The sequence below is a fragment of the Heloderma suspectum genome, chromosome 2 (genome assembly GCF_057233095.1).
Source record: "Heloderma suspectum isolate Gila_16-S chromosome 2, 16-S_ref, whole genome shotgun sequence".
NCBI classification, from domain to species: Eukaryota; Metazoa; Chordata; class Lepidosauria; order Squamata; family Helodermatidae; genus Heloderma; species Heloderma suspectum.
The window spans coordinates 371920124-371991305 of NC_139459.1; the positions used below are offsets into that span (position 1 = coordinate 371920124).

Genomic DNA, 71182 nt, shown 5'->3' on the forward strand with positions numbered 1-71182 from the left:
CGCCGACTTGCTCATCTATGTTTTTACTACAACACTGAACATGAAATGCCATTCTTTCTACAGCAGAGCTGGACATGACCCAGACTCACTGGGAGCTCCCTTCCTTCTCCACTGTGGTGGCACCCAGACCTATGAGTTCCCACCATTTCCACTAATTACGCAGGTAGCGAAAAAAATACAGGACGATGCAGCTCACTGCATCTTGACAACCCCTTGGTGGCTGAGGCAAATGTGGTTTGCAAACCTCCTCCTGTCCAGCCACACCTTCCTCTGCCTCCCGGACCTCCTCACAATGAGCAACAGGGAGATCAGGCATCTGGACCTAGAGACGCTGCATCTCACTGTGTGCAAAATATGCAATTTCTCCACTTCTCCGATGGGGTCCTAGAAGTGCAGCTTAGCTCTAGAACGTTCAGAATGAGTTTTCTGCACAGGTGCATAACCCATATGTGTGAGTTCACAGATGGACACTCGAAGAACCACTGTTACAGGTGAGCAACCTGTCCTTCTCGACCTCCCCACCAGCTCATCCTGTCTTCCATGTCATAATGCATTAGGAGAATGTTTTATACTCTCTGTTGGAGTCTGTGTTCCAGTCATGGGGAGTCAAAGTCTGATGATGTCCTCATTATGTCAGGAGTCCATCATTTCAGATTTCTGCAGTGGAGGAAGCCCGAAACATCAGTGCTGAGGTATCTCGTAATTCTCCATCTCCCCTCCAGCTCCTTCTCTCTTCTACAAGGTACTAGGAGAAACAATGTATACTTTCAGTTGGAGTTTGTTGGAATTAAAGGTGAGCTGAAGTCAAGTGGATTCAAAGGTGTGTGGAAGGCATATCTATCTCACAGGAATGCTGACGTAGGTGGTAATTTTCCATTTCCCCTCCATTTCACTCTCTTCTGTGCCACAATGCACTAGGACAATTTTTTATATTCTGTGTTGGAGTCTGTGTTAAAGTCAGGGATAGTCAAATCCTGTTGGTGTCATAAGAACATAAGAAGAGCCATGCTGGATCAGACCTAGGTACACCTAGTCCATCATTCTGTTCACACAGTGCCAACCATCTTCCTGTGGGAAAATCACAAGCAGGACATGAGTGCAACACCATCTTCCTGCCATGTTCTTCAGCAAGCAGGTATGCATAGTGGAGGTAGCATATAACCATCAGGACTGGTAGCCATTGATAGCCCTCCTCTTCCAGACATTTGTCGAATCCCTTTTTAAAGTCATCCAAATTGGTGGCCAGCACTACACCTTGTGGTAGTGAATATCATAGTTTAACTATGTGCTGTATGAACAAGACCTTCGTTTTGTTTCTCCTTAGTCTTTCACCAGTCTGGGTCATCCCAGCTTCATGAGATGACCCGTTTCTAGTCTTATGAGAGAGGGCGAAAAATGCCCCCCTATCCACTTCCTCCACACCATGCATAGTTTCGTACACCTCTATCATGCCTCCCTTTACTCTCCTCTTTTCTAAACTAAACAATCCTAGACATTGTAAGCTTTACTTGTGGGGGAGTTGTTCCAGCCCCTTGATCATTCTAGCTGCCCTTTTGTGCACTTTTCCCAACTCTTCAATATCCTTTTTCAGATGCTGTGACCAGAACTGTACACAGTATTTCAAGTGTGGACACACCATAGATTTGTTTAAGGGCAGTATGATATTCATACTTGTATTCTCAGTTTCTTTCTGACTATGCCTAACATGGAATTTGCCTTTTTCACAGCAGCTGCACACTGGGTTGACATTTTCATCAAGCTGTCCACCACAACCCCAAGATCTCTTTCTTGATTGGTCACTGCTAGCTCAGATTCCATCAGCGTATATGTCAAGTTTGGATCTTTTGCCCCAACGTGCATCACTTTACACTTACTTACATTGAAACACATTTGCCATTTGGATGTCCATTCTCCCAGTTTGGAGACATCCTTTCACAATCCCTTTTTGTTTTAACCACCTTAAATAATTTGGTGTCATCTGCAAACTTGGGCACTTCACTGCTCATTCCTAATTCCAGATCCTTCTTCTGGGAGGTCCACTGGATGACTGGCATCATGTTTGTTGCTGCTTTTGTGAGGCCTCCATCTTGGAACTGATCCATCTTCCCAAGCCCTGAGTTGGCGAGAGTTCAAAGATCAGCCAACCACACATGAAAACTGGCCTGTCTTGTCTGTCCGTCTGTTCTTTCTTTCTTTCTTTCTTTCTTTCTTTCTTTCTTTCTTTCTTTTCTTTCTGTGAATCTGATTCTTTGTTTCTGCTTATCACCCACCCCATCCCAAATGGAGGTATTCAAAGCTAAAGCCCCTCAGAGAGACAGAGTAATAATCTGCCATCAATTTAACTGCCACTTCTCCCTCATCCTTCCTCAGCTCAGGCCTGAGGCACAACACTTGTTCAAACACAGATGACAAACAATACTTCCCAAAGGTGCTCAGTCTTGTATTTGGCCTGTTGCCATAAGAGGGCGGGGGGTGGGGGTGTTACCCACCAAAACACCTCTCTCTGCTTCCTTGCTGACTGAACCTGACAGAGAGACGGTCGCTTCCACCAGCTCTCTTCACCTGAATTTTCCGTGGTGACTGCTGTGAACATTTCTTTTTGTTTTGTTTTTTAAATGCAAATTCCATAACCCATGGGTCCTGGGAATCATCCATCCCCCTTTCATCATGGTCAGGAGGTGGGGGGGGGTGCAGTGAGATCAAGGCTGAAGCAGAGGCATTTTGACAGTGCAGATCAGCTGTGGAGAGCAGGGGGCTTTGCTGTTTTGTCTTTCTTTGAGATGAGAGGTGGGCTGAGGAGGGAGCATTGGCCAGAGGCCCCAAAAAGCCCTGGTTGGGGGCCTTGAAAAAAGAAAGATGACACACACTCATGGAGGAGGAGGAGTCTCTCTACCTCTATGTGCCAAGTTAGTTCAATGGAACCTCCATCCAAAATTGGGATAACAAGGCAAAAAGGAGCTTTTCTTTAGGGCTGTGTGCCTTGTTGTTGTTGTTCAGTCGTTAAGTCGTGTCCGACTCTTCATGACCCCATGGACCATAGCACGCCAGGCCTTCTTGCCCTCCGTTCTCTCCCAGAGTGTGCTCAAGTTCATATTCATTCCATCTGTGATGCTATCTAGCCATCTCTAATAAAAGCCTCTTCTCCCTTGAGAAAGGATTTTAAATACTAGGGGCATTTTTACACGAGGCATTTATCATGCGCTTGTTCAGTCACGGAAGTTCACAGATCCCTTTCATGACATCGTCAACCTCCAGTGCCTCTTTTTTTTTTAGGTTTATTCTGCCATTTTAAAAAATGCTGAAAATGCAGTAACAACCCCCCCTCCCCCACCAAAAACCACATCAAAAGGGTGGTGTAATTCAAGAATAATGTGATATTTTAGAAATCTTGCAGCGCCATTTCCTGGCTGAATAAATGAAAGATATGGAACATGCTCACAAAAGGACCGGGAAAAACAAGGGGAAAGGGGGAAGCACATGTACTGTGCCCACTGTAAACCCGCAAAGACTCCGGAAGACGAAGCCCCAGTATGTTTGTGAGATTTTTCCTTAATGTAGAGAAGCTCAAAGGGAGGAGGGGGTATGGAATATGCATTCTACCCACTGAAAAATAGCCTTGGAAAATATAACAGAAACCATCTTTGAGACATGGGGCAGTGCTGCGGGGAACAGAAGCAGTGGGCAGCTAGTCTCACAGGTTCTTAGAAACGGTTTTTTAAAGCAGCACATAGGAGTTTATGCTGCTTTATCTTTATTTATCTATTTATTAAATTTCTTAGTCGCCCATCTGGCTGGTCACCCAGCCAGTCTGAGCAATGTACAATATTACAACAGTTTAAAACAATAAAATTCCACATTAAAACATCATATCTCTAAAAATACTCTAACCCACCTCAAATGCCTGCCTGAACAACCATGTTTTTAATGCATGGTGGAAGCTCATTAAAGAGGGGGCATGGCGGAGTTCCCTAGGGAGGGAGTTCCACAGAGTGGGGGCCACCACAGAGAGGGCCCTCTCCCTCGTCCTCACCAGCCTAGCTGTCCTGGCTGATGGGACAGAGAGAAGGCCATCCGAGGCTGATCTTGTGAGTGGTCCATCTGGTGTTTCTGGAGGCGCTCCTTGAGATAGGCTGGGCCGGACGGAACCATATAGGGTTCTAAAGGTCAAAACCAACACCTTGAATTTGGCCTGGAAAACAACTGGTAACTAGTGCAACTCCTTCAGCACTGGAGTGATGTGATCACGCCGGCGGCTGCCTTTAATCAGGCGAGCCGCCACGTTCTGCACCAGCTGCAGCTTCTGAACTGTCTTCAAGGGTAACCCCACGTACAGCGCATTACAGTATTGTAGATGAGTGGAGACCAAGGCATGTACTAATGATGGGAGCAGATGGTCGGGAAGGTAGGGGCTCTGCCGCTGTATCAGATGGAGTTGATACAGTGCTGTCTGGCTCACAACTGATACCTGAGCCTCCATGGACAGCTGGGAGTCTAAAAATGACCCCCAGGCTGTGGACCTGGTCTTTTCAGGGTAGCCGTACCCCATACAACACCAGGTCAACATCCCCCAAACTCTTCTTGTCTCCTATCAAAATTTCCTCGGTCTTGTCAGGGTTCAGCTTCAGCTTATTCCTCCCCATCCAGCCACTCACCGTCTCCAGACATTTGGACAGGGATTCTATGGCCAACCTGGGTGAAGATTTGAATGAGAGGTAGAGCTGCGTGTCATCCGCATATTGATGACACCGCACCCCAAACCTCCTGATGATAGCCCCCAGCGGCTTCACATAGACGTTAAATAGCATCGGGGAGAGGATGGAACCCTGTGGCACCCCACAAGTGAATGGCCACGGGTCTGAAACCTCCTCTCCCAGTGCTACCCTCTGGTACCTGCCAGAGAGGAAGGACCAGAACCACTGTAATATGGTGTCTCCAATGCCCAACCCCTCCAGGCGGTCCAGAAGGATACCGTGGTCAATGGTATCAAAAGCCGCTGAGAGGTCACGGAGAATAAGGAAGGAGCATTCACCCCCATCCAAAGCCCTCCTCATATCATCCACCAAGGTGACCAAGGCCATTTCTGTCCCATGCCCAGGCCTGAAGCCCAATTGAAATGGATCTAGATAATCGGCTTCTTCCAAGTGTGCCTTCAACTGCATCGCCACCACCTGCTCAATCACCTTGCCCCAAAATGGCAGATTTGAAACTGGGTGAAAGTTGTTCAAGACTTGGGGATCCAAGGAGGGCTTTTTAAAGAGCGGTCTTATCACTGCCTTCTTCAGGACTGATGGCATCACTCCCTCCTCAAGGGAGGCATTCACCACCACCCTGATCCCCTCACCCAGCCTCTCTCTGCAGCTCATAATGAGCCACGATGGTCAGGGATCAAGTAAGCAGGTGGTTGGCTTTACAGATGAAAGCACCTTGTCCACTTCATCAAAAGGAAGAAGCTGGAACTCATCCCACAAAACCAATTTGCCACAGGCCGCCTCTCGCTTGCTAACTGTATCCACGGCGCGTGGAATAGCACTCCCGATCCGATCAATTTTATCCACAAAGTGCCTTGCCAAGGCCTCACAGGAGGCCTTAGAATGCTTCAGCGGTTCTGGAGCATCTATACTCACCCTCAGTCTTCCCAAAAACAAGAGTGCCTTCCTCTCCTCTCCCTGCCACAAAGAAAGAAAATAGCCCATGTAGTCCCCCGGGCCTTTAAGTAAGTTAACAGTAGTTCTAGAGATGCTTAGAGATCTATAATGCTCTCTGCTTTTGCTTATTAATTGCAGCTCCTTGCAGTTAGGCCTCTTGGCTCATAAGATGAGTCAAAGACCCCCTCAGCACATTCCATGCTAACGAGCTCTGGTACTGTTTATCTTATCAGAGCCTAGGATGTGCCTGAGAATAAAGCTGTGTTTATCTTAAGCTACAGGTGTCCATGCTGAGAAAATTGTGATAGTCTTGCTTCTGCCAAATATGTTACCAAGCACTGCTAGGTTATGCTGGGAAAGTTGTAGATAAACTCTAACAATGCTTGTACCTGTCATATTACCTCATTGCTATGCCTGAATTACATGTATGATATAAAAATCATCTTGATATAAAAATCATCTTGCAGCATAGCTCTGGGTTCAGAGCTTTTCCTGATCCAACCATTGGGTACGCCTGTGCGCTGTAAGTACTCAATAAAAATCTCCTTGTAAGCAAACCTGGACCTGACTTATCACTTTCTCGGCACCCCTAAATCTTGGAAGCCTACAGCCGGGGCATACAACCCTGCAGGCGGGACAGATGTCTGTGCCATCCGCTTTGATCTGGCCGCCATCCTTGTGAGCCAGATGTCCCTGACTGGAAAGGGACAGTGGAACAAGTGAGATGTCACACTCGGGAAACCATCCTGGCTCAGAGGGGAGGGAGCTTTGGAGGGGCTGACACTGGCCAGTAACCACCCCCCCCGCCCCCAAGTCCGGAGGCCTGTATTCAAGCAGTAAGTCCTGTGCTGAACGAGAACTTTCTGGGCCGCCGGGAATGAAGTGAATGCTCATTACTGGGCTCCCAAAGCCACCTGGGGAGGTAAGACTGGGGGGCTCTGAGATCAGTTATTCTGCCTGTGAGGCATGTCTGTGTGGGGGCAGCTTTGAGGTTTGGCCAGAAAAAGGGGTTGGGCTAGGAGGCGACTTGGGAGCTGCTGCTTGTGCTTTGGGCGAGAGACTGTGGTGCTTCTGCTTTAAAGACTCCTCTGGTCTGTCCGGGTGTCTGCCTGCTTCCCGCTGCTTGGCCCGGCTCTTGGAAAGAGAGGAACTCATTAAAGAGCACACTCTCAGGCTGCCATCCCACGCACCCTGAGGAGCAAGAGCCATGGTGCCCAGCGGTCTCTCCGCCTCACCCCGCGAGTGACCCTTGGGGCAGCCCTGGGAAGGCACGTGTCCTCAGGCAGTGCAAAGCCGTTGGGGCACTTTTCCGGGGTCCTGGCCCCGAATTCTGCCATGTACAAGGCGGGCCGCTTGTGTTCAAAGAGTGGACCCGTTCTCTTTGCCAGTGGCCCAGTCGCCTTGGTGTCTTGGCTGTGGCTGTACTCACAAAGGAGAAAGTCTGCTCCCTTAGCGACTGCTGCTTGCTTGATGGTAGGACGGCGCATGCGCTTAAAGTTCACGTCCCTTTGGTGCTGCTTGCTGTAGCACGTGGACTTGCAGAAAAGAAAAAGGAGAATGGGAATCAGGCGTCGTTGTGCAGAGAGGAGGACTCCCTATAGCAAGCCTTCCGCCCCAAACAACCAGGGGCACTTGCAGAAATCATGCTCTCCATTGTGCCCACAGGACGCCCACTGGCCTGAGCGTCTGCGGTCTTTGTGCCAGTGACACCTTCCAGCTTGGACACAACGCCGGTTAGTACCACCACCGCCTGACCTCTCTGTGGCAGCTGGGCCACGGGTTCGTTTAAATAAGGGTCTGCATGGGGAATTCAAGGATTCGGAAAAACAGAGGTATATTAACTAAGTTCCTTTTGATTTTGAAAGAGTAACCATACATAACAGCAATCCCCCCTCCCAGAATCGCCCCTGCCCTTCCTTGCGGTTCCTCCAGTCCCCTTGCTGTGGCCCACACAGGGCCTCTGCGCTTCCTTCTCCAGCTGTGACCTGCCTGGATGTACTCAGCATAGTAGGCCTCCAGCTCTTACCTGCTCCTCCTCACAGCTGTTCTGTCCCTGGATGATCCGCTCCGCTCCTCGTCTCAGCTTCCCGCTCACACGCGCCTTAAACACCTTCTCTCCCCCAAAGCACTGCCTGCCTTCTCCCCTTCCTCTTCTCCCTTCTCCAACTGCCTCCTGACTTAATGGATCTCCCCCCCTTCCATTTCCCCCCTCGGCAACTGTTGCCACGCCTCTCCCCTTGTCAATATCCCACTGACTGGGCTTACCGAGCCCACACCAGCCTCTTTCCCAGCCCCAGCATCCCACTGGAGCCTAGGCTGGCCTCTGAAGTGTAGATCAGGGGTCCCTCACGCAGCGCCCATGGGCACCTCCGGTGGTGCCCACAAAGCTTTCCACTCCCTGTCCCCTTCCAATTTAAACAACAACAAAACCCCTTGAAAACCTCAAGAGTGGTCTTCTTTCCTTTCTAGTCTCTAGCTTTGCTCTTTCCCTCCCCTCTTCCCCTTTGCCCTTCTTCCTCCCTCACAGCCTTGCTATCCCCCCACCCCCTAGAGCTCACTGTTTCTCCCCTTCCTAGCCTCTAGCCTGGCTCTTGAGATCCCCCTCAACTGACATGGCACAGATTGAAGCCCAATTTCCTAAATGCAGTAAAGTGTGATCTCAAGACTCTGATTCTCCTTTGGTTTATTGCATTAGGAAGAAACTAATTCCTTATAGAGATCCTGCGGGTTAAAATGGGGGCTGGTTTCCGTCTTTGTGTTCTCCCCCCACCTTTCCCAACACAAACATATGCGTGTCTACTCGGAAGTAACTCCCATTGTGCTCAGTGAGGCTTCCTCCTGAAATGCAGGTGTATGTGGACTTTCAGGGAAAGGAGAAAGGGGGAGGGGGGAAGCCTCTCTTATTGCCTGAGCAGCCCCTACCAGTCAGATGACGTTCACTCCAACCCCAACGCACCAAGCTGTATGTTCTGTGAAGCAATTTTTACTGCTGCAGAGAACCTGCTAATGGAGCCCTGTATGGACTGAAGTGCAGCAAAGCTGATTCCTTTAAAAAAATCCAGTACTCCTCCATTAGCTTCTCCTGTTGTCGTGGAAACACGGCCCACATTACAGATGAGGTTTAAAGGGAGGCTGCATCATCAGCGTACACACACACACACACACACTCACTCTCTCTCTCTCTCTCTCTAACTCTCCAGTCAAGACTGGTGGCTCTGATTTTGGTGGGCCGGTGAATCCATTCTGGGTTTCAGTCAGATCCAGGAAGCAGCTATCCGAGGTGCTGAACCCTATCCCCCAAATAGGTTCAGCACCTTGGATAGCTATGGAAGATGGAGGCATGCTGCAAGGAACCTACGGCTCTGGATCCATGGTCTGGGAGCGGTAGAGGATACCTCACGTTATGTACTGTACTGGCATGTACATCAAATCCCCTGGGAGAGACTCCTGGGACAGATCTCAGCATCTTTACAGGGTAAAAGTATCGATGTGCAGATTTGCTGGTTACTCTCAGAGTGGGATGCTGATGTTACATGCAAAACAGCCCATTTGCTAAGGCCACAAAACACATTTGTGGCTTCAGTCTGAATGCTACTGCTGTCAACAGTGCAGCTGATTCTTTAGCTTGACTTAAGTCCATGTTCTGTTATTTCACGATGTATTAAGTTACGTTGTTTGTAATGGCTATTAGTCAAATACAATACAACTGACTCTGGCCTTGGCTAGCTCCTTTAGAGTTCTGGCTGGTTCTGACTGAAACCCAGAATGCATTCACAGCCCCACCGAAATCAAAGCCACCAGCCTCCACTGTCTGACTCTCATCTCATGAATGATGCCCACCTAGCGTAAATGTAAATGGTACTGTTCTGGGTCTGCCCGTTGAAAAGTGTTTGCTTGACAGAGTTAATCCGGAGTCTGAGTTAATCCGGAGTAAATGCTCTGATGCTTCTGCTGCGTGCTCTCTGGCAGACTCCGTCTAAGGGGTTAAAATGAGGAACTCTGGATTCCTAGAGAAGCGTCTTCCTGCTCTGCCCCCTCCCATCCATGTGGGGCGGAGTGTCCTTAGGTTCCCCCCTTGCAGCGGGATCTGGTGAGCTGTCTTTGCAATGGGGCGGAGGCGACCCTCAGGGCTGCAGTGGGGAAAAGGCCAGTGGTGGAAAAGGCCAGGGTGTCTGTGTGATGGTGGTGGTGGTGTGTTGTGGAGGGAAGAAGGTGAAGCGGAGAGGCCCCGAGATGGAGAAGGAAGCCTCAAAGCCCCTGGCTCTTTGTGCTGTAGATCCACCTCCACGGCCACATAGAAAGATTTATTGGGTTAACAGAGTATAAACTGATGAAGATCAGAGATCAGACAAGCAACACAACTGTATGCAACAAAGATCAAGAAAAATATGTATGTAGGGAAGTTCTTACTGATCTCTCATGTTGTTAAACCAATCAGTGTAGTGGAGTGTCTGTGCTGCTCTGGGATAAACTAGAGGGTCCTGACAGCATCTGCCTCAACAGGAGATGCTGTCTGGGCATGGACTGAGACTGGTTTCAAGATAGTTTACATTTGCATAGTCGGTTACAAGAGGAGGGGTTGGGCTGAGGAGGGGGGATGTGGAGGAAAGGAGAGGCAGTGGAAGCGGTGATTGTGGGAAGGGGGGATGAAGGGATGGCAGGAAAAGAGTGTGAGCAGAGGGGGAAATGTTAGAGGGAGGCCAGTGGGCGGGGATGCTGTGCTCACACTTTGGTTCTAAACAAATGCAGGCTTTGGACTGTGCAGCTCTGGTGAAGGAACCGTCCATCTCACCACATTCTCTAGTTTCCGCTTGAGTCTTGGCAATCACCTGCCTTTCCTATAGGGAGACGACCTGGTCATTCTCAGAATCCTGTCTGCTTTTTCTTTGTCAAATATCTTCCTTCCTGCTTCATGCATATATTCGTTCACTCACAGAATGACGTGTTTGCGTTGTGGAAGTCAGCAGTGCAGCTGATTCAGGCAGTCCTAGAACTTGGCGGAGGGGCCAGAAGACAGGAACTATTGCTTGTCCCAGAGCCCAGATTAGAGATGGAAGAGCAGGACCCAGCTGACTCAGGAACAGGAAAAGGCTCTGATGCCATCAAGGCTGAGAGCAGTGGGGAGTTCTGGGAAAGCACCATGCAGAGCATGCTGGGGGAAGACACCCTCAGCTCAGACATACAGTGCCAGCCCTTCAGACAGTTCAACTACCAGGAGGCCGAGGGACCCCGAGAGCTTTGCAGCCAACTCCACCATCTTTGCTGCCAGTGGCTGAAGCCAGAGCAACACACCAAGGCTCAGATCCTGGACCTGGTGATCCTGGAGAAATTCCTGGCTATCCTACCCCCGGAGATGGAGAGCTGGGTCAGGGAATGTGGGCCAGACACCACTTCCCAGGCAGTGGCCCTGGCAGAAGGGTTCCTCCTAAGTCGGGCACAGGACAAGAAGCAGGCAGAACAGCAGGTGAGACTGTTTCATCCTGGGAGGTTCAAAGGGTTGGGAAACATGGCAAGGATGTCATAAGAGTCCCCATCGCTTGCTGACACTTTTTGGAAATCACCGAGGGTGGTCCACCTCTGACCGAAGACTTGTCCGGCATGTTCCTCTTCTAATCCCTCCCTCTCTCCCTCTCCAAACCTCTCTGTTCTCTCTGGCTCAGGATTCCCTTGAAGGAGAGGCCATGGACTTCCCTGAGACAGATACAGCTCCAGCAGGCACCAGACAGGAGCTGCTGACCATGCTGGGGGGCGACGGAAGTGCCACCTCGCTGGGTGAGGATTCAAGGGGCATTTTTCACCATGGGATCCAACCTGCGTTAAATGTGCAGTATATGGATAATAAAGAAGTAGACCAGTGCAACAAAACATTGCAGTGTCGAGTGTTCCCATTCGGGGTCCCATTCCCCACACTCCAGTTTTCTTATATTTCCCCCTCCAAGAGTCAGTCAGCAATCAGTGCCCACAGAGCGTCCCAGTTCTTCAGAGGCTGCTTTGGGATATTTCCCCCCACTCCATTTGGTTTTCTTTTTTCTCATCAACTCAAATTTTCCTCAGAGAGGGAGCTAGACACACACCTGTCCAAACCTCAGCTTTGTTAATATCTGGGATGTCACCACTGATATATAGAGGCCGCTGTCACTTCTGTCCTTGCGAGCAATTTGAAATAACTTCTCAATGTGAACCAGGAACTGACCTAGCCAGACAGTGAGGGGGTTGTCTGTACCCCTTTGTATGTCTGTGTCTCTCTTCCTCTGTCCTCCTCCACATCCTCCACCCCGTTCTCCCTCCCACATGGTTATCATCCCCCCACCCCACCCCTGCCCTCCAGTCAGTGAGATCACATTCCAAGGCCATTGAGTCCTGGTTCAGCCATTTTGATGGGTCTGGGCCCCCTTAGGGAGTGTGGAGATGGTGCAGTTGAGGCTACATGAAGTCCAGGCAGATTTGGATGGGAAATAGAGTTGCTAGTAAATCAATCCACCTTTATCTTCTGTGTCCCTCACAGGAGACGGATTGAGGATGGAGGCAAAATATAGTAGCTCTTCTCTTCGTCATGTTGGGCCGGAAACAGCTTCTGTGCGACTGGATCAGGTAAGGGGAATGTCCACACGGGAGGGGGCAGCCTGGGTGCCTCTTTTTCTTGCACATCTCCTGGCCCGAAAGGATCTGTCCCTTCTCCCATCCAAGTTGCCCAAAAAGGAGGCTGTGAATGCCACACGTGCAGATTTAGCCCTGGCTTCATAATTTCTGTTCTGATTTTGCTCACAGGTGATGTTTCCTCTTCCAGGTGGCCTTCGAGGAGGTGGCTGTCCATTTCACCAAGGAGGAGTGGGCCCTGTTGGATCAGGACCAAAGAGCCCTGCACAGGGAAATCATGGAGGAGAATTTGGGGATCACGGCCTCTGTGGGTAAGGTTCCCCCATTCTCTGGGTTGATACAATCAAATTATAAGGGATAAAGAATAACTACAGCCTCTTTCTGCACTCTTACTCCATTTTAGGAGCCAGTGTCCTCTTCCTGCTCAGGTGGTTTCTATTTGGGGAGGTCTATTCGACGGTCTTTACTGAAGTCACCCTTGCTTGGTGGACCTTTGTCAAAGACACAGTAGATGATGTCAGGCCTGGATTTCAGCGGCTGCATCTGGAGGAAGTGGATTGGATGCCTGAAGGCTCCAATCACACATACAGACTTAGGAATATAAGAAGTTGGAAAGGACAAAAGGTCCACCATGTTGCTTCCCCCAGGGGCCAGGGAAAGGTTTCCGAGAAGCCCAGAAAGAAGGTGTGCCTCCATTAGCTCCACCCAGCTGTTGCTTCCAAGTGGCTGTTATTCACAGACCCAGTGGCTGGGTTCAGACAGCTCAAGAATTCACAGTCAAAGGTTCATTATGGGTTGAGTGTGCATTGTTGTTGAACTGTGGATTGTTGTTGAAACGCAGGCTATTGACTTGTCTGAACCCAGTTGCACTAACAAAACAACGTTTGTTAACCATGAACAACCTATGAAGAGAACCCATGGTTTGTTGTTGGGTTGTGAACTGTAGGTTGTTCATAATTAACAAACCATGGTTTGTTAGCACGTCTGGGTTCAGACAGCACAATAACCCATGGTTCAGCACCAACCCACGATTCAACAGCAACCTACACTCAACCCATACTCAGCCAGTGAATGTGGATAATGATGGTGCCTGACCACAATCACTGCCTCTGAAGATGGAGGATTGTGATTTGGGAACAAACCCCATTTAATTTATTGGGACATGATTCTGAGCAAATGCATGCAGAATTGCATCCAGTCCCACTTCCAAGAAGTTCATAGCGGCGTGGCTGGGGCTATTCTGATTAGATGTAATAAGAAGCTGCCTTGAGCCTTTTATGTAGAAAAGCAGTGTATAGTTTTAACAAATAAATCGTTTAAGTCCTTGAAGATAGCCTTGGCTTAGAGATATTGGGGATATTCATATGACACGCTAACCCACAGTCACAGTTGTTATTGAATGTGGGTTGTTTGTTGAACCCACAGTTCAACAAACAACCCACAGTCCAACCATCAGCCCACACCCAACCACTCAGTGTGGGTTAGCAGGTTGTGTGGACCCAGGTGCCGACTGGTCAAACTCCTTGATCAACTACATAGGTGGCAGTTGGGCCTCAGTCTCTATGGACTCAGTCCAGCACTTTGCACAATACTGGTTCTCAATCACTGCCACCCAGTATGATTCGTTAAATATCTTTTGTTTCCATTCAGTCATCACAACTGCCATTATTGATTTTTATTTCATTTATTATTTAAGCTTTTCCCCCCTGCTCTTCAGTCAAAAAGGCTCCCAGGTGGTTTGCATACAATTAAGAACATATAATACAGTCCCATCTCCCCCTCTGCTATGACCCTGGGCATTTCTACATGAGGCTTTTATCCTGCACCTTTACCAGGGCTTCTGCTTCTGGACTAAGATCAGCTCCTTTACACGTGCTTTTTTCCAGGATGTTTCTTTCTCTGCCTTTCTATATGTTTCATTATATAACCACTAATAGAATAGCTGCTGCTACAGGACAGTTAACTGCTAGTTCTTGGATTTCAGGCTCTGTTTTTCATTTCTGCTGCTACCAGTTGCCTCTCTTCCTTCCAGAATGTGATGGGCAGGAGAGTGAGAATGAAGGAAAACCATGCAAGGTGTTGTCGGAAGGAGCCAGATGTCAACCATCTCAGTGCTTGGAGTGTGGAAAGAGCTTCACTCAGAAGATACAAGTCACTTCTCATCAAGCAACTCACACAGAGGAGAAACCATGTTTTAAGAGCCTCACTGAAAACCCAGCCCTCATGCACCATCAAAATATCCGCACAGGAAGGAAACCATTCCAGTGCTTGGAGTGTGGAAAGTGCTTCAGGTGGAACTCAGGCCTTATATTACACCGAAGAAGTCACACAGGGGAGAAACCATTTCAGTGTGTTGAATGTGGAAAATCTTTCCGTCACAGCTCACACCTTATGGAACATCAAAGAATTCACACAGGACAGAAACCATTTCAATGCTTGGAGTGTGGAAAGAGCTTAAGTGAAAAAAAAAGCCTCTTGTATCATCAGAGAACCCACACGGGGGAGAAGCCATTTAAATGCTTGAAGTGTGGAAAAAAATTCACTCAGAGATCAAATCTTTTGTCACATGAAAGAATCCACACAGGAGAGAAACCATTTCAGTGCTTGGAGTGTGGAAAGACCTTCACGTGGAACTCATGCCTTATATTACACCAAAGAAGTCACACAGGGGAAAAACCATTTCAGTGCTCTGAGTGTGGAAAATATTTCAGTCAGAGCTCACACCTTATGGAACACAAAAGAATTCACACAGAAGAGAAACCATTTCAATGCTTGGAGTGTGGAAAGAGCTTCAGAAACAAAAGAGGACTTTTGTATCATCAAAGAACCCACACAGGGGAGAAACCATTTCATTGTTTGGAGTGTGGAAAGAGCTTCAGTAGAAACTCTAGCCTTGTGTATCATCGAAGAATCCACACAGGGGAGAAACCATTTCAATGCCTGGAGTGCGGAAAGAGCTTCACTCAGAAGATACAACTCATTTCTCATCAAGCAACTCACACAGGAGAGAAACCATTTACATGCTTAGAGTGTGGAAAGAGCTTCAGTAGAAACTCTGGCCTCGTGTACCATCAAAGAATCCACACAGGGGACAAACCTTTTAAATGTCTGGAGTGTGAGAAGAGCTTCAGGAGTAACTCCAGCCTTATATTACACCAAAGAACTCACACAGGGGAGAAACCATTTTCATGCTTAGAGTGTGGAAAAAGCTTCAGTTTAAAGAGACGCCTCATATCCCATCAAAGAATTCACACAGGGGAGAAACCATTTCCTTGCTTAGAGTGTGGAAAGAGCTTCAGTTTAAAGAGACGCCTCATGTCCCATCAAAGAATTCACACACGGGAGAAACCATTTTCATGCTCACAGTGTGGAAAGAGCTTCACTCAGAAGAAACACCTCACTTGTCATCAAGTAACTCACACGAGGGAGAAACGATTTCAGTGCTTGGAGTGTGGAAAGAGCTTCAGGTCAAACTCAGGCCTTATATTACACCGAAGAAGTCACACAGGGGAGAAACCATTTCAGTGCTTGGAGTGTGGAAAAAAATTCGCTCAGAGCTCAAACCTGACATCACACCAAAAAACCCACACAGCAGAGAAACGATTTACATGCTTAGAATGTGGAAAGGGTTTCAGTTTGAAGAGACACTTCAAGTATCATCAAATAATGCATGCAGAGGAGAAGGAATTTGAAAGTTTGGGTATGGAAAGAGTTATAGTAGGAGATACAACCTTAGTCCACATCAAAGAAGAGTGGGAATAATTTTAACATTTAGAATTTGTAAAGAGTCCCATTTGGGCAACTCCTTTACTAGAATTCACACAAGCAAGAAACCATATCAGTGGAAAGAAGTTCAAGAAGAATGGGGATCTTCGCAGATATCAGAGAATTCATTTATTCATTCATTCATTTTGCATTTCTTAGCTGCCTTAAACAGCTCCTTGTCTGACCTGCAGTATTCAGTTTGCATTACACTGTCGGGCTGCCATTAGCCACGCCCTCCCAGCTTCAGCCTCTTCCATCCCATAATATAGAAAAAGACCTGCTTTTGCTTTGGTTTTAGCAGAGTTATTTTTAAAATGTTTCACTTTGAATAAGAACTGATTTAGGAAGAGCAGGAATCCTTTTCTTTGCTGTTATTGATCAGGTTTCTGATAGATCATTCCATATTTCTTACCACAACAAATATGGAATAATCCTGTACAAAGTATGGGAATGTCATGGTTAGTATGGATGCAAATCAGTAAATTTATAAGAATTAGAAGGATAAGAAGGCAAAGTACAAGAGTTTAACAGAATGGGAAAAATGTGTAGACAAATATCATTTAGGAGAAAAAGGTATAATAACCCAAATATATATAATTCTGATAAAATAGGCAATAAGGGGGAATGTAACAATAAAGCAGATATGGGAAAGAGATATTTATTTTTTCAGATTTTTTTCCCCTCTGACTCACTCAGCAGTCCATGTCGTTATTATTGGGCTGTTTGGGGGTTCGTTCCCTGCTAAGGGTTTTCTTTTTTCTGGAGATTTTATTGCACTTCTGTGTATCTTTGGGTTCCTCCAGGTCTTCTCCTTGCTGTTGGTGATGGAGTTTTGGTTATATACGGATGAACATGGGAATTCTCAAATCAGTATTCACATTAACAACAGGTGATGTATCCAGGTAAACATAGATGGAAACAGATGCAGCTAGGACACCATTTGGTCCTATTGTTATGGAGACTTTTCAGCTTCTGCAACTGAGGATCTGGACAAACGTCTTGGAGGACTGAGCCCTCCAGCCCATGTCCTAGAACCTTGCCCATCATGGCGTTTAAAGTCTGCCAGGACAGGGCTGAGTGCCTGGATCTCGGATGTAATCCATCTTTCTTTGAGGGAGGGAATAGAGCTGACTGCCCCTAAAGAGGTGGTGGTTGGGCCCAACCTGGGAAAAAGCCAATCTAGACCCCTCAACCTGTGCTCACTCTACGTCTGGCCTTCAATTTCTGAACATGGTTCTGGATCATGTGGGGGGAGCCTCTTTGGGGGGGGGCACAAGGGCTAGGCCACCCCCTAACCCCTTCGCCAGTTTTGCTGTTTAGCATGTTTGGCAGGGGACTGGTTGCCTCTTAGGTCATGATTATGTACCTGACATAAAGGACATGGGCCAAGGGGGGGATGGGGGGGTATCAGTGCAGTGACAGGTAGGGGGAGATCTGGTTTTATCAATGGGACCTTCTCAAACTGGGGAGAGGTAACGAGTGGGGTACCGCAGAGCTCAGTCCTGGGCTCAGTGCTCTTCAACATTTTTATTAATGACTTGGAGGAGGAGGTGCAGGGAATGCTGATCATATTTGCAGATGACATCAAATTGGGCAGGATAGCTAATACTTTAGAAGACAGAAACAAAATTCAAAGTGATCTGGATAGACTGGAGCGCTGGGCAGAAAACAACAGAATGACATTTAATAGGGAGAAATGCCAAGTTCTGCACCTAGGAAAAAGAAACCAAATGCACAGTTACAAGATGGGGGATACGTGGCTCAACCACACTACAAGTGAGAAGGATCTTGGAATTGTTGTCGATCACAAGCTGAATATGAGCCAACAATGTGATGTGGCTGCAAAAAAGGCAAATGCTCTTTTGGGCTGCATTAATAGAAGCATACCTTCCAAATCCCGGGAAGTACTAGTTCCCCTCAACTCAGCACTGGTTAGGCCTCATCTGGAATACTGTGTCCAGTTCTGGGTGCCACACTTTAAGAAGGATGCAGACAAACTGGAGAGGGTTCAGAGGAGGGCAACAGAGATGATCAGGGGACTGGAAACAAAGCCCTATGAAGAGAGACTGAAAGAACTGGGCATGTTTAGCCTTGAGAAGAGAAGACAGGGGAGAGATGATAGCGCTCTTCAAGTACTTGAAAGGTTGTCACAGAGAGGAAGGCCAGGATCTCTTCTTGATCGTCCCAGAGTGCAGGACACAGAATAATGGGCTCAAGTTACAGGAAGCCAGATTCCAGCTGAACATCAGGAAAAACTTCCTGACTGTTAGAGCAATACGACAATAGAACCAATTACCTGGGGAGGTGGTGGGCTCTCCCACACTGGAGAAGTTCAAGACGAGGCTGGACAGCCATCTGTCAGGGATGCTCTGACTTGGATTCCTGCATTGAGCAGGGGGTTGGACTCGATGGCCTTGTAGGCCCCTTCCAACCCGGCTATTCTATGATTCTATGGTGTTGGGAGGTGGGCTAGGCAGGTAAGGGGACCACGGCGCAGGCAGTGCCATGTTCCGGTCCTCCTCACACCCACAGGTTTGATGGCTGCCCTGTCTGCCTTGTCTGCCTGTCCTGGGGTCTCTGAATGCTGCTTTTACATGCTAGATCAGTGCATAATAAGATCTCCCTTGTGGTCCATAATCTCACTGTGGATGAGGCAGCTGATCTGTCACGTATAACGAGACTTGGGTGGGTGAACTGGGAGGAGTTGGGATTCTGCTGGCGTACCGTCCACCCGCTACCCAGCAGTCTCCCTGGCTGAGCTGGCAGAGGTGGTCTCAGATGTGGTGCTGAGGCCCCCAGGCTGCTGGTTTTGGGGGACATCAACGTTCATGCTGAGGGCGGCTCAGGATTCACAACTTGGGATTGTCCCAATGTGTCCTCAGCGCAGTTCATGCAGCAGGGCACACACTAGACTTGGCTTTTTTGGCCAGTCATAAGAATGGGGATCTGAAGGTGGGGGACTTTGAACTGGTCCTTTGTCATGGTCTGATCACCTCCTGCTGAGGTTTAGACTCATGGCCTCTTTTACGCTCTGCAAGGGTGGGGGTCTATTAAGATGGCCTGGCCCTGGAGGCTATTGGATCCAGACGCCTGTCGGGAGGGTTCTGACTGATGTGGCTGGGGATCCTGTCGAAATCCTGGTCGATAATGATTGGGGTAGTTGGCACAATTGCCCCTCAGCACCCTCCCCATGGTAGAGCTTGTACGGCTGTGCAGTATACTCCGGTGCTGAGAGCAATGAAACAAAATAGGAGATGGCTTGAGTTCAGATGGAGGAAAAACCCGAGCAGATATCATCAAACAGTGGTAAGCATCTATGCTCAAGGATACTCCGGGGCAATTAGGGCACCAAAAGACACAATATTTCTCAGCTTCTGTTAAGTCCTCTCTGTGGTGCCCAGCGGAGCTTTTTAGGGTTGTCCAGGGCTTGTTTCATGCTGGCCCTAAGGACACCATGGACCCATCAAAGGCCTGCTGTGATGTGTTTTCAAGGCGCTTTCCAGGTACAATATCTTGCATCCGCCAGGATTTAGACTCCAGGGTTGTAGCAGGTGAACCAGGTGAGGTAAGCAGAACATAGTCGTGTCCACTTTTGTTGGATGAGTGTCAGTTGGTACAGTTCGAGGATGTCAACAAGGTGCTTGGACAGGTTCGAGGAAGCACTTCCAGATTGGATCCCTGCCCCTCTTGGCTTATAAAAACCAGCAGAGAGGGAAGAGCCGGCTGGGCCGGGGGGGATTAATGCCTCCTTGCCAGAGGGAGTGCTCCTGTGCTGTCCGAAACAGGTGGGGGTGAGGCCGCTCATGAAGAAACTCTCCCTGGACCCAGAAGATCTTAACAACTGTAGGCTGATGGCCCAAAGGACCTTTCCTGGGCAAGATCCTCGAGCAGGTGGTGGCCAACCAGCTCCAGACACTCTTTGATGAGACTGATTACCTAGATCCATTTCAGCTGGGGGCCAGCCCTGGTTTTGGCACAGAAACAACCTTGGTCGCTCTGTGTAGTGATCTGTGTCTTGCGAGAGACGGGGATGTGCCCCTGTTGGTTCTCCTTGATCTTTCGGCAGCTTTTGATACTGTGGACCATGGTATCCTTCTGGGGCAACTGTCTGGGTTGGAAGTGGGGAGTACTGCATTGCAGTGGTTCAGCTCCTACTTGGATGGTCAGCTCCAGAAGGTGGTGCTTGGGGGATATTACTCAGCCCCGTGGACTCTCCAACATGGGGCTTCACAGGGGTAGGTTTTGTCCCCCAGGCTATTTGACATTTACATAAATCGGTTGAGCGCGGTCATCCAGAGTGTGGAGTGTGCTGCCATCAGGATGCTGATGACATGCAACTCTACTTCTCCATTTCATCTTCTTCAGGTGAGGCTGTGGATGTGCTAAATTGTGCCTGGCTGACAATGGATGGATGAGGGCTAATGACCTGAAGCCCCATCCAGAAAAAAATGCGATGGTGTTAGTAGGTGGTACTTCTGACTGGATGGAGGGTGCTCAGCCTGCTCTGAATGGGATTGCATTCCCCCTGAAGGAGCAGGTTCATAGCTTGGGGGTTCTCCTGGGGCCATCTCTCTCAGTTGGGGCTCAGGTGGCATGGAGTGCCTTCTACCAGCTTCAGCTGGTGTCCCAGCTCCATGCCCTATCTCCACAGGTACACTCGACATAGGGCTGCCCTTGGAGGCTGATCAGAAGCTGGAGTTTGTGCAAAATGTGGCGGCCAGAGTAATAACAAATACCAGAAGTTCTGAGCATCTAACACCAATTCTGGCCCTCTTACATTGGCTGTCTGCATGTTTCCAAGCCCAATTCAATGGCAGGTTTTAACCTATAAAGCCTTACATGGCTTGGGACCGCAGTACCTGCTGGAGCACCTCTCCTGACACGAACCTACCTGGACACTATGATCAACATCAGAGGCCTTCCTCCTCTGAGGGAGGATCGGAAAATGGCAACAAGGGAGAGGACCTTCTTGGTGGTGGCCCTCCAATTTTGGAATGCTCTCACTAGAGACTGTCAAACCGGCAGCAGTGCTGTCATGTTTTCAGTCCCGGGTTAAGACTGTTCTCTGCTCCCAGGATTGTATGGCATATGATTGGACATTTATGTGAGTTTTATCTATCAGGTCCAGTATTGTAACTGTTTTAGCTGTTTAAATTGTTTTATGTTTTGTATGTTAGAGATTTTATGTCATATTTTTATTATCTTGTATTGTGTGTGTAGTTTTTGTGAACTACCCAGAGAGCTTTGGCTATAGGGCAGTATAGAAATAAAATAAATAGCAACGATACTAATAAAAACTTCTCAAATCCAGGTAGACTTGGAAGATAGCGATTATTCAGATCCATTCCAATCCTAGATCCAGGTTCAGGCCTGGTTTGGGGACAAAAAATCCTTAACAGGCCTGGTAGATGGCTTACGCTGGGGAATGGGTGTGGGGAGTGCAGCCCTGTTAGCTTTCCTGGACCGTTCTTTGGCTTTTGATACCGTCAACCGTGGTCTCCTTCTGGACTGTCCAGTTGGGGTGAATTTGGTGGGCGTAAGAACCAGACATGGAACAACCGACTGGTTCAAAATTGGGAAAGGGGTACGACAAGGCTGTATATTGTCGCCCTGCTTATTTAACTTATATGCAGGGTACATAATGAGAAACGCCGGGTTGGATGAATCACAGGTCGGAATTAAGAGTGCTGGGAGAATGATCAACAACCTCCGATATGCAGACAATACCACCCTAATGGCAGAAAGCTAAGAGGATCTAAAGAGCCTCTTGTTGAGGGTGAAAGAGGAGAGTGCAAAAGCTGGTTTGAAACTCAACATTAAAAAAATGAAGATCATGGCATCTGGCCCCATCACTTGCTGGCATATAGAAGGGGAAGAAATGGAAGCAGTGACAGATTGTATTTTCTTGGGCTCCAAGATCACCACAGACGGTGACTGTAGCCATGAAATTAAAAGACGCTTGCTCCTGGGGAGGAAAGCTATGGCAAACCTAGACAGCATAGTAAGAAGCAGAGACATCACCTTGCCGACAAAGGTCTGTATAATCAAAGCTATGGTTTTCCCAGTAGTAATGTATGGCTGTGAGAGCTGGACTATAAGGAGCTCAGGAGAATTGATGCTTTCGAACTGTGGTGCTGGAGAAGACTCTTACGAGTCCCCTGGACTGCAAGGAGGTCAAATCAGTCAGTCCCAAAGGAAATCAACCCTGAGTGCTCATTGGAAGGACAGATACTGAAGCTGAAGCTCAAATATTTTGGCCACCTAATGCGAAGAGAAAATTCCCTGGAAAAGACTCTGATGCTGGGAAAGATTGAAGGCAAAAGGAGAATGGGATGGCAGAGGATGAGATGGCTAGATAGCATCACCGAGGCAATGAATATGAATATGAACTGAGTCTGTTTCCCGCCTCCCAGCTGAGCAGAGCAGAGCAGAGCAAGCTGCTCCAGCTGGTCCAGGGACTACAGAAGCAGGCAAGCTCCCAGAGAGCGAGCGAACAGAGCGAGCGAACAGGGGGAGCGAACAGGGGGAGCAAACAGGAGTTGGCCAGGGGAGTTGCAGTGGTTGAAGAGACAAAGGAGACAAAGGAGACGGAGGCTAAGAGGTAAGTGGGCTGCAGGAAGCCCAGGGCGCTGCCCTTTATCCTTCTGACTGGCTGTGAGCTCACCAGGTGCTTCTGAGAGCTCCAACTGAATTGGAGGGGTGTGGCCTGAGTACTCCCAGCAGCTGACTGGGCGGGAAGCTTCAGTCTGTTTCCCGCCTCCCAGCTGAGCAGAGCAGAGCAGAGCAGAGCAAGCTGCTCCAGCTGGTCCAGGGACTACAGAAGCTAGCAAGCTCCCAGACAGCGAGCGACCAGAGTGAGCGAACAGGAGTTGGCCAGGGGAGTTCGGCAGGGGAGGTCAAGGGGGAGGCCCCTAACATTTTTTATTATTATTATTTTATTTTTTTAACTAACTTTTCCCCATTTATTTGTCTTGTAACACACACTTCCACACCAGTGGGACTCTGCTTTTAACCTCTACTGAGTGGAGGAGCAGGCACAGGCTAGTCTAGAACAATCACAAAGCTAGACACAAAAAGGGAGAAGAGGCTATGGAAGGACAAGACTCTCCAGTGGTGGTGACCTGCAAGGTGTGTGCAATGTTTGTTTTCTTGCCTGAGAACAACATGGCCTACACCTGCAACAAGTGCAAGTTGATCACGCTGCTGGAAGAAAAAGTAAGTGGACTGGAGCGGCGACTGTCGACCTTCCGGGGAATAAGAGAACACGAAGAGTTCTTGGACAGAATGGGGGAACTACAGCAGCAAAGGGCAGACCAGAAGCTTGAAGAGCAACAGCAAGATGAGGCAGTGGGAAATGCTGAGGTGAAGAAAAATGGAGTAGAGGATACTCCTTGGAAAACAGTGACAGTTGGGAGAAGAAGAACTAGACGCCACTCTGCACCAGTGGAAGCGGTGGAGCTGTGGAACCGATTCCAGGTACTTGCAGATGAGACTGGAGGACAGCCTGCAGAGGAAGAATCACAGGGGAACCTGCATGAGAGTGAGCAAGAGGCTAAAGGTCAGTCAAACAGAGGCGATGAAACCCAGGCCTACAAGAAGAAGAAGAGAAGAGTGGTAGTAGTGGGAGACTCCTTGCTGCGTGGGATCGAGACCCAAGTATGTCGCGAAGACCCGTGGACTCGCCAGGTATGTTGTCTCCCGGGAGGACAGATTAGAGACGTGACTGAAAGGTTGCCTGCACTCATAAAGCCCACTGACAGGTATCCCTTTCTTCTCATCCATGTGGGAACAAATGATACCGCCAAGCGGAGCTACGAAGAGATCACGTCAGACTTTGAAGCTTTGGGAAGGAAACTCAAGAACTTTGGGGCCCAGATAGTTTTCTCATCCATCCTTCCAGTAGTTAGAAGAGGGATAGAAAGGGAACGAAAAATACTCCGGGTGAATGACTGGCTACGAAGGTGGTGCCGACGAGAGAGATTTGGATTCTGGGACCACGGGCTATACTTCCTGGAAGATGGGCTGTTGGCTAGGGATGGGTTGCACCTCACAAAGGCTGGGAAGAATGTGTTTGGCCACAGCATGAAGAACTTCATCAGGAGGGCTTTAAACTGAATCCTACGGGGAAGGGAGATGTAATGTTGGGGGTAACAATGGACGTAGGCGCATGCACTGCAATGGAGAGAACAGCTCTGATAGCGCCCAATAATAGTCTTCAGACACAGGTAGGAAGAAAGCCAGACTATGAAGCACATGGTCTTCGATGTCTATATACTAATGCCCAGAGTATGGGAAACAAACAGAACGAACTTGAACTCTTAATACAGGAGGGAAATTATGACTTGATAGGTATAACTGAGACTTGGTGGGATGACTCTCATGACTGGAATACAGCAGTTGAAGGATATAACTTGTTCAAAAAGAACAGGAGGAACAGAAAGGGAGGCGGGGTTGCACTGTATGTGAAAAATACATATCTCTGCACAGAAATACAGGAGGAGGAGCTTGGTAGCCCCATCGAGAGCATCTGGATCAAAATAAATGGAGCAAAGAATAAAAGGAACCTGGTGGTCGGAGTCTACTACCGGCCACCCAATCAAGGAGAAGACAAGGATGAAACTTTTGAAAAGCAAATAGCCAATGTTTTAAGGAAGCATGATGTAGTAGTAATGGGGGACTTCAATTTCCCCGATATTTGTTGGGAGACAAATTCTGCAAAACATGGCCCCTCCAGGAAATTCCTGACTTGTGTGGCGGATAACTTCCTCCTACAGAAAGTAGAGGAAGGAACTAGAGGATCGGCTATCCTTGACTTGATCCTAACCAACAGAGATGACTTAGTGGATAAAGTAGCAGTTACAGGAACTCTGGGGGAAAGCGACCATGTTGTACTTGAGTTCTTGGTTCTAAGGGAAGCAAAAGCCGAGTGTACTCAAACGCATACCCTGGATTTTAGGAAAGCTGATTTTAATAAACTCAGAACAATGATCAGTAAGGTCCCATGGCAAGCAATGCTAGCGAGAAAAGGAGTCCAAGATGGGTGGGAACTTTTAAAAAAGGAAATTCTCAAGGCACAATCACAAACAATTCCAACAAGAAGAAAAGGTGGAAGACAACAGAAGAAGCCAATGTGGCTTCACAAAAAGCTTAGGGATGACCTGAAAACAAAAAAGGACACATATAGGAAGTGGAAAGAAGGCCAAGTAACAAAGGAAGAGTACAGGCAGGTAGCACAGAATTGCAGGGATGGCATCAGGAAGGCTAAAGCGGAGAACGAGGTGAGGTTAGCGAGGGATGCTAAAAACAACAAAAAGGCTTTCTTCAGCTACGTGCATAGTAAAAGGCAGAGGAAAGAAATGGTTGTTCAGCTATTAAATAAGGATGGCAAAATGATAACAGAGGACAAAGAAAAGGCAGAGGTGCTCAATTCCTACTTTGGCTCAGTCTTCTCCCAAAAGAGGGTCTATGACCCCCCTGGCAAAGGCGAAGTACAGGCTGAAGGGGCAGGATTGCAGCTTGAGATCGACAGGCATATGGTCAAGGAACACCTCATTACTTTGAGTGAGTTCAAATCTCCAGGGCCAGATGAACTGCATCCTAGAGTCATAAAGGAACTGGCAGAAGAACTCTCAGAACCGCTGTCTATTCTCTTTGAGAAATCATGGAGGACCGGGGAAGTGCCAGATGACTGGAGGAGGGCTAACGTTGTCCCTATCTTCAAAAAGGGTAAAAAGGAGGAACCTTGGAACTACAGACCAGTCAGTCTGACATCAATCCCTGGGAAAATTCTGGAGCAGATCATAAAGCAATCCATCTGGAAGCACCTTGACAACAATGCCGTGATTACTCGAAGCCAACATGGATTTGTCAAAAACAAGTCCTGCCAGACAAATCTGATCTCATTTTTTGATCAAGTCACCTCCCTTGTAGACCGTGGGAATGCTGTAGACATCATATACCTCGACTTCAGCAAAGCTTTCGACAAAGTGCCCCATGATATCCTGATGAGCAAACTAGCTCGAAGTGGGCTAGATGAAACAACGATCCGGTGGATCCGCAGTTGGCTACAGAATCGGACTCAAAGAGTGCTTCTCAATGGGACCTTCTCAAACTGGGGAGAGGTAACGAGTGGGGTACCGCAGGGCTCAGTCCTGGGCCCAGTGCTCTTCAACATTTTTATTAATGACTTGGAGGAGGAGGTGCAGGGAATGCTGATCAAATTTGCAGATGACACAAAATTGGGAGGGATAGCTAATACTTTGGAAGACAGAAACAAAATTCAAAGTGATCTGGATAGACTGGAGTGCTGGGCAGAAAACAACAGAATGGCATTTAATAGGGACAAATGCCAAGTTCTGCACCTAGGAAAAAGAAACCAAATGCACAGTTACAAGATGGGGGATACGTGGCTCAACCACACTACGAGCGAGAAGGATCTTGGAATTGTCGTAGATCACAAGCTGAATATGAGCCAACAATGTGATGTGGCTGCAAAAAAGGCAAATGCTATTTTGGGCTGCATTCATAGAAGCATCGCTTCCAAATCCCGGGAAGTACTAGTTCCCCTCTACTCAGCACTGGTTAGGCCTCATCTGGAGTACTGTGTCCAGTTCTGGGCACCACACTTTAAGAAGGATGCAGACAAGCTGGAGAGGGTTCAAAGGAGGGCAACAAAGATGATCAGGGGACTGGAAACAAAGCCCTATGAAGAGAGACTGAAAGAACTGGGCATGTTTAGCCTTGAGAAGAGAAGACTGAGGGGAGATATGATAGCACTCTTCAAGTACTTGAAAGGTTGTCACAGAGAAGAAGGCCAGGATCTCTTCTTGATCATCCCAGAGTGCAGGACACAGAGTAATGGGCTCAAGTGACAGGAAGCCAGATTCTGGCTGAACATCAGGAAAAACTTCCTGAGTGTCAGAGCAATACGGCAATGGAACCAATTACCTGGGTAGGTGGTGGGCTCTCCCACACTGGAGGCCTTCAAGACGAGGCTGGACAGCCATTTGTCAGGGATGGTCTGACTTGGATTCCTGCATTGAGCAGGGGGTTGGACTCGATGGCCTTGTAGGCCCCTTCCAACCCTACTATTCTATGATTCTATGATTCTATGATTCTAACTTGAGCATGCTCCGGGAGAGAGAGGAAGACAGGAAGGCCTGGTGTGCTTGGTCCACGGGTCACGAAGAGTCAGACACGACTTAACGACTGAACAAAGTGTTCCGGTGGCTGTGGTCCTACCTGGCTGATCAATCTCAGAAAGTGGCGCCCAAGGGCTTCTGCTCTGCCATGTGACCATTGGCTTGTGGAGGAGTACAAGGCTCTGTATCCCCCCCACCATCAATTAATATCTACATGAGGGGTGGGCAAGCTGCAGCCTCCTGGTGCATCCCCACCACCCCAGCCCCCAACTACATGGCATTGTAGCACTGCAGAGCACCCAAACGCCCATGTTTGCCTTGTTTGCAAGGTAAATTAGAAACATGTTTTAACTCTTTTAACTTGGTGTTTTCTTCTTTTACCTTGTTGTTCACCTCTCCGAAATCTTCTGATGTGGAGCGATATATTAATATTGGAAACAAACGAACAAACACATTTGACCTTTTGAGGGCTCCCTAGCTGCCACAGAGCCCTGAAATGTAGCTCTGAGGGGTCCATCTGCAGAGCGAGGCCTTCTCCATGTGGTGGCCATGGAGATCACCGGTGCTGCCATGGCACAGGCAGTCTCCCTGCCCGTGCCTCGCTCTGAAGAAAGACCCCCAAGAGCAAGGCCACGAAGGGGAAGCAGCTGGGAGCAGGGAGAGGAGGATGAGGATGGTCCTTCCTCCCACCTCAGGCAGCAGGAGGCCTTGCATCGGCCCTGGCCATGGGTCCCTCCCAGACATTGGGAGGCCCTTCTATGCCCCACCACGTTTGAACATTCAGGGCAGGCCCATAATACCCATGAAAATGGCCGTATATGAGAATAAGTTGGTCATGTAGGGCACCAAGTTAAGTGGGGCGCCAACTTGGAGGGGAAAATCCATTTAAAAAATCACAGATAAAATGATGATGTCATTATGCAGTTCCCATGCACGTACAGAGGCAATATGACTGAGGCAGTGGAGGAGGGGGGAGGTTGCCTCTTCATTAAATGGAAAAGCAGGGCAGAATGTTTTGCAGCTTATCAGCATCCTCAGCCTCGATCTGCCCTTGGGGCCGCCGATCGCACGGGTCGCCAAGGGCGCCAGTTGCTGGCAGCTAGTCTAGGGCCCCCCTGGAAACGGCGGTTCTTAGACCCACTCCAGCAGCCAGTACAGCAGGCCAGCAAAAAGCCAGGCTTCTGTCTGGGAGTCACATCGCCGGTGAATTCCTCCCAGTCCTGAGCAGACAGGTGTTTTTCTTGCTCGGCAAGGCCGCTCTCGACCCGCCTAGCTGAACGCAGCACGCCGCCCAGGCCAGGTGGGGCGCCGGGAGCTCAGTAAGCCCCGTGCTGCTGCTGCTGCCTGGCTGGGTGAGCAAGACAACCGCGTATCAGATGCCAACCAAGCACAGTGGCCTGTATTTTCTTTCTGATTGACACATACATGCAAAATAACACACACCCACACACACTGCTTTTATATGTCCTGTGATTTGTATTTTACTCTTTCATTAGCTATTTTTTTATAGACTGAGAATTATAATGAGTGAATTCCTTTGTTTCTTTAATTATCTTGATTTATTATTATGTGTGTTCTTTTTCATTTTGTTGCCATTATTTTGTTAATTTCGAAAAGAAAATTTCATGAAAAATGAAAGAAAGAAAGAAAGAAAGAAAGAAAGAGAAAAGAAAACGTGTGCATGTATCTGAGCAGGTGGCTGAGGGCAGGATGGTGGTGGTGAATTATCTGAGTTCATGGATGGCGCCCAGTTTGGTAGGTCACAAGTTGCACAGGTTTGTTTCTGGACATTTTCCCTCACCCTTTCCTTTATTTTTTTCCATATTATACTATAGCGGTTTAATAGGAGGCTGAATGACCAACAGACACACACAAACACACGTACACACAGTCTAAATCTCATTTGGTGAATTGTGCACACAGAGTGTAAAGTGATGCACACTGGGGCAAAAAATCTCAACTTCAAGTATAACCTTATGGGATCTGAGCTAGCGGTGACAGACCAAGAAATAGATCTGGGGGTTGTGGTGGAGAGTTCCATGAAAATGTCCCAGTGTGCAGCTGCTATAAAAAAAGGCAGACTCCATGTTAGGCATAATTAGGAAGGGAATTGAGAATAGAACTGCCAATATCATACTGCCTTTAGGCAAATCCCTGGCGCAGCCACACTTGGCCACATCATGAGAAGACAGGATACCCTGGAGAAGATGCTGATGCTAGGGAAAGTGGAAGGCAAAAGGAAGAGGGGCCGACCAAGGGCAAGGTGGATGGATGATATTCTGGAGGTGACGGACTCGACCTTGGGGGAGCTGGGGGTGGTGACAGCCGACAGGAAGCTCTGGCGTGGGCTGGTCCGTGAAGCCACGAAGAGTCGGAAGTGACTGACCGAATAAACAACAACAACAAATAGTTGTGGTCACAGCATCTAAAAAAGATATTGTAGAGCTGGAAAACGTGCGGAAAGGGCAACTAAAATGATCATGATCAAGGGGCTGGAGCATCTCCCCTACGAGGGAAGGTTACTACAGCTGGGGTCATTTCGCTTGGAAAAAAGGAGGCTACAGGGAGAAGTGATAGAGGTCTACAAAATTATGCATGGTGTGGAGAAAGTGGATAGGGAAACATTTTTTTCCCTTTCTCATAATACTAGGACCCGATGGGGTCATCCCACGAAGCTGATTGTTGGGAGATTCAGGATAGATCAAAGGAAGGACGTCTTCACACAGCGCAGAGTCAAGCTATGGAACTCGCTAGACAAGACGCAGTGATTATCACCAATCTGGATGGCTTTCAAAGGAGGTTAGACAAATTCCTGGAGATTAAAACTATCAACGGGCTACTGGTCTTGATGGCTATATGCTACCTCCAGTATCAGAGGCGTGTACTGATATGCACCAGTTGCTGGGGAAAATGGGCAGGAGGGTGCCATTGCCCTCCTGCCCTCCTTGAGGGTTCCCAGTCAACAGCTGGTCGGCCACTGTGTGAACAGAATGCTGGACTAGATGGACCTTGGTCTGGTCCAGTGGGGCTCTTCTTATGTGCTTAAATTCTTATGATTTAAAGATGTGGTCCGCAGTGAGAGTTTGAGTGTTAACACCGTAAAGTTAGTGCTTCTCTCTCAGTGGCAGACTCCGCCTAAGGGGTTAAAATGAGGAAGCCTGGTTCCTAGAGAAGCAACTTCCTGCTTTGCCCCCTCCCAATCCATGTGGGGCGGAGTGGCCTTAGAGTTCCCCCTTGCAGCGGGATCTGGTGAGCTCGCTTTGCTTTGGGACGTAGGGGATCCCCAGGAGTGCAGTGCGGGACTTGCTGGAAAATGCCAGCTGGGCAGGCAAGCGAGGGGTGGGTGGGAGACCCCCAGATGGAGACCCCCCAAAAGGGGAGAGATGCCTCTATGTCCTTAATCCACCCAGGCAGCTGCAGATTGGGAGGCTGAGAGCACAAAAGCTTCTGCAAACTGGTTTCATTTGCATTTGCATAGTGTGCTGAGGGTGAAGTGGGGCGGTGATGGTGGGATTTGTGGAGGTGAAGCCGAAGCAGCTGTTGTGGGAAGGAGGATAAAAGGACTGCAGGAAAAGAGCGTGGATGGAAGGGGGACATGTGAGGGAGAGATCAATGGGCAGGGATGCTGTGGTTGCGCTGTGCTTCTAAACCAGATGCAGGCTTTGGACTGTGAAGACAGGTGAAGGAACCTGTCTTCTTTGTTCAGTTGTTCAGTCGTGTCCGACTCTTCGTGACCCCAAACCTGTCTTCTAGCTCACCCCAGTCTCTAGTTTCCGCTGGAGTCTTGGCAATCACCCGCCTTTCCTATTGGGAGACAACCTGGTCACTCTCAGAATCCTGTCTGCTTTTTCTTCGTCAACTATCTTCCTTCCTGCTTTAGAAATGTAATTGTTCATTCACAGAATGCCATGTTTGCATTGCAGAAGTCAGCAACATAGCCGATTCAGACAGCCCTAAGAAAGAACTTGGCAGAAGGGCCAGAAGACAGGAACTGTTGCTTGGCTTGGAGCCGGAAAAGGCTCTGATGACGTCAGGACTGGGAGCAGTGGGGAATTCTGGGGAAAACTATGAAGATGATCCTTGATGACGAGATATTCGGGTCAGAAGTACAGTGCCAGCGCTTCAGGGAGTTCCACTACCAGGAGGCCGAGGGGCCCCGAGAGGTTTGCAGCCAACTCCACCGTCTCTGCCGTCAGTGGCTGAAGCCAGAGCGACACACCAAGGCTCAGATCCTGGACCTGGTGATCCTGGAGAAATTCCTGGCTGTCCTACCCCCGGAGATGGAGAGCTGGGTCCGGGAATGTGGGGCGGAGACCAGTTCCCAGGCGGTGGCCCTGGCAGAAGGTTTCTTCCTGAGCCAGGCAGAGGACAAGAAGCAGGCAGAGCAGCAGGTGAGACCGTTTCATCCTGGTAGTTACAAGGGTAATGGAAAACTGCCCACCACTGGTCCACTTTTTTCTGGAAATCATCCAAGGAGGGGGTGGGCCTCCCCTCCTGGTCTTATCCTGTACATTACTTTCTATATTCCCCACCCCCACCTCACTCTTTGTGACCCTTGCTGCTCTTTTTGTGCAGGGCCTGTTTGCGCAAGGCCCTGCAGATTTCCCTGAGACACAAAGGGCTCCATCCAACACCAGTGAAAGTCCACAGTGCAGACGGATCATGCAGGAGGGTGATGGAGGGGCCACGTCGTTGGGTAAGGATTAAGGGGAGCTATTTCAGCTTGGTCTCCCCTTCTCCAGTTTTCCTATCATGATGTGGGTTACGTTTCTATTTCCCTGTGCCCTGCTTGGGGAGATGCTGGTCTCCCGCAAATGTTTCATTTCAACTATTTATCCAGATAAAGCCAATCTGGGAAGAGAAGATTTGTGTGTCCCCCGCACACATAAAAATGAATTATTAACTGTGTACAAAAAACTGAAATACATAGGATAAAACATCAGTAAAAGTTCTTCTTGCTTGGGTTGGTATCTTAGCCAACAGCCAGCCTCAGATTTTACCTGTAGCTCCTTCTGCCTCCTCCCTCCAGGGGAAAAGCCTGGAAACTGGAACATCACCAACTGTCAGGGTTAGAAGAGACTCTGGGGCCGTTCACACAACACGCTAACCCACACTCAGTGGTTGAGTGTGGGTTGTTCTGAATCATGGGTTGTTTGTTGAACTGTGGGGTTAGCATCTTGTCTGAATACTGCTAGGATGGCTTGTTAACCATGCAGTGTGGATTGTTAACCACTCTGAACAACCCAACAACAAACCATGGGTTCTCATGGTGGCTTGTTAGAAAAAAATAAGCCACACTGCATGGTTAACAAGCCAGCCTGGCTGGACTAACTCACGGTTCAAAACATCCCACACTCAACCACTGAGTGTGGGTTAGCATGCTGTGTGAACAGCCCCAGAATCTCACACACACGTCACCAAGCGGACCAACGAATCTCTAATAATCCCTAATATTGTTCCCATGTGTGGGTTTTTTAATTGTAAGGCATTTTTGGAACCAATCTGGATTAAATTTGGGGTATCATTCTAATAAACAAGTTAGGGCCTACAACAAAATGTTGCAGTATAGATTGTTTCTGCTTGGGCTTCCAGGCACTCTGGTTTCTTCCCCACACTCAAGTGTTCTTTGATCTCAGCTAGCACTCAGCACCCCTCCTCTTGGGCTGTTTATGGAGTGTGTGGGTGCTTCTCCATTTGCTTACCCTCTCACCATATTTGGGGTTTTTTAAGGGTGGGGTAGTCACATACCTGCCAACTCTTCACTACATTAATATCTAGATTTTCACCTTTGATTTTTATATTTCACCATTGTTTTAAATTGCTGTTCACCGCCTTGATAGTTTTTTTTAACAAATAAGGCAGTATATAAATGTTAAAAATAAATAAATGAATAAATATGGGCAGCTCTCAGTTCCATCACTGCGGACATTTAAAAATATCTTTTCAATGTGAACTAGGGAATGACCTAGCCAGAGAATGAGATGGTTATCTCTGTTCTCTTTTTGTATCTAGGTGTGCCGTCCTGGGCTCTCGTCCTCCTCCTCCAGCCACTGCATTGCATTCCTGCTCCCACCTGCTTGTCAGGTTTTGGCTACAGATGCATGAGCACAGGCAGTCTTGGATGGGAAAGGGAATGGTCAATAAATCTCCCCTTCCCCTTTTGTGTCACTCACAGGAGATGGACCAAGGATGCAGGCAATATGTACTAGATTATCTCTTTGTCGTGGTGGGCTGGGAACATCTTCTGTGCGACCAGATCAGGTACACGAGGGTGACTATTTTTCTACTATAACAATAAATGAGAATGGCTGTCTGTCCATCCATCCATTGCACCAGGACCTTGAAACCTAGGCACCTGAATCTTGGCATGCATACTAAAGGCATCCAAGTGAGCACCTCAAAGTTATTTTGTTCATCTGTGAGAAGATAAACCGAATAAATTTTAATTAACTGTAGTGTGCCCCAGTGGTTCAAACCTGCAGTAACATCTTCAGTCACTAGGGGGAGACATCTGTAACCAGCGCGTAGCTTTGCAGTTGATTCAGTCTGAAGCTGAGGGAGCGTAGTAGGTCAAGAGACAAAGTTATTTGGCTTCTCTTTCCTCCCAGCTAAGGGGCAGGGCCCCCTCAGGGGAATGGAGTGGACAGAACCCACCTTCAGAGGTTTGTAGGGATGCGCCGTGGCAGGGACTGTGCCCAGTGGTCGTAGCTTCACTCAGACAGGCCAGGCACAATGTGTCCTACTCTGACAGCTGCGTAAGGTTGCTTGAAGCCGGGTCCATTCGCTAATAGAAAATAAAAATGGTGAGTGGCTGCAGTAGAGTTTGTTTTGAAGGATGCCCAGCCACCCAGGAAAAAATTTACACACGTTGTTGGTGAGTGCAGCGACCCTCGTAGGGGGCTAAAGTGGCGCTGGGGGGCAAGAGGGCTGCTTTTCCTTTTGCTGTGTGTGTGTTGGGGGGAGGTTTTTCTGAGCAACACCACTTTGCCATCTATGGAATGGGCATTCTGATGTGCTTTGTGGCGGGCAAAGATGTGATTTGGCCTTTGGGATCCCACCTCTTCCTGATACTCAGTTTCTTGGTCCTGTTATTTGTCTCTGCGGCTCAATTTGCCTTCTGTGAAATGGCTGTTGGAGCACAAGAGGGAGGGTTCAAAATAGTTCTGTGGCAAAGTCCAGTAGTTCTGTGTTTTGGAGCTCGGAAACTGCCTCTCTGCCTTGTATTTAAGTCCTGGGGCAACTTCGTGTGCAGTCCTATGCATGTTCAGACAGAAAATAAGCCCTAAAACTCCCAGCATTCCCCAGCCACCATGGGCCTTCAGTTTTCTTTTGGCGTCACCAGTTTGCCTTCTGGATAACGTGTGCGTTGTGACTGGCCACGCCCATCATGGTAGCCATTTTGTGAATGGACCTCCACCCCCATGCAGCCATTTGAGAAAGGACCCAAGAGCACACTCGCAAACTTATAAATGCTCCCGGCAACCCCAAAAGGTTTGGGAACCCCCGCCCCAGGGCAGTCCCCGGCTACATAACTTTCTTTTCTGATTGTGCTTAGAAGGGGAGAATTGTTAACATTTTCTGCTTGCATTTGATGTTTCTTCTTTCAGGTGACCTTCAAGGATGTTGCAGTCCATTTCAGCAAGCAGGAGTGGGCCTTGCTGGATCCGAACCAAAGAGCCCTGCACAGGGAAGTCATGGAGGAGAATTTGGGGATGGTGGCCTCTTTGGGTAAATCACTTTTCTCTTGGTTGATAACATTGGTTTGAAAGAACTAAACAACAGTTCTGCACCCTTGGTAGATGTTGGGATCCAGGGCCGTTATATTCCTGCCTGGGTCACTTCAGGGGTCTCTTTTAAAGTTACTTGGCAGACCCTTGTCAAAGTCACAGCAGATGATGTCAGGCTTGGAAGTTGGCGTTTACATCTGGAGGAAGTGAGATCCCCAAGGCTCCAATCTCAAATGCAGATTTTGGAACCTAAGAAGTGTCCTGCTGGATCAGGTCAAAGGTCCAACTAGTCCAGCATTTGTTTCCCGCAGTAGACAGCCTGATGCCTCCAGGAAGCCCAAAAACAAGGTGTGAAGGCATTAGCCCCCTCCCATGGTTGCTTCTGAGCAGCCAATATTCACAGGCATAAAGCCTCTAGAGATGGGTGTTGGTGAGTTACGTATAAGCCACATTTAACTGAACAGGACTTCCTTCTGAGAAAACACGTATAGGACTGTGCTCTAGAAGAGTTCCTCCTTCCTAGTTGGATCATGGATCATGGGTGAGAAGTGGGCTGTGGGGATCTTCTCCGTGACTGCTGTCCTATTTCTGTTTTAAGCTTAGCTGAACAAGCAATAACCTCCTTCCTTCATCATGCAGAAGTCACCTGCTATGGGAGACTTTTAAAGTTCATTTAAGCTCTGTGGAAGAGTTTTGGGACTGCCTCACCTCCAAGGAGATCACAGCATCATGCATGGGGTCATTATCAGATGTATTATTTAAAGTATTTCCCCCCACTCTTTAGCCAAAAAGGCTGCCATAGCAGCTTATATGAAATAAATAACAAACAATACAGTCCCTTCCCACAGGCTTATGCTATAAAAGATATGACACAAAAGGAAAAAGGGATGATGAGGGAAGAGGAGAAAAAGCAAACTTACTTACTTACTTACTTACTTTATTTATTTATTTATTTATTATATTTCTATACCACCCAGAGCTCTCTGGGCAGTTTACAAAATTAAAACCACAAAGTACAGCATAAAAACAGGATAAAATAGAAAAGCTTAAAACTACAGTATAAAAATATGACCAGAGCAAAACCTGGCAGCAGTGAAGCAATTTAAAATACAGTAAAAGATTTAAAATAGCAAAGTTAAAAGACTATAATGCTAAAAAGCTAAAATGGCTGGGAAAATTAAAAGGTCTAATACAACCCAGGTGTCAGGCGAACCTATTTAGGGAGCTCATTCCACAGCTGGGGTGCCACAGCAGAAAAGGCCCTCTTCCTGGGAGCCACCTGCCTCCCTTCCTTTGGCAGGGGCTCCTGGAGAAGGACATCGCTTCTTTAAAGTTCCAGTTTTCTTATAATGATCAGCTTGAATGGAAACAGTTCAGGGCTTGGGTGGAGCTGGTCTCTCATCAGAGCAGCTGTAGGCGCCTTGCAATCCCACCTCTCCCTCTGCTACATTCTGATTCGGGGGTCCTCAACACAACACCCGTGGGCACCAGAGCCCCTGTGGGCACCTCCAGTGGCACCTGCAAATGGGTCCCCACCGTGGTGCCTGCAGGCACCCAAAACCTTTTTTTTTTTAATTTAATGTACATACATGGATTTGTATGAAATGTATTCAGCGTCCTAGCAATTATACATGGGCTGCAATAAAAGTGGACCAAATATCCAAATAAGTATCCATGTGAAGGTGGTGTCCGTATCCCACCCGTTCAAATATTGAAAGTGTTGTAAGATTCTTAATCCATTGCGTTATAGGAGGTGAGCTTTCTCCCTCCAATTTGGTAATACCTGTCTTTTAGCTGTCAAAAAGGTTACAGAGAATCCATTTACACAGACCAGTTGTTAATTTCCATGACACAGGGAAATAATTTCAAGGGTTATATTTTAATCTTTAATCAGTGAAGATTAAAGACTGTTCAAGTTCAACATTTCTTAGTGTAATGACTTCCTCCCCAAAGGAAGCAACTACTGGACTCTGCCAAAACATAGTTTAAAAGAAGTGTTAGCTGTATTACATTGCCAGCAGTTAGGTGAATTAGCCAATCCCCTATTAAAGGGATGTTGCGGAGTCCAGCAGACATGAAACAAACGTTTTTGCTGAGTAAGATGCAGGCCAAGATCCACAGATGCGACAGGCAGATGCCAAAGCAGTGATCCACTGATTAGGCGTTTTGTGGTGGTGCCCATAGCAATTTATCAAATTCCTAAATGTGCCCACAGGTCCAAAAAGGTTGGGGTCTCCTGTCCTAATGGAATGGATGCTGCTTAGGGATGTTCGAGAAATCTGCCACGGATTCAAATGAGGCCGGATTCTTTGGAATCCAGCCTCAGGAATCCGTGACGGATCGGCAGCACTTACCTCCACTCCAGGAGGATTGGAGGCGGAACGGCACTTGGCTGCTTCTTCCACCGGAGCTGTTCGCCTCCTCCACGCCGATCGCCATTTCTTATTTAAAAAAGAAAAAAAGCGATTGGCGGGATGTGCCCATAGACGTATACGCAAGATTCACGGCTCTATTTGCATATAAGTCTATGGGCACATCCTGCTGATCGCCATTTTTTTTTTTTTAAGGAAAGGCGATTGGTGCGGAGGAGGCGAACTGCTCTGGCCGGCAAGGCAAGCAGCCCTATAGCCGGTGCGGCTCCGCGGAATCCTCACAGAGCGGAGCCGCTCCAGAGGATTCCAGGGCGGGGGGAGGAACGGATTGCCTCCCCCCGCCCACAGATTCCCCACTGGAACGGATGGTGGGGAATCCTTATACCCCTACTGCTGCTACAGGACAATTAACTGATCGTCTCTGATTTCCGGTTACGTTTCTCACTTCGGCTGCTACCAGTTGTCTCTCTTTCTTCTAGAATGTGATGGGCAGGAGAGTGACAATGAAGGAAAACCATGCAAGGTGTTGTTGGAAGGAGCCAGGTGTAAACCGTTTCAGTGCTTGGAGTGTGGAAAGAGCTTTACTCGGAAGATACATCTTACTTCTCATCAAAGAATGCACACAGGGGAAAAACCATTTAAATGTTTGGCGTGTGGGAAAAAATTCACCCAGAGTGCAAACCTCATGTCACACCAAAGAATCCATACAGAGGACAAACCATTTAAATGCCTAGATTGTGGAAAGAGCTTCACTCAGGAGTTATACCTCACTTCTCATCAAGTAACTCACACAGGGGAGAAACCATTTACATGCTTAGTGTGTGGAAAGAGCTTCGGTGAAAAAACAGGCCTTGTGTACCATCAAAGAATCCACACAGGGGAGAAACCATTTAAATGCCTGGAGTGTGGAAAGAGCTTCACTGAAAACAAAACCCTTGTGCATCATAAAAGAATCCACACAGGGGAGAAACCATTTAAATGTCTGGAGTGTGGAAAGAGTTTCAGTGTAAACAACACCCTTGTGTACCATCAAAAAGTCCACACAGGGGTGAAACCATTTAAATGCTTGGAGTGTGGGAAAGAATTCATTCAGAGCTCAAGCCTCATATCACACCAAAGAACACATACAGGGGAGAAACCCTTTAAATGCCTGGAATGTGGAAAAAAATTCATTCAGAGCTCAGGCCTTATATCACACAAAAGAACTCACACAGGGGAGAAACCATTTAAATGCCTGGAGTGTGGAAAGTATTTCAGTCGGAGCTCACATCTTATGGAACACCAAAGAACTCACTCAGGGGAGAAACCATTTCATTGCTTAGAGTGTGGAAAGAGCTTCAGTTTAAACAACACCTTTGTGTATCATCAAAAGGTCCATACAGGGGTGAAACCATTTAAATGCTTGGAGTGTGGGAAAAAATTCATTCAGAGCTCAGGCCTCATATCACACCAAAAAACCCACACAAGAGAGAAACCATTTCAATGCCTGGAGTGTGGAAAAAGTTTTACTGTGCGCAGATACCTCAATAGACATGAAAAAACTCACACTGGAGAGAAGCCATATAAATGCTTTGAGTGTGGAAAGAGCTTCAGTGAGAGTGCAAAACTTACATCACACAAAAGAATTCACACAGGGGAGAAACCATTTAAATGCCTGGAGTGTGGGGAGAGCTTCACTGAAAACAAAAGTCTTGTGTACCATCAAAAAGTCCACATGGGTGAAACCATTTCAATGCTTGGAGTGTGGAAAGAGCTTCAGTGAAAAAAGAAGCCTCTTCTATCATCAGAGAAACCACACGGGATAAACCATTTCAGTGCTTGGAGTGTGGAAAAAATGTGCTCAGGGCTCAAGCCTCATATCACACAGAAAAACCCACACCGGAGAGAAACGATTTAAATGCTTGGCATGTTGAAAAAGCTACACTCAGAAGATGCATCTCACTTTTCATCAAAGAATTCACCCAGGGGAGAAGCCATTTAAATGAGTGCAGGGTGGAAAGAGCTATTTTTGGAGAGTCTCCCTTATTTCACATCAGAAATTCACACAAGGACAAAATGATTTAAGTGTGGAGTGTGGGATGAGCTTCCATTTGGCCAAGTCCTTTACTTTTCATCACTGAATTTGCACGGGGAGAAGACCTATCAGTGCTTGGGTGCGGAATAATGGCGGCCTTAGCGCACCCTTCTCCAACCTCATGCCCTCCAGGTGTGCTGGACTACAACTCCTAGCCCCCCCCAGCCAGCCATCTTGGCTGGGGAATGCTGGGAGTTGTAGTCCAGCACATCTGTGGGCCGCAGCTTGGAGAAGCCTGCCTTGGGTGATAGCACCCGGGGGCATCAACCACGCAGCAGTTCAGATGGTAGCGTGAGTTTTCACCACAGAGAAAGCCTCAAGATCACCAGAGACTGCAGCTGGAGGAGAAACCGCACTTGGAGTGGGGAGAGATCTTCCTTGAGAACTCGGACTTGAATCAACATCCACTGATTCCCATGAGGGAGGAGCCTCCTTTTAAACATTTGTGGGTGCAGTGCTATCTGGATGCCCGTTTCCCTCCAAACCCGGAGGCTGATGGGTTTGGGCATCCTATGCAGAGCAGGAGGAGCGCGGAAGCAATCTTCGCCTCCGAGCTTCCCCCACTCTTCATTTTTGCTACACGTGTGTTTTTGCCTATCTACCCGGGGGGGAGGGAAGGAGGCTAGGGATGGGTGGGGATGGCTCATATCCCTGCTTCTCCAGTCCCCCCTTTCCCTCCTCTGTTTCCCTCCTCTGGTCACTGTTGCGAGTTTGGAGGAGTAGCCAGTGCATTTCTCTCTGCGCCAGCTGCGAGGGGGGCGGGGAGCTTGGACTGCTGGGTCCGAGGTTGGAGCAGTGTCTCTGACCTCGGATCCAGGAATTTAAACTACCCTATGCGCCCCCCCCCCCCCAGATGCTGTCTAGGGGCTGTAGGATTGCTCTCTTCGCTGGTTTTTGTATTTACTATAATGTATTTTAATGTCTGATTTTTTACACCCCTTAGAGTTGCTCTTTTTTATATGATATATAAATTGAATAAATAAATAAATAAATAAATAAATAAAGCATACAACTTCATGGAATGTGTAAAGAGCATCAACCAGCTTTACATCATATCAAAGCCTCCAGAAAAAGGTGTATCCTAGAAATACACAGGGTACGGAAAGAACTTCAAGCAGGGCACAATTTTCCCATTGGGGCGGAAGCATATAAAATCTAATCAGAATTTGATTAGAGAGTTTCTGGCCAATCAAACCTGGATTACTAAGAATCCACAGATGGTTCTGATGGTATAAATGCACAGAAATCTTTGCATCCACAAAAGGTATTGCATATGAAAAGTGATATTCCATAAGGGATTTGGAACATTTCCTCTTACACAACATTAGAATGGAAGGTTAACTAGACAAACTGATCAGCAATCATCTCATGTCCGCAGGTGATGGCTATTTGCAGATTGGCAAACTGAATATACAACAGCCTTGTGTGCAGATTATTGTTTGCTATGTATTAATAAGCCAGGGTCTTCTGTAGCAGAATTATAAGGAATACCTTTTGGTATGCTTTCTGGCTATGCTATCAGCTGGTCAAAATCTGGGGTCTCCAACACGGTGCCCGTATGTTTTTTAAAACACACACACACACGTGTGTGTGTGTGTGTGTATAAATAAATATTACTGGGAGGTGGGCCTGCTGCAAAGCAAAGTGCTGCCAGAAGCACCATCTGTATTTGTGTTAAAAAGAGTGGGGTTGTGTTTTGGAGCTCAGACCCTACCTCTGCCTTGTACTTAGGTTCTTGTGTAAGTTACTTTTCTTTTAGTCTCACCAGTGTGGCTTCTGGGAAATGAGTGTTCTGTTACTGGCCAGGACCACCATGGCAGCCATTTTATGACTGGGCAAGCCTCCCCGCCCATGGCAGCCATTTTGTGAGAGTGCCCAAACCTCCAAATGTGCTCTCCGAGGCAGAAAGTTTGGGGACCCCTGCTATACGCAATACCAAGTAATCCAGTGTATTTCCTATTGGCAATTCTGTCGGTGTCCAGAAGCTTTAACATAGCTTGGTATATTGGTTCCTAGTGATATTTCTCAAATGATTACACTGAATCTAAGTACATTGCTGGCAGAAATATCTCTTGATTTGGAGAGCTGGGCATCACTTAAGTATTTGGGATAAGATTAATATCCTTAAGACAAATGTTTTGCCATGGATAATCCGTGCATTGCATTATATTTTTCTAATGTATCGCCAAAACGTATTTTCAAAAATTTAATACAGCATCTTGAGTTTATTGGGTACGAGGGGGCAGCGGTTTTCATGTTGCACTTGAGAGGATGCAGTTGCCAATCGTAATTTTCCAGACCTTTATCTATACCACCTTTTAGCTTGTACAAAGGACTGCATGGCATCTTTTTTCAGCGAATACCCTTCCATGGGTTATACTGGAGTCAACTTACCTGGCACCTCTTTCTGGCTGGATGGCAGCTTGATATATAAAAAAGAAAGGAGTATTTGAACCTGCAGCATCAGCTAGAGAGCTGTGGCATGTAGTGTCCCGTCAGCTGCGGTTTGATCCATACTGTCATGCTAAATTCACTTTATGGGGGGAACCCTGATCTGTAAATTGGGGAAGAACCGGGTTGGTAGTAGAATCTATACTATATATCTACCGGCTAATAGAACTGAATGAAGAGATTTCACCATTTTCAATATTGCAGCTTCAACACCATCTACCGATCAGAGCTAAATGGCAATATTTTCAACAGCATCTTTTGGTGTCTGTCCATGAGCGATCAGCACTGAGTGTTTTCACACCTTTTATATCGCTGGAGGAATTAATTGGATCTTCACAGAAAAATTAAACTTATAATAGCTGTTTATAAATGTTTATTGGAATGTGGTAAATTAGATGTTCAGAATCTTAGGGTTATTTTATTTTATTTTATTGAAGTACATTTCTAATCTGCCCAATAATGAGTATTCTCTAGGTGGATTATGACAGTTAAAAAAAAACTAAAATGCCATATGACATTTAAAAATATAAAATACAATACAAATATCTAAAAGAATAAAATACTGTGACGATTTGAGGCCTACAAGAGGCAAAGAAAAAAAAAGGTCAGGCTTAGAGGCCTGTAGTTTTCTGTTGGTAGGGGGTAACCCCAAGAGGGGTAGTTTCATTTCTCCAGCTAAGTGACAGTTTCATTTCTCTACTTGAGTTTCATTTCTTCAGGTTTGAAGCAGTACTTTTGGTTTTGAGGGAGGAGGGTATATAAAGAGAGTGAGAGAGCCAGTAAGGGCAGAGACAGCCAGAGCTGGAAGTGGGAGCAGAGTCTGAAGGCTGAGCAGGAAGAAGCAGCCTAGAAAAGTCTAAGGATAGCTAGGGTAAAGGAACTTGTTTTGCAACTTTAATTTTCTTTTAATGCCTTTTGTATCACTCATCTCTATTGTGAAAATACCTTTTGTTGTGATTTGCTAGCTTTAAATTTACCAGTAAACTGTTGTGGTTAAACCCTGTGTCTAGAGTGTCAGTCACCCCACGTCTACAGCCTAAACCCCACATTCCTGGGAAGGGGAAGTTTAAAAAAAGGAAGGTGGGACTCTTGAGGAGGCAAGAGATTCTTATGGAGTTGCCCAGGGGGTCCAGGACGTAAGTGGAACCTTGACAAATACAATATCATGCAAAACAATAAATAGTGCAGGAATGAATAAAACTAAGTCTCTAAAAATGCCTGAGAGAGAAGAAAGGTCTTTGCCTGGCCCTGAAAAGAAAACAATGTAGGTGCCTGTCGAATTTCTTTGGGGAGTTTAATGAAACAGAGAATTAAAGTGCTCTGTACAGCCTAATCAATGGAAAGTTGCCGCAGCTTCTATTACCACTTTTTATACTTGAAATTGATCCAGCAAAAAAAGATGTTGCATATATATTGGCTTGTGAAGAACAAGCTCTGCTAGGTGTTGACGATGTCATGCAGATAATGCCTTTTTTTGGTCGGAAGTTATTGCTTGTATTAGAATCATAGAATAGTAGGGTTGGAAGGGGCCTACAAGGCCATTGAGTCCAACCCCCTGCTCAATGCAGGAATCCAAGTCAGAGCATCCCTGACAAATGGCTGTCCAGCCTCGTCTTGAAGGCCTCCAGTGTGGGAGAGCCCACCACCTCCCCAGGTAATTGGTTCCATTGTCGTACTGCTCTTACAGTCAGGAAGTTTTTCCTGATGTTCAGCCGGAATCTGGCTTCCTGTAACTTGAGCCCATTATTCTGTGTCCTGCACTCTGGGATGATCAAGAAGAGATCCTGGCCTTCCTCTCTGTGACAACCTTTCAAGTACTTCAAGAGCGCTATCATATCCCCCCTCAGTCTTCTCTCCTCAAGGCTAAACATGCCCAGTTCTTTCAGTCTCTCTTCATAGGGCTTTGTTTCCAGTCCCCTGATCATCTTTGTTGCCCTCCTCTGAACCCTCTCCAGTTTGTCTGCATCCTTCTTAAAGTGTGGTGCCCAGAACTGGACACAGTACTCCAGATGAGGCCTAACCAGGGCTGAGTAGAGGGGAACTAGTAGTTCCTGGGATTTGGAAGCTATGCTTCTATTAATGCAGCCCAAAAGAGCATTTGCCTTTTTTGCAGCCACATCACGTTGTTGGCTCATATTCAGCTTGTGATCGACAACAATTCCAAGATCCTTCTCGCTTGTAGTGTGGTTGAGCCACGTATCCCCCATCTTGTAACTGTGCATTTGGTTTCTTTTTCCTAGGCGCAGAACTTGGCATTTCTCCCTATTAAATGTCATTCTGTTGTTTTCTGCCCAGCGCTCCAGTCTATCCAGATCACTTTGAATTTTGTTTCTGTCTTCCAAAGTATTAGCTATCCCGCCCAATTTGGTGTCATCTGCAAATATGATCAGCATTCCCTGCACCTCCTCATCCAAGTCATTAAGAAAAATGTTGAAGAGCACTGGGCCCAGGACTGAGCCCTGCGGTACCCCACTCGTTACCTCTCCCCAGTTTGAGAAGGTCCCATTGAGAAGCACTCTTTGAGTCCAATTCTGTAGCCAACTGTGGATCCACCGGATCGTTGTTTCATCCAGCCCACTTTGAGCTAGTTTGCTCATCAGGATATTATGGGGCACTTTGTCGAAAGCTTTGCTGAAGTCGAGGTATATGATGTCTACAGCATTCCCACGGTCTACAAGGGAGGTTACTTGATCAAAAAATGAGATCAGATTTGTCTGGCAGGACTTGTTCTTGACAAATCCATGTTGGCTTCGAGTAATCACTGCATTGTTTTTAAGGTGCTTCCAGATGGATTCCTTTATCATCTGCTCCAGAATTTCCCCAGGGATTGATGTCAGACTGACTGGTCTGTAGTTCCCAGGTTCCTCCTTTTTACCCTTTTTGAAGATAGGGACAATGTTAGCCCTCCTCCAGTCATCTGGCACTTCCCCCGTCCTCCATGATTTCTCAAAGAGAATAGACAGCGGTTCTGAGAGTTCTTCTGCCAGTTCCTGTATTACTCTAGGATGTAGTTCATCTGGCCCTGGAGATTTGAACTCATTCAAAGTAATTAGGTGTTCCTTGACCATATGCCTATTGATCTCAAGCTGCAATCCTGCCCCTTCATCCTGTACTTCGCCTTTGCCACGGCAGTCATAGACCCTGTTTTGGGAGAAGACTGAGCCAAAGTAGGAATTGAGCACCTCTGCCTTTTCTTTGTCATCTGTTATCGTTTTGCCATCCTTATTTAATAGCTGAACCACCATTTCTTTCCTCTGCCTTTTACTATGCACGTAGCTGAAGAAAGCCTTTTTGCTGTTTTTAGCATCCCTCGCTAACCTCAGCTCATTCTCAGCTTTAGCCTTCCTGACGCCATCCCTGCAATTCTGTGCTATCTGCCTGTACTCTTCCTTTGTTACTTGGCCTTCTTTCCACTTCCTATATGTGTCCTTTTTTGTTTTCAGGTCAAGCTTTTTGTGAAGCCACATTGGCTTCTTCTGTTGTCTTCCACCTTTTCTTCTTGTTGGAATTGTTTGTGATTGTGCCTTTAGAACTTCCTTTTTTAAAAGCTCCCACCCATCTTGGACTCCTTTTCTCATTAGCGTCGCTTGCCATGGGACCTTACTGATCATTGTTCTGAGTTTATTAAAATCAGCTTTCCTAAAATCCAGGGTACGCGTTTGACTACACTCAGCTTTTGCTTCCCTTAGAACCAAGAACTCAAGTACAACATGGTCGCTTTCCCCCAGAGTTCCTATAACTGCTACTTTATCCACTAAGTCATCTCTGTTGGTTAAGATCAAGTCAAGGATAGCTGATCCTCTAGTTCCTTCCTCTACTTTCTGTAGGAGGAAGTTATCCACAACACAAGTCAGGAATTTCCTGGAGGGGCCATGTTTTGCAGAATTTGTCTCCCAACAAATATCGGGGAAATTGAAGTCCCCCATTACTACTACATCATGCTTCCTTAAAACATTGGCTATTTGCTTTTCAAAAGTTTCATCCTTGTCTTCTCCTTGATTGGGTGGCCGGTAGTAGACTACGACCACCAGGTTCCTTTTATTCTTTGCTCCATTTATTTCAACCCAGATGCTCTCGATGGGGCTACCAAGCTCCTCCTCCTGTATTTCTGTGCAGAGATATGTATTTTTCACATACAGTGCAACCCCACCTCCCTTTCTGTTCCTCCTGTTCTTTTTGAACAAGTTATATCCTTCAACTGCTGTATTCCAGTCATGAGAGTCATCCCACCAAGTCTCAGTTATACCTATCAGGTCATAATTTCCCTCTTGTATTAAGAGTTCAAGTTGGTTCTGTTTGTTTCCCATACTCTGGGCATTCGTATATAGACATCGAAGACCATGTGCTTCATAGTCTGGCTTTCTTCCTACATGTGTCTGAAGACTATTATTGGGCGCTATCAGAGCTGTTCTCTCCGTTGCAGTGCATGCGCCTACGTCCATTGTTACCCCAAACATTACATCTCCCTTCCCCGTAGGATTCAGTTTAAAGCCCTCCTGATGAAGTTCTTCATGCTGTGGCCAAACACATTCTTCCCAGCCTTTGTGAGGTGCAACCCGTCCCTAGCCAACAGCCCATCTTCCAGGAAGTATAGCCCGTGGTCCCAGAATCCAAATCTCTCTCGTCGGCACCACCTTCGTAGCCAGTCATTCACCCGGAGTATTTTTCGTTCCCTTTCTATCCCTCTTCTAACTACTGGAAGGATGGATGAGAAAACTCTCTGGGCCCCAAAGTTCTTGAGTTTTTTCCCAGAGCTTCAAAGTCTGACGTGATTTCTTCGTAGCTCCGCTAGGCGGTATCATTTGTTCCCACATGGATGAGAAGAAAGGGATACCTGTCAGTGGGCTTTATGAGTGCAGGCAACCTTTCAGTCACATCTCTAATCTGTCCTCCCGGGAGACAACATACCTGGCGAGTCCACGGGTCTCCGCGACATACTTGGGTCTTGATCCCACGCAGCAAGGCGTCTCCCACTACTACCACTCTTCTCTTCTTCTTCTTGTAGGCCTGGGTTTCATCGCCTCTGTTTGACTGACCTTCAGCCTCTTGCTCACTCTCATGCAGGTTCCCCTGTGATTCTTCCTCTGCAGGCTGTCCTCCAGTCTCATCCACAAGTACCTGGAATTGGTTCCACAGCTCCACTGCTTCCACTGGTGCAGAGTGGCGTCTAGTTCTTCTTCTCCTAACTGTCACCCTTTTCCAAGGAGTATCCTCTACTCCATTTTTCTTCACCTCAGCATTTCCCACTGCCTCATCTTGCTGTTGCTCTTCAAGCTTCTGGTCTGCCCTTTGCTGCTGTAGTTCCCCCATTCTGTCCAAGAACTCTTCGTGTTCTCTTATTCCCCGGAAGGTCGACAGTCGCCGCTCCAGTCCACTTACTTTTTCCTCCAGCAGCGTGATCAACTTGCACTTGTTGCAGGTGTAGGCCAAGTTGTTCTCAGGCAAGAAAACAAACATTGCACACACCTTGCAGGTCACCACCACTGGAGAGTCTTGTCCTTCCATAGCCTCTTTTCCCTTTTTGTGTCTAGCTTTGTGATTGTTCTAGACTAGCCTGTGCCTGTTCTTCTACTCAGTAGAGGTTAAAAGCAGAGTCCCACTGGTGTGGAAGTGTGTGTTACAAGACAAATAAATGGGGAAAAGTTAGTTAAAAACATAAAATAATAATAATAAAAAATGTTAGGGGCCTCCCCCTTGACCTCCCCTGCCGAACTCCCCTGGCCAACTCCTGTTTGCTCCCCCTGTTCGCTCGCTCTCTGGGAGCTTGCTTGCTTCTGTAGTCCCTGGACCAGCTGGAGCAGCTTGCTCTGCTCTGCTCTGCTCTGCTCAGCTGGGAGGCGGGAAACAGAATGAAGCTTCCCGCCCAGTCAGCTGCTGGGAGTACTCAGGCCACACCCCTCCAATTCAGTTGGAGCTCTCAGAAGCACCTGGTGAGCTCACAGCCAATCAGAAGGATAAACGGCAGCCCCCTGGGCTTCCTGCAGCCCACTTACCTCTTAGCCTCCGTCTCCTTTGTCTCCTTTGTCTCTTCAACCACTGCAACTCCCCTGGCCAACTCCTGTTTGCTCCCCCTGTTCGCAATTTTCTTATAGAAGAAAACTGATGTTGAAACTAACAGATGGACGGTGGATCTGGATTTTAAGAGCCCTTATCGTTGCAGAGACTTGCACTGCAAGCTTGGAAGGATAAACAGCCAGCACCAGTCATTCAGTGGTCTGATGATCTTTCAGTTCTCTCCACATTTGAATGTACATCCCGTAGTTGTCAATCTAATTTGGATACCTATTCAGGTATTGTTGTTGTTGTTCAGTCAAGTCGTGTCCGACTCTTCGTGACCCCATGGACCATAGCACGCCAGGCCTTCCTGTCCCCCGCTCTCTCCCGGAGTGTGCTCAGGTTCATATTCATTGCATCCGTGATGCTATCTAGCCTTCTCCTTTTGCCTTCAATCCTTCCCAGCATCAGGGTCTTTTCCAGGGAGTTTTCACTTCGGATTAGGTGGCCAAAATTTTTGAGCTTCAGCTTCAGTATCTGTCCTTCCAGTGAGCAGTCAGAGTTGATTTCCTTTAGGATTGACTGATTTGACCTCCTTGCAGTCCAGGGGACTCCTAAGAGTCTTCTCCAGCACCACAGTTCAAAAGCATCAATTCTTCGGCGCTCAGCCTTCCTTATAGTCCAGCTCTCACAGCCATACATTACTACTGGGAAAACCATAGCTTTGATTAGACGGACCTTTGTCGGCAAGGTGATGTCTCTGCTTCTTACTATGCTGTCTAGGTTTGCCATAGCTTTCCTCCCCAGGAGCAAGCGTCTTTTAATGTCATGGCTACAGTCACCGTCTGCGGTGATCTTGGAGCCCAAGAAAATAAAATCTGTCACTGCTTCCATTTCGTCCCCTTCTATATGCCAGGAAGTGATGGGGCCAGATGCCATGATCTTAGTTTTTTTAATGTTGAGTTTCAAACCAGCTTTTGCACTCTCCACTTTCACCCTCAACAAGAGGCTCTTTAGATCCTCTTCGCTTTCTGCCATTAGGGTGGTATCGTCTGCGTATCTGAGGTTGTTGATAATTCTCCCGGCAATCTTAATTCCGACCTGTGATTCATCCAACCCGGTGTTTCTCATGATGTACTCTGCATATCAGTTAAATACGCAGGGCAACAATATTCAGCCTTGTCGTACTCCTTTCCCAATTTTGAACCAATCGGTTGTTCCATGTCTGGTTCTTACTGTTGCTTCTTGGCCCTCGTACAGGTTTCTCAGGAGACAGGTAAGGTGGTCTGGTACTCCCCATCATTTTAAGAATTTGCCACAGTTTGTTGTGATCCACACAATCAAAGGCTTTAGCGTAGTCAATGAAGCAGTAATAGATGTTTTTCTGGAATTCTCTTTTTTCTCCATGATCCAGCGAATGTTGGCGATTTGATCTCTAGTTCCTCTGCCTCTTCGAAACCCCACTTGTACTTCCGGTAGTTCTTGGTTCACATACTGCTGAAGCCTAGCTTGTAGGATTTTGAGCATAACCTTGCTGGCATGTGAAATGAGCGCACTTGTATGGCAGTTTGAACACTCTTTGTCATTGCCCTTCTTTGGAATTGGAATGTAAACTGACCTTTTCCAGTCTTGTGGCCACTGTTGAGTGTTCAGAATTTGTTGGCATATTGAGTGCAGCACTTTAACAGCATCATCTTTTAGGATTTTAAATAGCTTAGCTGGAATACTGTCATCTCTGCTAGCTTTGTTGTTAGTAATGCTTCCTAAGGCCCACTTGACTTCACTCTCGAGGATGTCCGGCTCAAGTTCAGTGAGCGCACTATCATGGCTATCAGGGAAATTAAGGTCTTTCCTGTATAGTTCTTCTGTGTATTCTTTCCACCTCTTCTTAATCTTGTCTGCTTCTGTTAGGTCTCTGCCTTCTTTGTCCTTTATCATGCCCATCTTTGCACAAAACGTTCCCTTGATATCTCTGATTTTCTTGAAGGGATCTCTAGTCTTTCCCATTCTGTTGTTTTCCTCGATTTCTTTGCATTGTTCATTTAAGAAGGCCTTCTTGTCCCTCCTTGCTATTCTCTGGAACTCTGCATTCACTTGGATATATCTTCCCCTTTCTCCCTTGCTTTTCGCTTCCCTTCTTTCGTCATCTACTTGTAAAGCCTCATCAGACAGCCACTTGGCTTTCTTGCATTTTTTTTGCTTTGGGATGGATTTCGTTGCTGCCTCCTGAACAATGTTACGGACCTCCGTCCATAGTTCCTCAGGCACTCTGTCTATCAGGTCTAATCCCTTAAATCTGTTCCTCACCTCCACTGTATATTCATAAGGGATATGATTTAGGTCATACCTGAATGGTTTAGTGGTTTTCCCAACGTTCTTCAATTTAAGACGAAATTTTGTAACAAGAAGCTCATGATCTGAGCCACAGTCAGCTCCAGGTCTTGTTTTTACTGACTATATAGAGCTTCTCCATCTTTGGCTGCAAAGGACATAATCAATCTGATTTCGATATTGACCATCTGATGATGTCCATGTGTAGAGTCGCCTCTGGTGCTGTTGGAAAAGAGTGTTTGCTATGATCAGCGTGTTCTCTTGGCAAAACTCTATTAGCCTTTGTCCTGCTTCATTTTGTACACCAAGGCCATGCTTGCCTGTTATCCTGGTGATTTCTTGACTTCCTACTTTAGCATTCCAATCCCCTATGATGAAGAGGACATCTTTTTTTGGTGTTAGTTCTAGAAGGTGTTGTAGGTCTTCATAGAGCCGATCTACCTCAGCTTCTTCGGCCTCAGTGGTTGGGGCATAGACTTGAATTACTGTGATGTTGAATGGTTTGCCTTGGATTCGTACTGAGATCATTCTATCGTTTTTGAGATTGTACCCCAGTACTCCTTTTCCCACCCTTTTATTGACTATGAGTGCTACTCCATTTCTTCTAAGGGATTCTTGCCCACAGTAGTAGATATAATGGTCACCTGAATTAAATTCACCCATGCCTGTCCATTTTAGTTCGCTGATTCCCAAGATGTCGATGTTCAATCTTGCCATCTCATGTTTGACCACCTCCAGCTTACCTTGATTCATTGATCTTACATTCCAAGTTCCTAAACAATATTGTTCTTTACAGCATCGGACTTTCTTTTCACCACCAGACACATGGTGATTTCACCAGACCCTGAGTGTCCTTTCGGCTTTGGCCCAGCCGCTTCACTCTTTCTGGCGCTACTTGGAAACACCCTCTGCTCTTCCCCAATAGTATAATGGACACCTTCCGACCTGAGGGGCTCATCTTCCGGCGTCATATCTTTTAGCCTTGTGATACGTTCCATGGGGTTTTCTTGGCAAGAATACCGGAGGGGGTTGCCATTTCCTTCTCCAGTGGACCACATTTTGTCAGAACTCTCCGCCGTGACCTGTCTGTCTTGGGTGGTCCTGCACAGCATAGCTTATGGCTTCACTGAGTTACGCAAGCCCCTTCGCCACAACAAGGAAGTGATCCATGAAGGGGCTATTCAGGTATATGGACTGCTTATATCCATGCCTATATTATAGGAGTGTTGAATTTTTGCTAAGGTTATTCTGAACTGACCTTTTTTTCTTATTTCCTTTAATATTTGCAAACTTAAAATAAATGTTATATTTTTAAGAGGTTAGTGAATACCAGAAACAGCACCTTTTATGAGGTGTGCCCATCTCTCTCCCCCTGCCCCCGCTCAGTCTTTGGAGTACCCTTCCCAGGGGAAATACATATAAGCCCTCTTTGCTGGCTTGTATAAGAAAAACCCTGCAGAGGATGAGATGGCTAGATAGCATCACCGATGCAATGAATATGGACTTGAACACGCTCTGGGAGAGAGCGCAGGACAGGAAGGCCTGGCGTGCTATGGTCCATGGGGTCACGAAGAGTCGGACACGACTGAACAACAACAACAAATAAAAAACCCTAACATTTCCCCAGAGGTGTAGCTGTGTTAGTCTGCTGCAGAAAAAACAGCAAAGAATCTTGTGGCACCTTGAAAACTAACACATTAATTATGGCATAAACTCTTGTGGACAGCTGTCCACTTAATCACATGCCTGAAGTGTTTCCTGAGTTACCAGTATATAGAAACATGGATGAGAGGAGTGAGGGAGTTGTAAACAGTGAGGTCAAATGAAATGAAAGTGCTCACAGTAGAGAGAGTGATCGTTACCTAATTAACAGTGGTCTTTTGCAAAACAGTCGTTGGTGGATAACACAGACATCCTTGCAATGTGAACATATTAATACATGCAGTGTCCCTTTCCAAGCCATTTCTGGTGGCCCCTCAGACCACCCTGCACCTGCCGCTGCAGCCCAAGAAACCATGGTGGCGCTGCCTGGGGGTTTCCCACAGAACCACTAGGGCTCAGAGATCGAAGATGAGGGAGATGTGTGCGTTTGTATGCACATGTGTGTGAGCGTTCCCATGTGCATTTGTACACGCATGCCTGCACACATGTGTGGCCCTCTGGCACCGCCAGATGTGCCTCTTGCCAACAGGGGGCCAACAAGGTTGTGCACCTCTGGTTTACCAGGGTTCAACAGACCGTGTGCTCATGAATTGACGCCCAGACTGCAAAAGGAAAAAGGCGCAACTCCATTTTACTGATGCCAGGTATAATAGATCCGCCCACAATGACAGTGCACTGGCCCCCAAGGCTACCTCAGAATAGCACTCAGTTGCCCACGAGGCCCCAACCACAACAAGGGATGCAACTACTGAATAATGATGCCTCTTGGCAGCCTAACAGGGCACCCTCAGCAAGGAGCGGTCCTCAGATCTACAGGTGGACGCAAATCCTGAACCTTGCTGGCCCCGTTCAGCGCAAAGCTTTGTTGATGGAACAGGCCGACCATCCTGGAGTCAACAACCAGGAACTCTTTTTTTTAAAGCCTAAAGGTATCAGCACAACTAAGGTACTCATACATTCATTCTATTTCTATATCGCACCATAGCCGAAGCTCTCTGGGCGGTTCACTACCCCCTCCCCCATTAAAACACATTATACAAAGTACAAAAAGAAAAGCATTTACATAAAACCATATAAGCAGATAACACACACAGAGACAAACATATATCTAAAAACACTTTTTTAAACCATCAGCCAAAGATGATCCAAGATTAGAACTCATTGTATGCTGCCAAATACCTGAGAGAAGAGGGCAGTTTTAACCTGGCACTGAAAAGATAACAATGTTGAAAGGAAAGGAAAGGTTCCTTCCTACCCTGTGCAAGCACTGGGTCATTACTGACCCCTAGAGGGACACCACTTACGCTGGTGTTTGCATGACAGACTATAGCAGGGTGGTTTGCCATTGCCTTCCCCAGTCGTGACTACCTTTCCTCCAGCAAGCTGGGTACTCATTTTACCCACCTTGGAAGGATGGAAGGCTGAGTTGACCTGAGCTGGCTACTCGAGACCCGGCTTCTGCTGGGATCGAACTCAGGTCGTGGGGAGAGTTTCGGTTGCAATACCGCCGCCTACCACTCTGCGCCAGGTTAAATGTTGGCCTCATCAGAGAGATCATTCCACAATTGGGGGGCCGCCACCAAGAAGGCCCTCTCCCTTGTAACCACCCTCTGACCCTCCTTCAGAGGAGGCACCTGGAGGAGGGCCTTGGATGCTGATCGTAGTGTACAGGTCGGTTCAGAGGTGCTCCATCAGGCATTGCGGTCCCGAGTATTCACATTCCCCTTTGCTAGCTGTTCTTTTAAGCCTATTTTCAGCAAAGAGAGAGCAGGTGACAGGGGCAGCAGCAAACAGGTCTGCTGTCAGCACCTGGGCCATCTTTGGGCAGGCCGAGGCCCACCTGAGCTGACATTGGTTGTTGCAGCGTCCTTTCTTCCTTCTTATTTTTAAGAACATTTTATAAAGGAGCATGTGGACATCAATATGGTTGCACACTCTCACTTGTGAATGATTTTTACTTGACGAGGCCATGCTACACCCCTCCTTCCATGTATTTTCAGCTTTGGCCCATAATCTACCTGAAAGCAGCAGTTCCTGCATCTGCTCCAGAAATGATCCCAGCAGCCTGGTGTCTGATCGCCATGGAAACCCAACCAGAGCTGTTTTTCTTGGGAGGCTTCTGGACAGGGCTTTTATGGTGCGTTTGCTGTGCCTTTTTCATGGAATTTTGCCTTTTTCACAGAATTTTACAGGATGTCCAAGTATTGACACCTTCATAAGAACAGCCCTGCTGGATCAGACCAGGGTCTTCTAGTCCAGCATTCTCTTCACACAGTGGCCAACCAGTGTCCTACGGGAAACCCACAAGCAGGACTCCCTCCTAGCCTCCAGCCTCACTATTTCTCTCCCCACTTCTTTACCTTGCTGTTTCTCCCACCCCCAGTCTCCAGCCTTGCTCTTTCTCTCCCCTTTGCTTCCTCCTTCCTCCCAGCCTCCAGCCTCACTATTTCTCCCCCCTCCCGCCAACCCCTTTAGCTCACTTTTGACTAGCCAAGCACCCATAGCAGCCATTATGTGTCCAGTCCACTTTTAAAGTTGGTTGCTGTCCCACATCTTGTCGTAGTGAATTCCATAGTTTAACTCTGCGCTGTGTGAAAAAGCCCTTTTATCTGTCCTGAATCTCCCACCACTCAGCTTTATGGGATGACCCCTCTGGGTTCCAGTGTTATGGGAGAAGGGGGAAAATGTCTCCCTAACCACTTTCTTCACCCCATACATAATTTTGTACATTTCTGTCATGTACACCTTCAGCTCGTAACGCTCCTGCATTTTCTTCCGTCTTTTCTCTTTCTGCAAAACATCCATTAAGAAAGAAAAGAAGGAATCGCCACACAGTACTTTCTAATTGGCAGTGCTAGAAGGCCTCCATCTGGAAGCAATCCTAGTCAAGCCAGCCCACTCTGAACCCTCCTAGTAGAGCCAGTGTGGTGTAGTGGCAAGAGTGTTGGACTGGGAGCTGGGAGATCCGGGTTCTAGTCCCCACTCAGCCATGGAAGCTCACTGGGTGACTTTGGGCCAGTCACAGACTCTCAGCCCAACAGGGTTGTTGTTGTGAGGATAAAATGGAGAGGAGGATAATGTAAGCCGCCTTGGGTTCCTTGCAAGAGGAAAAAAGGCGGGGTATGAATGCAATAAATAAATAAAAATAAATAGGTGAACGCAGCATGCCGTCCATGTAAGGCGGACCACCAGGGGCTCAATAACCCTTAGCTTCTGCCGACTGGCTGGATCAGCTGAAAAGTGAGTGGGTGCATCGGGCGAAATAATTTGATTCCCAGGCCACACAATACGTGGCTCGTTCAGCATGGTGGGCCAAAACTCCTGGTGACCTGTTTTGGATGTTTTCCTTTGCCTTTTCCTCTCTTTTCCCCCCCCCCCCCCCAGGTTTGAGGATATGGTTTAAAGTGAGACTGAATCACCAACACATGCACAAACACACGTCCCTAAATCTCTTGTTTCTTGAACTGAGCGCTCTCTTGAAGTATATTCCCTTGTTTGTTCCTGGTCTGCCAGGTTTAAAAGTGCTTGCTTGACAGAGGTAATCCGGAGGAAGAGTTTGGGGGGTCCATGCACGAGCGCTTCGGCTGCGCTCTCTGTATGAGAAGGAGTTAAAGTGAGGAAGTCTGGCTTCCTAGAGACGCATCTTCCTGCCCTGCCCCACTCCCAGGCGTGTGGGGCGGAGTGGCGTTAGGTTTCCCCCTTGCAGCGGGATCTGGTGAGTTTTGTTTGCGTTGGGGCGAAGGCGACCCCCAGGGCTGCGGGGGGCGGGATGGAAAATGCCAGCTGGGCAGGCGAGTGAGGGTGGGTGGGTGGGAGGACCCTTAGGAGACCCCCAAAATGGGGAGAGACGCCTCAAAAGCCCTCAGCCCAGCCGGGCAGCTGCAGACTGTGAGGTTGGGGGGCTGAGAACACAAAGCAGCCCCGCCCTTTTCTGTTCCAAGGTGGGTGGTCTGTGCAGCTGACCCATTCAGGGAGGGGCTTTCCTGCTGTCTGGTTTACTTTTATTTCTTTCATTTAAACTACTTACACGCTGCTCGATAGCGTAAGATCTCCAAGGGCACGATCCTATGCATGTTTAGACAGAGAGAGAAGGCATACAACTCCCAGCATGCCCCATCCAGCATGGCTGGATGGGGCATGCTGGGAGTTGTATGCCTTCTCTCTCTGTCTAAACATGCATAGGATTGCACCCTAAGCGGTTTATATATCCAGAATGGCCTTACAGCATCTTCCTGGGGGCTTATTTGGGCTTGAACAGATTAAAATCGGTTTTAAGCTGGTTTGCATTTGCAGAGTGAGCTAAAGGGGCAGGGGCTGGGCTTGGGTCAAGGACCGGCTTGTATGTGTCTGGTGGGGTGGGGAGAATGTGAAATGGAAGCTGCCGTTGTGGGTGGGGGAATGAAGCGATGAGTGTGGATGGAAGAGGGGAATGTTAGAGGGAGACTGGCAGCAGGGATGCTGTGCTTTGGTTCTAAACCAGGTGAAGGTTTGGGACTCTGGGTTTCAGGTGAAGGAACTGACCCCACCGCCCCAGTCTCTAGTTTCCGCCTGAATCTTAGCATCATCCACCTCCCTTTCCTGCAGGGAGACGACCTAGTCACTATTTGGAACGATCTGCTTTTTCTTTGTCAAATATCATCCTTCCTGCTTTAAGGGCGTAAAAGTTCACCCACAGAGCAATGTGTTTGTGCTGCAGAAGTCAGCAGCATCACCAGTTCTGGCAGCCCTAAGAAAGAACTTGTCTGAAGGGCCAGGAAATCACCAGTGCTGGTTGTCCCAGAGGCCAGATCAAGGATGGAAGAGCAAGACTCATCTAGCTCTGATGCCGCCAAGGTCGAGGGCAGTGGGGAATTCTGGGAAAGGACGAAGCAGAGGATCCTGGGTGAGGATATGCCCTGCTCCGACATACAGCGCCAGCACTTCAGGCAGTTCCACTACCGGGAGGCCGAGGGGCCCCGAGAGGTTTGCAGCCGTCTCCACCATCTCTGCCGTCAGTGGCTGAGGCCAGAGCGACACACCAAGGCTCAGATCCTGGACCTGGTGATCCTGGAGAAATTCATGGCAGTCCTGCCCCTGGAGATGGCGAGCTGGGTCCGGGAATGTGGGGCGGAGACCAGTTCCCAGGCAGTGGCCCTGGCAGAAGGGTTCCTCCTGAGCCAGGCAGAGGACAAGAAGCAGGTAGAGCAGCAGGTGAGAGCATTTCATCCTGGGAGTGTCAAAGGGCTGAGAAAATTTGCAAGAATATCATAAAGATCCCCATCACTTGCTCATTTTTTCTGGAAATCGTCCAAGGACAGGACCACCTTGCACCGAGGACTTTTCCTGCATCATTCCTTTTCTAATTCTTCTCTCTCTCTCCAAACTTGGCTGGTCTTTCTGGTTTAGGAATTGTTTGCAGTCAAGGCCACTGACTTCCCTGAGGCAGAGAAGGCTCCATCTGACACCAGACAAAAGCCACCGTCCAGACAGACCATACAGGAGGGCAACAAAGGTGCCACCTCACTGGGTGAGGATCCATGGGGCATTTTCAGCTTGCAGAGCTTTTATCTTCCTTTGAGCTCACGGGGAACATGAGCTGCACTGTTTAAGAACATATATATCAAAAGAAGCACTTAAAATATATACTGATATAAAGCTTTATTGATTACCATAAAAAATCCATCAGTTACCTATATTTGAAGAGGCAAGCTAACAGCTCTAGGACAAGTTGTCTGTACAAATGCAAAGCTGTTTCTGGATTTGTTTTAACCTTATTTTACAGATTTGTAGAGCTAGCATACTATTCAAAGGTATATTAAAGTTAATATTTTGCCCACACATTGGTTAAGTATATAATTTGTACAGAATTACATGTAACGTTTTTCCCTTTCATTTCATTTGACCCACAGAGATCCCCTTCATACCATAATTAGTGACTTCTTTTGTGACTTTGATTTATTATGTCCATTCTTCTTTTTGTTGCTTTTATTTTGTTAGCTTTATTCTGAAATAAAATAAAATTTAATGGTACTTTCCTCAACAAGACAAACTTTAAATACTGTATTTTTTATTTACAGACCCACATGTTAATTTTTTTCCCAAGAAAGTACAATCCAGCTATAAAATATTCTGGAGGGTTTAGCATTTTTAAAAGTTAATGTGGGGAGGAGGAAGTGCCCTCTCCCTGGAACTGAAATATCAGATGTATGCAAACAGACAGAAAGGATATAATGTCAATAGAAAGTCTGGCTATCTGAGTTGCTTTCTTGGCCAACAGCCAGCCTCAGCATTCATCCACAGCTATTTCTTCCCACCCACAATCCTGCTCATGCACAAATTCTTAGTAATATTATTGTTCTCTTGAGAACATAAGAAAAGCCATGCTGGATGAGACTGAGGGTCCATCTAGCCCAGCATTCTGTTCACACAGTGGCCAACCAGCTGTCAGCCAGGAAGTGGATGGGGTGGACACATGTCTGCCCAAATCCCAGGTACATTAATATCTAGGAGTTCCCCATGGATTTACATAGGCAACTCTTTCTTCTGTCGCTGGGGTCATTTAAAAATAGCTTCTCAGTGTAAAGCGGGAAGTGACCTACCCAGAGAGTGCTATGGTTGTCTCTGTCCCCTTTTTATATCTATGTGGCTCCTTCCCACCCACTTGTCACGGTGTTTGCTTTTTAGCGAGGTAACGTTCCATGGCCGCTGAGTCCTTGTTAGGCTGTTTTGCTTGGGGTCCCCATTAGAAATTTTTTGTCCCTTAAGATTTTTTTTCCTACCGCTCCTAATCTCAGAGCCTCACAAGAGTCTGTTGCCCCCTCCCTGTTGTGCATAGATGGTGCGATTTAAGCTACATGTGGACAAGTACGGGCAGAGTTGGAATGAAAATAGAGGGAAACATAAACAGAGCTGCCCTTCACCTTTTGTGTTTCTCACAGGAAACGGACCAAGGATGCGGGAAATACGTGCCAGCTCATCTCTTTGTCGTGGTCAGCTGGAAACAGCTTCCATGCAACCGGATCAGGTAGCAGGGATGGTCACTAAAGAGCGGGCAGTTTGGGGATATCTTTACCATGCCTCAAAGGATCCATCTCTTCCCCGTTTCTCTGGTCAGTGTTGCCCTCTAATGACACTGTGAATACCACGCATGAAGATTTATCCTCAGGGACAATCCCCTGGCTACATAATTTTCTTTTCTGATTGTTCTTAGGAGGGAGAGAACCATTTACCTTTTCGGATCACGGATGATTTTCTTCTTCCAGGTGACCTCCGAGGAGGTGGCTGTGCATTTTGCCGAGGAGGAGTGGGCCCTGCTGGGTCCGTACCAAAGAGCTCTGCACAGAGAAGTCATGGCAGAGAATCTTGGGATGGTGGCCTCTCTGGGTAAGGCTCCACATTTCTTGTGGTGGACAAGTGCTCCTTCAGCAGTCTTGCTCTGTTTTAGCAGCCAGTGTCCTTCTCTTCCAGCCTGGGTGGTTTCTGAGGTCTCTTCTGACTTGGTGGACCTTTTTCAAAGCCACAGTAGATAGTGGCCACGTTCGCTCACTGTGCTAAGCCGCCCTGCAAATAAGCTACGCAGCGTGGGTTGTTTGTAGAACAACCCACAGTGCGCCTGACAGATGATTGGGCTGACCATGGGGTTGTTCTCCCTCTCCTTTCCTCTCGGTCCTCCAGCCGGTATTCTAGTGCCCTTTGCGCAAGAACCCATTTTGTCTCCCCATCCTCTCTCCTCCCTGCTCTGATCACTACCCTTTTTTGTTCCCCAGCTTAATATATATATATATATATATATATTCCAACTCCAGGAAATTGCGCAAATGGGGTCTTAAGTTTTTGTTTGTTTGTTTGTTTCAGCTCCAGAAAATTGCATAATTGTGTCCATAATTTTAAAAGGGGGGGGTGGTCTTTCACAAGTGCGATATGTGTAGCCTTGCCTTATCAATGTCCCTGTAAGTTTCAGCAGGCAAAGGAAGGGAAGTATGGAAGGCAACAAACAGGGAAATTGACAAGGCGAGATTGCATATAGGCTAATTTGCGCACAATGGAAAAGCAGGGATGGGGGCGGGGGAAACGGGAGAAGTGGGTGCACCAAAAGGGGGTGTGGGACATTCTCTCCTCCTTGGCACATTGATCCTCTTGGTTTTAAGTGTTGAATCGACACTTTTCAGTGTCCTCCACCGTTTCAACACTTCTCTGTGTCTCCAGCAAGTCCAGAAGGAGGAGATCTCGGCTCCCCCAACTTTCTGCAGCCCCCATTCAGAGCAGTTACTGCTGTGGTTATTGCAAAAGTGAGCTGAGAAAAGGGTGGGGAGAGCCAAGATCTCCCCTTTCTGGAGCAGCTGGAGTCTCAGGGAAGTGTTGAAAAGGTGAAGGACACTGACAAGTGTCAGGTCAACACTTAAACTGAGAGGATCACCAAGGGGGAGAGATTGTTCCCCCTTCGTTTTGGTGCACCAGCTTCTCCCAGTCCCTGTCAACAGTGTGCAATGCAGCATATATACAGCCTCACTGTATAGAGCCCGGCCCCTTAGGCATGCAGAACACAGGCAATGCCACTGAGCTTTCGGACTGTTAATTCCTTAGTTTTCCCACCCTCAGAATTATATCCTGCCCCTCCTCGGAGAAGATTAGAGCAGCATGCATAGAGTTGTTCCATTTAGATGCATAACAAGCTGCCTTGGGCACTTTACATGGAAAAGCAGAGTACACATATAATCTTCTATATATATATAAAAGTCAAAAATTGTGTGTGGGTTTGTGTGTTTGTGGCTGGCTGCAGGGCCGACTGTAACGCAGGGAATAAAGGGGAGCTGCCCTGGGTGTAATCACACTGTAGGGGCCACTGAGCCTGCCATTTAGGCCCTACAGTTGCTGCCCCTTTTACTTCACGTTCTCACTTGCCAGAGTGTATGACGGGACTCACTGGGTTCCATTACTACTTTGTCTATACTTTCCCTTACTAACAAGCACACCCTCAGTCATGGTACAGGCCAGGTTTCTGATTTCAGCTACCAGTCATCCTGTTGGCCATCTTTCGTTCTATTGGTCTCCCGCCCATTCACTCTGACTTCCTTCACCTTGGATTGGCTGGCCGCCGTTTGTTCCCTCCCCTTTACTCATGGTTTCTTTTCTGACCCTGGAGAGCATTTGGTTTCTCTCCCCTGTTCCTGCAATATCCAGCAAGGAAGCCTGTGTTGAACATTTTAATAGTGGTATGAGATTCAGTGTGGATTATATTGCAGTAGTGCTTACAGATTCAGTCTCTTGCATTTTTAGTAGTGTTTTTTATTCAATCTGCTCATTATAATTGTTGTGCTTTTTTAATCAAGTCTGGTGGATTCAACTTTTCACCTTTCTTATGGGGCCTTTCCAAGAAGCGTAAACCTACCTTAATGTGTTTCTAACAAATAGTGCCTATGACAAAATTACATCCCGGGCAACGCTGGGTATATCAGCTAGTAAATAAATAAAATAAGCAACCCTATGAAACAGCAAAGTCTTAGGTGCTGTTCATAGAATCATAGAATAGTAGGGTTGGAAGGGGCCTGTCAGACCATCGAGTCCAACCCCCTGCTCAGTGCAGGAATCCAAGTCAGAGCATCCCTGACAGGTGGCTGTCCAGCCTCGTCTTGAATGCCTCCAGTGTGGGAGAGCCCACCACCACCCCAGGTAATCGGTTCCATTGTCGTATTGCTCTAAGTCGGGAAGTTTTTCCTGATGTTCCACCGCAATCTGGCTTCCTGTCACTTGAGCCCATTATTCCGTGTCCTGCACTCTGGGATGATTGAGGAGAGACCCTGGCCTTCCTCTCTGTGACAACCTTTCAAGTACTTGAAGAGCGCTATTGTATCTCCTCTCAGTCTCCTCATCTCAAGGCCAAACATGTCCAGTTTGTTCAGTCTCTCCTCATAGGGCTTTGTTTCCAGTTCCCTGATCGTCTTTGTTGCCCTCCTCTGAACCCTCTCCAGTTTGTCTGCATCCGTCTTAAAGTGTGGTGCCCAGAACTGGACACAGTACTCCAGATGAGGCTTAACCAGTGCTGAGTAGAGGGCAACTAGTACTTCCTGTGATTTGGAAGCTATACTTCTATTAATGCAGCCCAAAATAGCATTTGCCTTTCACATGTAACAGAGACAAATTGTGGATTACATAACCCACAATTTGCTGCAGGGTGTGTTCTGCAGCCTTTTTGAGTAATCAACCCCTGTGGCATCCGAGACTGGACATTATAGGTTAATTGTGGCTTAAATAACCTGCAGTTAATCTAACTACAAATTGGCTGAGTTGACAGAACACATGAACACCCAGTGGTTGAATGTGATTTGTTGTTGAACTGTGGATTATCATGCTATCTGAACATGGCTCATTTTCCACAGTGTGGCTTGTTAACCATGTAGTGTGGCTTGTTCACCGCCCTGAACAACCCAACAACAAACCATAGATTCTCAAAGTGGCTTGTTCAAGAAAAATAAGCCACACTGCATAGTTAACAAGCCACACTGCAGAAAACACGCTGCATTCAGACAACATGATAACCCAGGCTACCACAACAACCCACAGTTCAGCAACAACCCACACTCAACCACTGAGTGTGGGTTAGCATGTTGTGTGAACCAAGTACGGATGGGCCTAAGGCTCCCCAGTAAGTTTCACAGGTAGGAGCTGAGCCTTAGTCTCTGTGGACCCAATCCAGCACTCTACACAGTACCAGCTCTTAATTATTTCCAACAGGCATAATCTGCTTCAAGTATGACCTCTCCTTTCATGTTCTTTTTCTCTTGAGCTGTTGCCAGTTTTCCCTCTTCTTTCCAGTAGGCGATTGGCAGGAGTTTGAGACTGAAGGCGAAGCATGCAGCATATGTATAGAAGGAGCCCAATGTGAAGCATTTAAATGTGGAAAGAGCTTCAATGTAAACAGAGCCCTTAGGTATCATCAAAGAATTCACACAAGGGAGAAACCATTTCAATGCTTGGAGTGCGGGGAAAAATTCCGTCAGAGCTCAGCCCTTATATCACACAAAACAATCCACAGAGCAGAGAAGCCATTTAAATGCTTGGAGTGTGGAAAGAGCTTCAGTATAAACAAAGCCCTTGTTTACCATCGGAGAATTCACACAGGAGAAAAACCATTTCAGTGCTTGGAGTGCGGGAAAACATTCAATCACATCTCAAACCTTATATCACACAAAAGAATCCACACAGGAGAGAAGCCATATAAATGTTTGGAGTGTGGAAAGAATTTCCGTCTGAATGGACACCTTACGTCACACAAAAGAATGCACACAGGGGAGAAACAATTTAAATGCTTGGAGTGTGGAAAGCACTTCACTGTAAGCGCAAACCTCAGGAACCACCAAAGGATCCACACAGGGGAGAAACCATTTAAATGTCTGGATTGTGGAAAGAGTTTCACTGAAAAAAAAACCCTTGTGCAGCATCAAAGAATCCACACAGGAGAGAAGCCATTTAAATGCTTCGAGTGTGGAAAGACCTTCCGTATAAACAAATCCCTTGTGTACCATCAAAGAATTCACACAGGGGAAAAACCATTTCAGTGCTTGGAATGTGGAAAAAAATTCAGTCAGAGCTCAAACCTTATATCACACAAAAGAGTCCACACAGGAGAGAAGCCATTTAAATGCTTGGAATGTGGAAAGAATTTCCATCTGAATGGACAACTTATGTCACACCAAAAAATTCACACAGGGGAGAAACAATTTAAATGCTTGCGGGGTGGAAAAAACTTCAGTCAGAAGATAAATCAGCAAATTCCCACAGGAGAGAATAAATACTCAGAGTGTGGAAAGAACTTCAGTCAAAGCTCATACCTTACATCACACACAAATATTCACACAGGTGAGAAACCATTTAAATGCTTGGAGTGTGGAAAGAGTTTCAATGAAAAAAAGACCCTCGTGCAGCATCAAAGAATCCACACAGGGGAGAAGCCATTTAAATGTCTGGATTGTGGAAAGAGCTTCACTGAAAAAAAAACCCTTGTGCAGCATCAAAGAATCCACACAGGGGAGAAGCCATTTAAATGCTTGGAGTGTGGAAAGAGCTTCAGTGTAAACACAAGGCTCATGTACCATCAAAGAATCCATACAGGGGAAAAGCCTTTTAAATGTCTGGATTGTGGAAAGAGCTTCACTGAAAACAAAACCCTTGTGCGCCATCAAAGAATTCACACAGGGGAGAAACCATTTAAATGTCTGGAGTGCGGAAAAAAATTCAGTCAGAGCTCAACCCTTACATCACACAAAAGAATCCACACAGGGGAGAAGCCATTTAAATGCTTGGAATGTGGAAAGAATTTCCGTCAGAACTCAAGCCTTTCGTCACACAAAAGAATTCACAGAGGGGAAGAACATTATAAACGTTCGGCGTGTGGAAAGAGTATTACCAGCAACAACAACCTCATGGACCATCAAAGAATCCATACAAAGGCAAAATCATTTTAATGCATAGGGTGTGGAAAGAGCTTCACTATAAACACAAGCCTCAGGAACCATCAAAGAATCCACACGGTGGAGAAACCATTTAAATCTTCATGTGTGGAAAGATATTCCATAAGCACTTGTACATGATGAAACATGGGAGAATCCACATAGGGGGAAAAGCCATTTAAATGGTTGGACTGTGGTTAACAGCTGTTGCCAGACACCCTAATATCCTGCTAACTTGGCATGGTAAAAGAGGAAGGAACATTAGCTGAGAGGAAGGCAATTGTTAGTCCAGTTAACTAGAAGCCATCTTGGTTTTGATGAGTTAGCAGTTACAGGTTGGGGGGGCATCATTTGTGTTTTAATAATTAAACTCAAATTTGGGGCATGTAAACAGCATCCTGAGAGCCCAATAGTTAGGACTTTTTAGACCCAAAGAAGCTGTACTCCCTCCTGGAAGAGGAATCTTTTGGGACCCCCCCCCTTTCCCTTTTCCTCTCTCCCACTCTTTCTTTTTTGCTGAAGAGGCATCCCACCGCCTCCACTTTCATCACACCCCAAACTGCGCAGGTATGGATTAGTAGCATAAAGCCACTATCCAAACCTCTCCACGACAAGTCCATTAGCTTTGAAAACCTCCCTCCTCTCTTCCTTTGATTATGCCACTTTTCTGGGGAACTCAATCAGCTTTTTCTTGCTCTTTTTCCTGTTTCTTCACAGATTTCTATGCCTTGTTGGCTACCCCTCTCTTTTGCTCACAAGCTCAGCTAGATCCCTGATCAATCTCCTTTTCCTCCCCTGCTATTCTCCGTGAGCATCTCTACACCAGCCTAAAATCCTGCAGTGAAAGCAGGGCTTTCTGCTTCCATTTTAAATGCAGGATCACAACGGACTCCCCTACACATGCTTCCTCCCGCCCCCCTTCTCCCTTATCTGAGTCTTCCATATGTTTCATTATACAGCCCCTAGAAGGCCCTGTGGCCCAGCTCCTCTTATTGCAACTTTTCCTTTCTCATGAGGGAGCTCAAGTGGAACTCATGCTGTAATTCGGTAGCTCATTATCTCCAATCTTTTAAAAAATGGAATAAAGGTCATTTAGTGCGAGAGATGCCTGGAGGTTGACGACGTCATCTAAAGGACCTGCAAACTTCTGTGAGTAACCAGTCTCAATAGCAGGATAAAAGCTCTGTGTGAAGAAGCCCCGTATCTATTTCCCTCCTTCTTTTCTTTGCTACCAGGCCCACCCCTGCCACAGCCTGTGAATTACCCTAAACCATTGCTTTGAATGTGTTTGTCCTAATAATTAGAACTATTAGTATGAATAAAATGGAAGCCTATAAATGCCTTGCAGCTTTGTCTGATCTTTTTTGAATATATGCTTTAATTTCTTTCAATAAATTACTCTTGAGATAAGCAACTGTGGCTTTAATCTCCAAACTCCATAATCATTAAGGTGCAAGCTTTGGGACACTGTTAAATGTTAAATGTTTCAATGTTAAAAGTTCCCCCCGAGTGTCTGGGCTGCATGTCTGAAAGCGCACATTCAAGCGTACATCTGTATGAAACAGGGTGTTTGGTAACAGGGATAGTAGGAGATACTACATTATTTCACATCAAAAAATTCTCACAGGGAGAAATAATTTTAATATTTGGAGCGTGTAAAGAGCTTCTATTTGGTTAACTCCTTTACTTAAATGAAAGAATTATCATTGGGGAGAAAACATATAGATGCTTGGAGTGTGGAAAGAGCTTCAGGAGGAATGGCAACCTCAGCAGATATCACTTGGAGGATAAACAGTACAGATGTTCAGATGGTAGGATTGATTTTTCTCATAGAGAAAGTGTTAAATCATCAGAAACTGCACATAGAGGAGAAACCATGCTTGGAGTGTGGAAAGATCTTCCATGAGAACTCAGAACTGGCTGAACATCAGCCAGTGGATACAAATGCTTGAAAAGAGGGTGAGCCAGAGCATATGGTTTAAAGCATATGATTTAAACCCCAGCCTTTTTGGACCCATGGTCACTGTTACCCATTGCTGTGGGCACCATTACATGAAGGATATGGCTAGTCACATAATAGCTGCTGTGGGGGCCTGGCTAGGAATGCTGGGAGTTGCAGGACTGTTTCCTGTCTAAACTTCACCCTGAGACGAGTGTCCCTTGAGTCCTTACAAAGTCTCAGAAAGCATTCTCTTGAAAACCCCAGAGTAAATGGTAGTATTTCCTTATGTACAAAATATCCCTTTAATAAACCTCTTCATTTAATAGTTCATCTTGCCTCTAAGGTTGGTGCCCATCTCACGCCTATGTGCCTGGCGGGGGCATGCTGGGGATTGTAGGACTTTCTTCGGTCTGACCATGCATAGGATTGTGCCCTAGGTCTTTTTTATACCAAGCTACTAGGAGGTTTGAAAGTGTTCTAAGAGAATTGGTGGCAGCGGAAAAGGGCAGCTTGGGGAACTCTGAGTTATAGTGGCAGGGAGTTCCTTAGCCCCTGAAATAGAAGCATTTGCTAGAAAAAAGGAATTCCACAGGTGGTGGCAGCGCTGGGAGCAAATTCCCCCTAAGAAACAAATGATAAGAATGTCCTTTAGGAAGGATGGAACCTTTCTGAAGGTACTGGGGTGGGGGTGGGGGTGGGGGGTACATCAAATCATAAACCAAAGTACAAACAGGAAGAAAAATAGGAAGAAAAGGAGGGTTTACAACAGAAGGGAATACCCTCGTTCAGATTGTATTTTGCATTTCAGAAATCACCCCCCCACAAAAAATGGATCGACTCGTAATTGCATTTATTCTGTGTTAATTTAGTTGCTTGGTGGTTAGTGTAGCTCTCACACTGAAGGATGTGTTTTTTTGCCCAAGTGTCTCTCACTTGAAAAATAGTGAAGATCACTGGTCTAAGGAGTTAAAAGTGGGGAAGTCTGGATTCCTAGAGAAGCATCTTCCTGTCCTGCCCCCCACCCAATCCATGGTGGTGTCCCCCTTACAGCAGGATCTAGTGACTGCATTGGAGCAAAGGTGACCCCCCCCAGGGCTGCAGTGGGGGCTTGGAAATTGCCAGCTAGGCAAGGAAATGAGGGGTGGGTGGAAGACCCCCAAATGAAGACCTTCACGATAGGGAGAGATGCCCCTTAGCCCAGCCAGGCACCTGCAGATTGTGAGGTTGGGGGGGCTGAGAATACAAAGCCCTCCCCCCTTTCTCCTCCAACATGGTGGTCGGGGTCTACTACCAGCCACCCAATCAAGGAGAAGACAAGGATGAAACTTTTTAAAAGCAAATTGCCAAGGTTTCAAGGAAGCATGATGTAGTAGTAATGGGGGACTTCAATTTCCCCGATATTTGTTGAGAGACAAATTCTGCAAAACATGGCCCCTCCAAGAAATTCCTGACTTGTGTTGTGGATAACTTCCTCCTACAGAAAGTAGAGGAAGGAACTAGAGGATCGGCTGTCCTTGACTTGATCCTAACCAACAGAGATGACTTAGTGGATAAAGTAGCAGTTACGGGAACTCGGGCGGGGGAAAGTGACCATGTTATACTTGAGTTCTTGGTTCTAAAAGAACCAAAAGCCAAGTATAGCCAAATGCATCTCTTGATTTTAGGAAAGCCAATTTTAATCAACTCAGAACAATGATAAGTAAGGTCCCATGGCGAGCAACTCTAACAAGAAAAGGAGTCCTAGATGGGTGGGAGCTTTTAAAAAAGGAAATTCTAAAGGCACAATTACAAACAATTCCAACAACAAAAAAGGATGGAAGACAACAGAAAAAGCCACTGTGGCTTCACAAAAAGCTTAGAGATGACCTGAAAACAAAAAAGGACACATATAGGAAGTGGAAAGAAGGCCAAGTTAACAAAGGAAGAGTACAGGCAGGTAGCACAGAATTGCAGGGATGGCATCAGGAAGGCTAAAGCTGAGAACAAGCTGAGGCTAGCTAAAAGCAACAAAAGGCTCTCTTCAGATATATGCATAGTAAAAGACAGAAGAAATAAATGGTGGTTCAACTATTAAATAAAGATGGCAAAATGATAACAGATGACAAAGAAAAGGCAGAAGTGCTCAATTCCTACTTTGGCTCAGTCTTCTCCCAAAACAGGGTCTATGAGCCCCCTGGCAAAGGTGAAGTCCAAGCTGAAGGGGCAGGATTGCAGTTTGTGATCAATAGGCATATGGTCAAGGAATACTTAATTACTTTGAATGAGTTAAAATCTCCAGGGCCAGATGAACTGCATCCTAGAGTAATAAAGGAACTGGCAGAACAACTCTCAGAACCACTGTCTATTCTGTTTGAGAAATCATGGAGGACGGGGGAAGTGCCAGATGACTGGAGGAGGGCTACTGTTGTCCCTATCTTCAAAAAAGGCAAAAAGGAGGAAACTTGGAACTACAGACCAGTCAGTCTGACATCAATCCCTGGGAAAATTCTGGAGCAGATGATAAAGCAATCCATCTGTAAGCACCTTGAAAACAGTGCTGTGATTACTTGCAGCCAACATGGATATGTCAAGAACAGATCCTGCCAGACAAATCTGATCTCATTTTTGGATCAGGTAACCTCCCTTGTGGACTATGGGAATGCTGTGGACATAATATATCTTGCCTTCAGCAAATCTATCCACAAAGTGCCCCATGATCTCCTGATGAGCAAACTAGCTCAAAGAGGGCTGGATGAAACAACTATCAGGTGGATCCACAGCTGGCTATATAATAAGACCCAAGGAGGGCTTCTCAATGGGATCTTCCCAAACTAGGGAGAGGTAACGAGTGGGGTACCGCAGGGCTCAGTCCTGGGCCAGTGCTCTTCAACATTTTTCTTAATGACTTGGAGGAGGAGGTGCAGGGAATGCTGATCAAATTTGCAGATGACACAAAATTGGGCGGGATAGCTAATACTTTGGAAGACAGAAACAAAATTCAAAGTGATCTTGATAGGCTGGAGCGCTGGGCAGAAAACAACAGAATGACATTTAATAGGGATAAATGCCAAGTTCTGCGCCTAGGAAAAAGAAACCAAATGCACAGTTACAAGATGGAGGATACTTGGCTCAACAACACTACAAGCGAGAAGGATCTTGGAATTGTTGTAGATCACAAGCTGAATATGAGCCAACAATGTGATGTGGCTGCAAAAAAGGCCAATGCTCTTTTGGGCTGCATTAATAGAAGTATAGCTTCCAAATCCCAGGAAATACTAGTTCCCCTCTACTCAGCACTGGTTAGGCCTCATCTGGAGTACTGTGTCCAATTCTGGGCACTACATTATAAGAAGGATGCAAACAAACTGGAGAAGATTCAGAGGAGGTCAACGAAGATGATCAGGGGACTGGAAACAAAGCCCTATGAGGAGAGACTGAAAGAACTGGGCATGTTTAGCCTTGAGAAGACTGAGGGGTGATATGAGCAGGGAGTTGGACTGTGTCCAGTTCTGGACACCACACTTTAAGAAGGATGCAGACAAACTGGAAAAGGTTCAGAGGAAGGCAACGAACATAGAATCATAGAATAGTAGGGTTGGAAGGGGCCTATAAGACCATCGAGTCCCACCCCCTGCTCAATGCAGGAATCCAAGTCAGAGCACCCCTGACAGATCTCTGTCCAGCCTCGTCTTGAATGCCTCCAGTGTGGGAAAGCCCACCACCACCTCAGGTAATGGGTTCCATTGTCATATTGCTCTAACAGTCGGGAATTTTTTCCTGATGTCCAGCCGGAATCTGGCTTCCTGTAACTTGAGCCCCTTATTCCGTGTCCTGCACTCTGGGATGATCGAGAAGGGATGCTGGCCTTCCTCTCTGTGACAACCTTTCAGGTACTTGAAGAGCGTGATCCTACCTCAGTCTTCTCAAGGCTAAACATGCCCAGTTCTTTCAGTCCCTCCTCATAGGGCTTTGTTTCCAGTCCCCTGATCATCTTCGTTGCCCTCCTCTAAACCCTCTCAAGCTGGTCAGCCACTGTATGAACAAAATGCTGGATTAGATGGATCCTGGCTCAGATCCTGTACAGCTCTTATGTTGCCATGATCAGCAAGAAATGTGTGTATGTGAGGTGTGTGTGTGCCTGTGTCAATCATCTGACTGCCAGGCCAGATAAATGGCTATTGTACAGCTCAGAAATTCCCAGTTGCACATCCTTGTTTGGTCTTTCATTTCTTCTGCCAGGTTACAGATGGGGTTTAAAGGGAGGCTGCATCATCAGCGCATGCACTCTCTCTCTCTTTAAATCACACTCTAAATCCAGTCAAAACTGGTGGCTCCACTTTTGGTGGTGTTGTGCATCTGTTCTGGGTTTCAGTCAGAACCATCCAGAACTTTAAAGCAGCTGTCCAAGGTGCTGAACCCTATCCCCAGCAGGTTTAGCACGTTGGATAGCTATGGAAGATATAGGGCTCCTTCACACGGAGCTTTTACCCTGTGATTGAGAATGTTCCCTCATGGAAGTTTGCGGGGACTTTTCATAACGTCGTTAACCTCCAGGGCACATCCAGAGGTATTTGGTTATATTCCTGGTTATTTTGCTCCAAAAAGTTCCAGAATTACACAAAAGAACTATACAGGAAAGATCTTAATGTCCCTGTTAGCCATGATAGTGTGGTCACTGAACCTGAGCCAGACATCCTCGAGAGTGAAGTCAAATGGGCCTTAGGAAGCATTACTAACAACAAAGCTAGCAGAGATGACAGTATTCCAGCTAAGCTATTTAAAATCCTAAAAGATGATGCTGTTAAAGTGCTGCAGTCAATATGCCAACACATTTGGAACACTCAACAGTGGCCACAAGACTGGAAAAGGTCAGTTTATATTCCAGTTCCAAAGAAGGGCAATGCCAAAGGGTGTTCAAACTACTGTATAATTGCGCTCATTTCACATGCCAGCAAGGTGATGCTCAAAATCCTACAAGCTAGGCTTCAGCAGCATGTGAACCGAGAACTACCAGAAGTACAAGCTGGGTTTCGAAGAGGCAGAGGAACTAGAGATCAGATCGCCAACATTCGCTGGA

The 71182-nt window shown here is 46.9% G+C and overlaps 2 protein-coding genes across 3 annotated transcripts; both read left to right on the plus strand.

Annotated features, from left to right (window-relative positions):
* Positions 1-7130: 7130 nt before the first annotated feature.
* LOC146356100 (uncharacterized) lies at positions 7131-40313 on the plus strand. Its single transcript, XM_084830013.1, is given in 24 exon segments — positions 7131-7156; positions 7311-7378; positions 9727-9917; positions 10582-11109; positions 11306-11417; positions 12151-12236; positions 12433-12553; positions 14275-15959; positions 16811-16896; positions 18890-18959; positions 19793-19850; positions 20659-20729; positions 21364-21543; positions 28422-28547; positions 30425-30476; positions 31107-31205; positions 31208-31539; positions 31724-31844; positions 33324-33409; positions 34756-34876; positions 37727-38963; positions 38965-39048; positions 39050-39081; positions 39084-40313. Coding segments are annotated over 24 exon segments (5721 nt in total). The 3' UTR covers positions 39233-40313.
* A 15041-nt stretch (positions 40314-55354) lies between these two features.
* Positions 55355-65596, plus strand: LOC146356101 (uncharacterized). 2 transcript variants are annotated; one of them, XM_084831382.1, is made up of 6 exons: positions 55355-55474; positions 56344-56949; positions 57145-57265; positions 58677-58762; positions 59001-59121; positions 62551-65596. In XM_084831382.1, the coding sequence occupies exons 2-6, from the start codon at positions 56554-56556 to the stop codon at positions 64197-64199; spliced, it is 2373 nt and encodes a 790-aa protein (XP_084687508.1). In that variant the 5' UTR covers positions 55355-55474; positions 56344-56553; the 3' UTR covers positions 64200-65596. The 2 variants fall into 2 exon arrangements, with proteins under 2 accessions (XP_084687508.1, XP_084687509.1); XM_084831383.1 differs by having other exon boundaries at positions 55419-55474; positions 56414-56949; positions 62554-65586.
* The last annotated feature ends 5586 nt before the right edge of the window (positions 65597-71182 follow it).

Coding starts and splice junctions, on each gene's coding strand:
- LOC146356101 (XM_084831382.1), top strand. CDS start 56,554: ATGGAAGAGCAAGACTCATCTAGCTCTGATGCCGCCAAGGTCGAGGGC. Junction 57,266..58,676: donor CAAAGGTGCCACCTCACTGG/GTGAGGATCCAT, acceptor TGTTTCTCACAG/GAAACGGACCAAGGATGCGG. Junction 59,122..62,550: donor TGGGATGGTGGCCTCTCTGG/GTAAGGCTCCAC, acceptor TCTTCTTTCCAG/TAGGCGATTGGCAGGAGTTT.